Source organism: Vigna unguiculata, chromosome 8 (assembly GCF_004118075.2).
Source record: "Vigna unguiculata cultivar IT97K-499-35 chromosome 8, ASM411807v1, whole genome shotgun sequence".
NCBI lineage: Eukaryota > Viridiplantae > Streptophyta > Magnoliopsida > Fabales > Fabaceae > Vigna > Vigna unguiculata.
The window spans coordinates 24,697,379-24,769,467 of NC_040286.1; the positions used below are offsets into that span (position 1 = coordinate 24,697,379).

Sequence of the window (72,089 nt, forward strand, 5' to 3'; positions counted from 1 at the left end):
TCGGCTACTTACCTTGACGGCTTATGTTGGTTATATGAGGTGCAGGTTGTTCCTCTAGATGTTTAGGTTAGAATTGGTAAAACTTGGGCTAACTCGGTCTAGGTTGAGTACTTGACTGCCTTGGTATATGTATTGTTTACTTATTTGGTTGAGTTTGACTAGGTGTGGTACAATTTCTTTATTTATAGTAAATAGTAAATTATTAGTTTTTTATTATAATTATTGTACTTAAAGTAAATCATTGTTTTATAAGATATTCAAATTTTAATTTGGTATTAAAAACTTAAAAAGACCTTTCTAGATTTATTTTTTCGTTTTATTTAATTTATGAGGATAGATTTGTAAAATTGCAAACCCACACTTATGTTGAACGAATCAGATTTATTAATTTAGAAGACATATGCAGGTCATCCAATTAGGGATGGCAACGGGGGCGGGGACAGGTTTCACTATCCCATACCCATCCCTGTAAAAAAATATTCATGGCAATTACATTAAATTTTTATATTATAGTAAATAAAAATTATTTATACAATTATAGTGAAAAAATTAAAGTATGCTTGTAATGAGTAAGAAAATAAAAAATAATTAGATACAATTTATCGAAATAGTATTCTACATGATGAAAATAAACAAAAAATAAAAATATTAAAAAATTAACAAATGTGTGTCTTATAAACAATTTGGAGACTATTGGAAGGAATCATACAAAGGAAAACAAATATATAATTAATGGTATAATAAGATGAAAAATATCTTAAAGATTTAAGAAAACTTTTCAAATATCAACATATATACTCAATGGTTGAGAAAAAAATGACGCAAAAAATAAATAATAAACATAATAAAATTTTATCATAGATCTTGTATCTTTTAAATTCCAATATATGTTGGATGGTGATAATGAATATTCATGGTAATTACATTAAATTTTTATATTGTAGTAAATAAAAATTATTTATACAATTATAGAGAAAAAAATTAAAGTATGATTCTAATGAGTTAGAAAATAAAAAATAATTAGATAAAATTTATCGAAATAATATTCTACATGATGAAAATAAACAAAAATAAAAATATTAAAAAATTAACAAATGTGTCTTATAAAAATTTGGAGACTATTGGAAGGAATTGCACAAAGAAAAACAAATGTACAATTAAGGGTATGATAAGACGAAAAATATCTTAGAGATCTAAAAAAACTTTTCAAATATCAACAAATATACTCAATGGTTGAGAAATAACAAAAAATGTTTTAGCAAAATAAAAGAGTTCTTCAAATGAAACAAAAATTAATAATAATAAGTAAAGAATTTTTTTATATTACTTAGTAAATGAAATGTTTATCCTATTAAACACTTAAATTGAGAGTATTAAACATTCTCATGTGAAAGGAAAATATACAATAAATAAAAATATTAAAAAATAATAGAAATATTCAAATGTTACACATAAATTTTTTTTAATTGACATACATCATTTTAACATAATTACATAAAGGTTATGATAAGATAAAAAATATATTGGAGATGCGAATGAGTTTCATGACAAACCAAATATTTAGAGGAAATAAAAAATGGAAAGAATATATATATATATATATATATATATATATATATATATATATATATATATATATATATATATATAGGGTAACTTAATTAATTGTGAATATTTTAATAATTTAAAGGAGGATGAAGATATGGCGGGGACGGGAATTATGGCGGGGATATATTCATCCCCATACTAAATCGAAAAAATCGGAGATTCCCCATACCCATACCCATATCCAGTCAATGCGGGGATTCCCTATCAAAATGGGGACGGGTTCGGACAATACCCACAGGGACAGGTTTATTTGCCATCTCTACATCCAATCCTAACTCATTTTTGGCAGACTAAGAGTGGTCGGCTTGTGTTACCATCTATAGATGTGAGTGGAATTTTATTTTAAACATTAGACAATATGAGTTCTATTCATTATGATTTTTATGAGGTAAATACAATCACCCTCATTAATTTTCCCACTACCATTTTTTTTAGTTTTACTTGTCAATAAATTTAATTAATCTCGAATTATTAGATGAATTATAAATAGTTATTATTTGTGTGATGTACAAAAACTACAAGGCATATGGTTGATATAAATAAGAGTTAATATGTTTTGAGTACATGAACTTTGACGCGAAATTAAAATTCTCATATATCTTAAATTTTGATATATTTTGATCTTCAAAATTTAAAAGTGAATGAATATAGTCATTTTAATCAAATTACGTTAAAAAAGTTTTACGTGTTAAGCGTGTTTCATATTAACATTTGGAGTTATTAACATTGTTTGACATGTTCTTACTTCAATGTTTGTTAGGAAACACATTTGACAAATCAAAACAAAATAACTTAATTAGATTAAATAAAAAGACTATATTCATTCATTTCTAAAGTTTGTGGACCAAAATATATCAAAGTTTCAGACAGGGACGAATTCTAATTTCGCGTCAAAATTCAGAGACTAAAAACATATTTAACTCTATAAATAATATAAAAACCTAGATACAACAATACTCCATAAAAGAATATATCGAAAATATATGTTCAAAAACATCGTATGTCCCCATACCACTTATGATAATACTAGTCGACATTAAACATTCAAGGATGAGTTAGTTTAACTTAATTTAAAATATCAAACACATGATACATATCACATACATATTCATATCATAACTTAATAACACGTTTATCAACATATAATGCAAGTTACACTAGTATATTGTCACTGAGATAAAGGAATCACTCACAACATCTCTGATGAACTATATAGACTAAAACATTTTCACTAAATGTTAGAACCCTCAATCACATCCTTAATGTGTTGTGTAATTGGTACGTGATCCTTTCCAAATACCGATACTTATCATTCAATCAAGGTAATTTCAAGAATCCCTCAATAAATCTCTAATAGTATAAGTTGATCTCACAAAGCTTTGAATTTCAACATTACGACGTTCTCATCTCATTATTATCTCTTTTTTGGAACGATCCATTAAAATTCCTTTATTTACTCCAACAATATTTATTTTTATCTAAAACTCACATTTTGATAATTTCACATATAACTTTTTCTCTTATGCAACTCTCAAGTGCTTTCCATGCTCTTTACAAAGTTACTACAAACTTATTCAAACAAAGAAAAAAAAATTCATGCAGTCCACACACAAATGAGAACTAATATTCTTTTCTTCTTCACCAATAGAACTGATGCTCCACAAAGGAAAACACTTTGTCGAATAAAATTGTTCTCTAATAAATTATTTGCCTATACTTCTTTAACTTCTTAATGCATGCTTGGTTAGAGTCATTCGATAAGGTTTTATTGAAGTTCGTCTCACACCTGAATCAAATCAATAGATAAATTTATTCTCAATGAATTGAAATTCTAGTTTAATAATTTGTTCTTACAAATTTGATTCTTCTATTATTTTTTTCAAATCTTCCTATCTTTTTTAGCTTCATTATTTGTTAAGTTTCATTCGACCAAATTAGTCTTATCATATTCAACAATTATAGCGCAAATACCACTTCCCTCTCTTTAGAGCATTTATTGCCTTGAAGATGTTCTCCATTTCTCAAATTCATCATATAACTACATCTAGATTTTGATTGTCAAAAACTTGTGGAGGATTGTTTCATATGAATTCCAATAAACCCACATACTCACGAGAGTGAGCATGTTGATGACCCCTATTACAACTACATTCAATTGACTGATATCATCCTTTTATAGTTCTTACTACTTATCTTATATCAAATGTTGAGCTTAAGATAGTTGAGTTTGTACATGTAACACCCCATTTAATTTATAAGCGAAATTAAATGTAGTGTCGCATAAATATAACATACAAGCGCAGTCCGGGGGTTCGAAACTCAACCCCTTACAACCCATGGCACACCACGATGCCCAAGAGAAAACTGGATAAAGAGTTAACTAAAAGTATATAAATCTAAAACCATCAATTACGCGGGTCGCAACCCTAGATAAACTCATACGAAAATATAACTAGTCCAATCCACGCGGACTATGCAGCGGAATTACCACCTCCCTGTTGTCCACGGGTGTTCCTCGTCTCTGCTCACACCAACAAGTTGATGATCATCGCAAAAGAGAGTACCACACAGCAGAACACACAACAACAAAAGTAGGGTAAGCTAGAGCATAAAATCATTTCATCAATGGAGTCAGATACATTTTCACAGTCCATCATACATACATCACACAAGCATGTTACGACCTTCCAAACAATACACTACGACTCTACTCGACTCATCCGGATATATATATATATATATATATATATATATATATATATATATATATATATATATATATATATATATATATATATATATATATATATATATATATATATATATATATATATATATAACTTGGTCGGATTCAGCGGATGCTTGCACTTGTGGTGGATACCTCTGCTCACCCCCGAGCTATGTGTTACAAGTGTTATAATGAATCAACATTCCCTCACCACAAGGTTAGCCCTTAATGAATTTCGGGCCTCTTGCTACTCTCACCACAGGAGTCAGTCCGCTCTAGGTGAGACTAGTTGGCCCCTTAGAGTGTCAGGATGCAACCTTACCTTGAATCCTTACCTAGTTATACAGATGGGGCATCACCATGGACACCCACTACCAGGGGCCATGGGATTACGTCCTGACCACTGAAGCACAACCCCGGAGATCTCACCTAGAGACCCCAAGGAATTACACGCTGACACGGACCAACATTCATAAATCAGCAATACGAGAACATTAAATCATATTTACAATTTCATACCAACCCCTGGGATTAATTCCTCATACGCATCACATTTTGAATCCATACCACTGATCATCACCACCCCATGAGTCTAGGGCCTCATCTCATATCAATACCATGTTATTTTAGTTCCAATCCTCTCATTCATTTCACATGCCAAGTTCCCACAATACCCATCATTCACCATTTATGAATCATGTAACACATATATAGCAATCCATTAGGCATATATCCATACATATGTACATGTATCTCATCATAGCAATCATACCCAAACAACTCCAATCATCCGAGAGTAAACACACAACCAAAACAACACTGTCTCGCCCAACCCCTCGCTCAGGCTGAAGGGTCTCGCTTAGGCGAGACATTCTCGCTCAGGCGAGTCCCCTTCGCCTAGGCGAGGGCTCGAAAAGAGCATCAAGAAGCAACGCGAGATCTCGCTTAGGCGAGACCCCTCTCGCCTGGGCAAGATGCTCGCTCGCTCAAAATAAAGAGCGGGTCGCTTGGGCAACCTCTCGCGTAAACTGGTCTGGGCGAGTCCCTGTTTGTCTCGCCTAGGCGAGACTGGCTCGCTTGGGCGAGATTAACAGGTCTCACCACTATTTCAGCTGCAGCAGCCATGTTTTTCAAACCAACCAATCATGCAAGGTATTCTCACGCATCAAAACGAAGGATCAATCCATACAATCAACAACCAACTCACACAAATGCCAAAACAACTCGAAACTAGAAACCCTAACTTCCCATACCTAGAAAAGGGCTAACAGAACTTCGACACGGGACCTCGGAGCATAGCAGCTCGAGTGACGGACTTGCAGAACTAGCGGAACAGCGGAACCGCAAAAAACACGATTATTTTCAAACCTTAATCGGTGGAATACGAAGATAAAGCTTTAGGAAGTAAATACAGTAGGTTTAGAATCACTTACGTGGAGTAGAAATCACTACTTGAGCTTTTGGGACGGACTGGTTCGAGGCGGGAACAAACCCTAGCAGAGCTCTAGTGCACCAATGAGGGAAACGGCTGAAAGTTCTGTGAATGCAAGGAAATGGAGGCATTAGGGTAACTGGAGCAGGTTTTATCAGTTGGGCCAGCTCTAAGCCCAAACACAAGGTGCAGCCCTTTACTTTAGGGTAGAAAGTAATAAGCCAAAATTAATGGGCCTTACATTCTCCCCAACAAGAAAATTTTCGACCTCGAAAATAAAGACTCACCAGATAAACAGATGTGGATGTGATTTTCTCATGTCCTCCTCTAACTCCCAAGTCGAGTCACTCGTTCTCCGATCCCAAATGACTTTAACCAGACTGACCGTCTTCCCTCGACGTTCTTCAACGTTGCTATCCTCAAGAGCTGTTGGGGGTACTTCCACCGTGAGGTCTTCCCTTATATGTATATCCTCGGCTTCCAATACGTGGGCCAGATTGAATACATACTTCCTCAACTGTGACACATGAAACACCGGATGAAGGTTCACCAACTGTGGGGGTAAGGCTATCTCATAGGCCACCAGCCCAATCCTCCTCGTGATCTGATACGGGCCAAGAAATTTAGGGGAAAGTTTCCTTGAGCGGAGAGCCTTTCCCACACCAGTGGTTCGGGTCACCCTCAAGAACACATGATCGCCGGCTGCAAACTCCAAGGGCCTCCTCCTTCGGTCTGCATAGGCCTTCTGCCTACTCTGGGAAGCCTACATTCTGTTCCTCACCATCTTCACTTTCTCAGTGGTCTGCTCTAACAATTTTGGTCCAATCAATACTGCCTCTCCATCCTGATACCAACAGAGAGGAGTTCTCACCTCCTGCCATAAAGAGCCTCGTATGGCGCCATGCCAATGCTCGCATGAAAGCTGTTGTTGTAGGTAAACTCAATCAAGGGCAACACCTCATCCCAAGCCTCTAGGTGGTCCAATATATACGTCCGTAGTAAGGCCTCAAGTGACTGAATGGTCCTTTCTGATTGACCATCAGTTTGGGGATGGTAGGCCGAGCTCATAGTCAACTTGGTCCCCAAAGCCTCTTGTAAGGTTTGCTAGAATCGGGATGTGAAACGTGGGTCTTTGTCGGAAACTATGCTCGAAGGTACTCCATGCAATCTCACAATCTCCTTAACGTACAACTGGGCTAACTTGGCCATGGACATCCTTAAGTTCATCGCCAATAAGTGGGCACTCTTGGTCAATCGATCCACTATCACCCAGATGGTGTCATGTCCTCTAAAAGTCCGTGGCAGATGGGTCACAAAGTCCATGGAGATGATGTCCCATTTCCACACGGGTATCTCCAAAGGCTATAGAATTCCCTCGGGCCTTTGGTGCTCTGCCTTCGCCTTCTGACAAGTCAAACAGGCTGATACAAACTGAGCCACATCCTTCTTCATTCCCTGCCACTAGAAGTTTTCCTTGAGATCCTGGTACATCTTAGTCATGCCAGGGTGCAGACTAAGACGACTCTTATGCCCCTCCTCAAGGATCAACCGTTTTACCTCGACGTCATCAGGTATACACATCCTGCCCTGGAACCTCAGGATGCCATCATCACCCAAAGTAAAGTCTCTAGCTTCATCCGATCCAAGTTGTTCTCTAACCTTATTCAAACCGGCATCAATTAACTGCCTCTCCCTGATTGAGTCCAAGAAGTCACTAGATATAGTAAAGGTACTACACCTAATGGACTCGGACCCCAACTCTACCTGTAGCCTCATGTCTCTGAATTTCTCTAGTAGTTCCACCTCCTTAATCATGAGGTGTGCCGTATGTACAGTCTTTCTACTCAGGGCATCTGCCACTACATTCGCCTTCCCGGGGTGAGCTCGAAATCATAGTCCTTCAGGAATTCCATCCATCTTTTTTGTCTCATGTTCAACTCCTTTTGGTCAAACAGATACTTGAGGCTCTTATGATCGCTGAACACACGGAACTGTGCACCATAGAGATAGTGCCTCCAGATCTTCAAGGCAAATACTATCGCTACCAACTCTAGGTCATGAGTGGGGTAATTACGCTCATGCACCTTAAGCTGTCGTGAAGCATACGCCACTACCTTCTTTTCTTGCATCAAGACACAACCAAGCCCGAGATGAGACGCGTCGCAGTAAACTTCAAACGGTTTCCCCACATCCGAAATTACCAATATAGGAGCATCGTCAATCTCCTCTTTAGTTCCTGAAAGCTCTCCTCACACTTGTCCGTCCAAGTGAAAGGTTGGTCCTTCCGGGTAAGCAAAGTCAGAGGTGCCACTATCTTGGAGAATCCCTCTGTGAACCTCCTATAGTAGCCCGTTAACCCCACAAAACTCCTGATCTTTGTGGCCGACTTAGGACTTTCCCACTTTACCACTGCCTCAACCTTTGCCGGGTCTACTGCAATCCCTTGGGCGGATATCACATGCCCCAAAAACTGAACCTCACTCATCCAGAACTCACACTTGGACAACTTGGCGTACAGTTGCCTCTCTCTCAAGACATCGAGCACCAACCTCAAGTGTTCTGCATGCTCCTCCCGAGTCCTAGAATAGATAAGGATGTCGTCTATGAAGACTACGACAAACTTATCTAGGAAGGGCCGGATGATCCTGTTCATATAGTCCATGAACACCGCTGGAGCGTTGGTCACACCAAACGGCATAACCACATACTCATAGTGGCCATATTTGGACCTGAAGGCTGTCTTCTGTACATCATCAGTCTTCACCAAAATCTGATGATAACCCGATCGCAGATCTATCTTCGAGAATACCGACGACCCATGCAACTGATCTTGACAATCATCAATTCTCAAATTCATCATATAACTACATCTAGATTTTGATTGTCAAAAACTTGTGGAGGATTGTTTCATATGAATTCCAATAAACCCACATACTCACGAGAGTGAGCATGTTGATGACCCCTATTACAACTACATTCAATTGACTGATATCATCCTTTTATAGTTCTTACTACTTATCTTATATCAAATGTTGAGCTTAAGATAGTTGAGTTTGTACATGTAACACCCCATTTAATTTATAAGCGAAATTAAATGTAGTGTCGCATAAATATAACATACAAGCGCAGTCCGGGGGTTCGAAACTCAACCCCTTACAACCCATGGCACACCACGATGCCTAAGAGAAAACTGGATAAAGAGTTAACTAAAAGTATATAAATCTAAAACCATCAATTACGCGGGTCGCAACCCTAGATAAACTCATACGAAAATATAACTAGTCCAATCCACGCGGACTATGCAGCGGAATTACCACCTCCCTGTTGTCCACGGGTGTTCCTCGTCTCTGCTCACACCAACAAGTTGATGATCATCGCAAAAGAGAGTACCACACAGCAGAACACACAACAACAAAAGTAGGGTAAGCTAGAGCATAAAATCATTTCATCAATGGAGTCAGATACATTTTCACAGTCCATCATACATACATCACACAAGCATGTTACGACCTTCCAAACAATACACTACGACTCTACTCGACTCATCCGGATATATATATATATATATATATATATATATATATATATATATATAACTTGGTCGGATTCAGCGGATGCTTGCACTTGTGGTGGATACCTCTGCTCACCCCCGAGCTATGTGTTACAAGTGTTATAATGAATCAACATTCCCTCACCACAAGGTTAGCCCTTAATGAATTTCGGGCCTCCTGCTACTCTCACCACAGGAGTCAGTCCACTCTAGGTGAGACTAGCTGACCCCTTAGAGTGTTAGGATGCAACCTTACCTTGAATTCTTACCTGGTTATACAGATGTGGCACCACCATGGACACCCACTACTAGGGGCCATGGGATTACGTCCCGACCACTGAAGCATAACCCCGGAGATCTCACCTAGAGACCCCAAGGAATTACACGCTGACACGGACCAACATTCATAAATCAGCAATACAAGAACATTAAATCATTTACAATTTCATACCAACCCCTGGGATTAATTCCTCATACGCATCACATTTTGAATCCATACCATTGATCATCACCACCCCATTAGTCTTGGGCCTCATCTCATATCAATACCATGTTACTTTAGTTCCAACCCACTCATTCATTTCACATGCCAAGTTCCCACAATACCCATCATTCACCATTTATGAATCATGTCACGCATATATAGCAATCCATTAGGCATATATCCATACATATGTACATGTATCTCATCATAGCAATCATACCCAAACAATTCCAATCATCTGAGAGTAAACACACAACCAAACACAATATTGTCTCGCCCAACCCCTCGCTCAGGCTGAAAACACGATTATTTTTGAACCTTAATCGGTGGAATACGAAGATAAAGCTTTAGGAAGTAAATACAGTAGGTTTAGAATCACTTATGTGGAGTAGAAATCACTACTTGAGCTTTTGGGACAGACTGGTTCGAGGCGGGAACAAACCCTAGCAGAGCTCTAGTGCACCAGTGAGGGAAACGGCTGAAAGTTCTGTGAATGCAAGGAAATTGAGGCATTAGGGTAACTGGAGCAGGTTTTATCAGTTGGGCCAGCTCTAGGCCCAAACACAAAGGGCAGCCCTTTACTTTAGGGCAGAAAGTAATAAGCCAAAATTAATGGACCTTACAGTACAAGTCATATATAATTCATAAACTATTTAGAATACTATTTTTTTTATATACAAAATTAACATATTTTAATAATAATAATAATAATAATAATAATAATAAAAAGTCTACGATATTATAGACTTTTCCCCTCAAGTCAATGAATACGAACTTATTCGATATCAAATGTAACATCTTGAGTTTTTATTTTACTAATTAATTAATATATTTTTTTTATAAAAACACAATGAGCCTAAATTTTTATTATGAAAAAATTTCAAAACAAATAGGAAGCCTAAACATAATGTTATTAAACATGAAATATACACTACTAAAAATTCTCATGTTACATGAAAATTTTCTTGCAAAATTGGCAGGAAATATGAATTTTTTTAGTAGTGATAATTGAGAATATGTTTTTTAAAATTATTTAAATTAACATATCCAAAATTAATAATATAGGTCCTTACAAAAAATATTCTAAACCCTCAAATTTATATTTTATTAATTAATATTTTCATGAAGATATCTCATATATCTCAAACTTATATTTTATAATTCAAATTAGCTCAATGTTTTTTAATCTGACAATCAAATAATGTTAGCATTTAAATATTTTTTTATTAACTTCACTCATTTCAAAATATAAATTGTTTTTAAGTGATTTCTTTATTTATATATATATATATATATATTCTTTTTTTTTGACATATTTTTTATATTCTTTTCATGACTTTTTAAGTTTTTTACATATTCTATTCATTTTCCATTCTTATATTTTTTCTTTTGTTTAAAAAAAAATAAATTAGACACAAATTTATTCTTGACGTCCTCATTTTTATATGTTCTCTTCCATTTTTTAAGATAGAAAATGTAACTCTCTTTTATATCTTGATAGTTAAATATTACTTTAATAGTTATTATTTTTTTATCTTATAAGATTTTTGTATTTTTTTTTATGATAGAAAAGGAAAATATCCGTGATGAAAACAAACAAATTTACTTCATTGAGAATAAAGGAGGCTTTGTCTCCAAAATGCCAGTTACGCTAAAGTTGATATTGTCTACTTTCAAGTATTAAATTATGGTGACAATAATACTAGTGATCTTTGATTCATCTAGGTGATGTGCCTAGAGTAAATGGGCAACTTGCCGTGTCTCGTGCATTTGGGGACAAGAGCCTCAAGTCACATTTACAATCAGACCCTGATGTGCACACTACTGAGGTAGATATTGATATTGATATTCTCATCCTTGCTAGTGATGGACTTTGGAAGGTGAATCATCTTTAGGTGATTTGTCAAATGGAGAGGTAAACGTATGTGAATCTTTGAAATTTCTTTGTTGGTAAAAGTTTTTGTCGTTTCTAATTGTTTATTGATTTTTTTAAGTGTTAAGTATTTGGAATCGGCCGTATATTGTTCATTTGTGTCATTTTATTTTGCATAGGAGAACATCGATACGTAGATGGAGAATTTGTTTCAAATTAGTGGTTGGAGAGGATCTTATTTTGGGAGTAGCGGTAGACATCTACACAAAAGTTACATACACCAACTTAACATTAATTTCGTGGATATATATATATATATATATATATATATATATATATATATATATATATATATATATATATATATATATATATATATATATATATATATATATATATATATACTAATTTAACTAAAACATTGTACTAGTTTAACCAAAGTATTGTGGTCTTGAAAAAAAAAAGATAATATATGTTTCTGTTATGTCTCCTCACTCTTTGAGGTGCATTAGATGAAGTAGTTCTTAATTAATACAAAATTCGAATTATTTAATTAGCTATTTCGAAATAAGTCAATGTCGAAATAAGTAAAGTCATTATTTTAGACTATTAAGAAAACAAATCTATTTTTTTTAAATATTAATTGCTTTGGACCTTCAAGAAAAAAAGTCTCAATTTTTTTAATATTAATTACTTTAGGTTTCTAAGAAAAAAAATTTCAAAATATTTGAAAAATTAAATTTAAATAAAACTATGATATTTTATTTTTGCATAAATTGTTTTATTGGTAATAAAAATACTTCAATCTTAAATTTGTTTTATATATTCAAAATCTTTGAATCGTCCGTAAATTCAGGCATAAAATATATTGATAACTTCAAATGAGGTATGTTGATAACGATCTAGTTCACACAATATTGACTCAATGTAAAGTCATTACTTTGAGCCATTAAGAAAAAAAATCTTAAAAACTATTCTTTTAAATATTAATTGTTTTAGACCTTCAAGAAAAAAATCCTAAAACTTTTTAATACTAATTACTTTAGGCGTTCAAAAAAGAAAAAGATTTCAAAAACTTTGAAAAATAAATTTAAATAAAACTATGATACATTTTCACATAAATTGTTTTATTGTTAATAAAAATACTTCAATCTTAAATTTACTTTATATCTTCAAAATCTTTGAGTCGCTCATGTATTCACACATACAAATATATTGATAACTCCAAAGAGGGTACGTTGATAATTGATGTTTCATATTATCATTAAGCATGATTATAGAGAGTTTACAAAAAAAAACTTTTAATAATGTAATTTTCTACACAAACCATAATGTCCCTAGAAAAGATATATAAATTATTGGTTAAATTACTCTTTTGATCTCTCTATTTGTCAAGAAATTTCAGTTTGGTCCTCAAGTTTTTCGTTGTCTCAATTTGGTCCTCATTTTCTTAAAAATAATTCAATTTGGTCTTTGTCGTTAATTTTGACCAGACGGTGTTAAAGTCAACATCGCGTGTCAATTTTTGGTTTTTTTGAATTTTTGAGTTTTTTTAAATTTTTTGAACTTTTTTTATTTTTATTTTTTACACGTGTCACTTCACAGTTATGCCACGTATCAAAATGACTCAATTTGGTCCCTACATTTATTTTTAGTTTCAATTTAGTCCCAATTTTTGTAAAAATGAAGCAATATTGTCCCTCCTTAGATTGACACTCAATCTAATCTTTGTAAACAACTTATGATGATATTTTTAATAAAATTTACGTTTTTATTAAATATTTGTAGAAATATTTTTAAACAAGTTTTTTTTAGTTTTATTATTAAACAAAATTAAACCCAAACTTAATTTCAAAAATTAACAATTTTGTCATCATATATAAAGGCATCAAGTGTATCATATTATACAAACTTAGTGAACATTAAAAATCAAATAACTTGTCACACATAAGTTTAGGAACTAAATTTCAAGTTCAAAACAAAACCAAAGTCTAATGGTTTGTATAGAATTTTAAGTTAATTTAAAATATTTATAGAAATATTTAATAAAAACGTTAATTTTAGTAAGAATATCACCATAAGATTTATAAAAAAAGTAAATTTAGTGTCAATTTAAGGAATGACAATATTACTTCATTTTTACAAAAATTGGGACTAAATTGAAACTAAAAACAATATAGGGACCAAATTGAGTCACTTTGACACATGACACAGTTATGAAGTGGCACATTAAAAAAATAAAATAAAAATTAAAAAATTAAAAAAATTAAAAAAATAAAATAAAAAACAGAAATTGACACGTGGCGTTGAGTTTATCACTGTCTGGTCAAACTAACGATAAGGACCAAATTGAATCATTTTTAAGAAAATGAGGACCAAATTGAGACAACGAAAAACTTGAGGACCAAACTGAAATTTCTTGACAAATAGAGGGACCAAAAAAGTAATTTAACCTAAATTATTATATAAATAGGTAAGCAGTAATTATTGTTTACCAACCTTTATTTACTGTTGAATAACTTTGACCTTCTTAAACATGCACCCCCAACTAGGGATGTCAACGAGGCGGTTAAGGTACGAGTAGTAACTACCCCGTACCATACCCGTACCCATATCTATCGGGTATCCGTTATACGGGTACCTGCATAATTTTTTAATATCCACGGATATTCACGGGTACCCATGGGTATTTTCAAAAATATAAAAATAAATATTTAACAACATACTTTAATCGTAAATTCAAATACAATACAATACATAACATTCATAAATTTTAAACAAAATCCAAATAACCTATTTAAATAGGGTTAAATGACAGTTTACAAAGAACTTATTTTTTTTAAAAAAAACTAATTGAGAAAAAAATAACTCATTCAAAATCAATATGTTGATATTTTAATCATTTTTTTTAATTTAAAACTAATTGAGAAAAAAATAACTCATTCAAAATCAATCTGCTTGTCTACATTATTAACCTTACCGATTCCACATAAGATTTTCATTTCATTTTAACAACTTTGTTAACATTTACATTTCATCTTAAGACCTTTATTTTGTTTCTGAGTGATCAGGATATAATGGTGTAGTATAAGTGTTCCCTCGAATTTTACAAAATGGTAACCGGTAATACCGACTTTTTAAAGTTGGTATAAAAATATTCTAAAAACCATTAGGTCTAAATTCGATTATTCCAGATTATGAAACATGTCCACTATGAGTGAGCAAAATGTGAGAGACATATCGAAACCAGAAAACCTGAAAAATAAAATTGGACATGGGTCAGATTTTAATGGATACAAATTAAAATGGATAAAAAAATGAGTTTAACGGGTATATATGGTCAGGTTCGGGTATAGATTTATTTTTTAAAAGATACCTAACCCGACCATTAGATATGTTATACTCTTATGTTAAAAGTAAAAAGCACAATCCAATTCTTCTATTGACTCCTTTATTGCCATTGTGCCTCACATTACCACACACCATGCCTCACGTTATCGCACACCATTGGTGCACCTTTACTGAACCTTCACGTTACCGCACACCACAGCCCCTCCCCTATCTTTACTCATGGTTCCCATTTCATGTTCAGAAAAAGTAACTTTTTTATTCCTTATTTCACATAGTGAAGAAAGAACCCTAGTTTGTTTGCTTGGTTTGGTGGGGTTTTTTTCTTTTTTCTTGCTCTACAAAATTGTAACATTTGAAAAAACTGAGGGTTTCAGGTGAGTAAATTATACATTGCTTTCATTCATTTCCTCACTTTCATATCTTGCAATTCTATAATATTGTTATTATGCACTTTGCAGCTCCTCAATTGTTTCCATCATTTCAGCATTTTTCACGGTATCAATCTCACTCTTTTCTTCAACTATATTATTACTTTAATCCTAAAATTCTATTTTAAACAACTATATTATTACTTTAATCCTAAAATTCTATTTTAAAGCTAAAATCTTTTGTAAAATTTTTAAAATGTATTGCTATCACCGAGAAGAGTTTATGATTTTAAGAAAGTTTAGATCATATTTAATAAATTATAGCTTGAATGATAATATAATGTTAAGAGTTATTTATTTAAGAAAGTTTAGATCTCTATTTAATAAATTATAGCTTGCATACGGTTATAAAAGTATACGGTTTTAAGAGAAAGTTTAGATATATTTAATAATAATATTTTTAAGAATTAATGTGATGTTATTATGTATTTTAAGAAGTTTTAATGTATGTGTTACTATTTTTTAATGATTTTTTCGTTTCCTTTATAATGTGAAACATTTTTTTATTATCTTTCTCATGATTGATTGAATATAATTTTTTTTTCTGAATAAAAAGAGCATGTTGCTTTTGTGGTGTTCTCTATTTTGCTAATTGATACGTGTCTCCTAAAATAAATTACACATATATGATTGGTAGTTATTGATTATGATTTTTTCATTATAGTTGTAATGGAAAGACATAGCTAAGAATTGCCTCCAAGTTCACAACAATCTAACCTGCCAAACCCTACAACCGAACCTGTAGGAGGGGAACATGATGTTCCTCATTCCCAAAATACAAAAAAGAGAAAACCAAATGATAGTGGTAAGAAAACAACCTCTGTTGTTTGGGACCACTTGACAAGATCTCTTGAATCCATAGATTCAATTGCAACATGTAAGCATTGTGGTAAGCGATTTAGATGTGATCCAAAGATACAAGGAACATCTAACCTTCTTAATCACCTTAAAAGGGTGTGTCCTAAATATCCATTTGTTGCCATTAATGACGCCAACCAAACAAGTCTCACCTTTAAAAGTGGTGACAATAACAGTCTCCTTGCAACACCCAAAAAGTATAATGTTAAAGCTTGTCGAAAGGAAATTGCTATGTTTGTTATTGTGGATGAACAACCATTCAAGGTGGTGGAGGGTGAGGGTCTTAAGATCTTATGCAGACAATTACAACCTTTGTTTGTTGTCCTATCAAGATTCACCATAGCTAGAGATTTTTTTCAGTTGCATATGGATGAAAGAGTTAGGTTAAAGGAGTTATTTAAGTTAAATTGTGTTAGAGAAGCACTCACTACCGATTATTGGACATTAATTCAGAACATAGGCTACCTAACACTCACTGCACATTTCATAGACAATGATTGGAGGTATCAAAAAAGGATAATCAATTTTTCAGTCATACCTAATCATAAAGGGGAAACCATTGGAAGAAAAGTTGAAGAAATTTTAAGGGAATGGAGAATTAGGAATGTGTCAACACTCACTGTTGATAATGCATCATCTAATAATGTGGCTGTTACATATTTAAAAAAAAAAAAAGGATGAAGAATATGGGTGGATTAGTAATGGATGGACAATATTTCCATATGAGGTGTTGTGCTCATATACTAAACTTAGTTGTGAGTGATGGCTTAAAAGAGTTGCACAATTCAATCACAAGTATTAGGAATGCTGTAAGATTTGCAAGGTCTTCACCATAAAGATTTGCTAAGTTTAGAGAGTGCATAGAGTTTTCAAAAATTGAATGCAAAAAATTGTTGTGTCTTGATGTTCCCATAAGGTGGAATTCCACATATATGATGTTAAATGCATCTTCATCTACTTGTAGGAGCTATATTTTGGCTTGAAGAAGTTACTTTTTTTTGGATTAAAATAGCATTGGCAGTGAAGAAAATTGTAAAGGTGAGCTATTATATATATAAAAGAGAAAGATTTAGTTTGGTGACATGTTCTAATCGTCTTCCTCTACTTGTAGAAGCTATATTTTGGCTTGAAGAAGTTACTTTTTTTGCATTAAAATAGCATTGACAGTGAAAAAAAAAACTCTAAAGGTGAGCTAGTATATATAAAAGAGAAAGATTTAGTTTGGTGACATGTTCTGATCATCTTCCTCTGCTTGTAGGAGCTATATTTTGGCTTGAAGAAGTTACTTTTTTTGGATTAAAATAGCATTGGTAGTGAAGAAAACTCTAAAGGTGAGATATTATATACAAAAGAGAAAGATTTAGTTTAGTGACATGTTTTTATCATCTTCCTCTGTCTATAGGACCTGGAGCAACATCTTGTTTTGGCTTGAAGAAGTTACTCTCTTTTTTATTATTAAAGACAAATTGCAAGGAAACCATACTCAAGAAATATGATAATTAGATGATTTTTAGGTTTTGGAATTGGAATTGGAAGCAAAACTCTAAATACTAATGAAGTGTGAGGCTGGAATGTGATATATCTGGAGTCCCTATCATAATTACAATCACTAAGGTATCATGTTCTATCTTCTAATTAATGGTATAGTTATGGGTTTTTTAATTTTGAGGTTGGAATGGTTGTTTGATTTCTATTTCTAATTAATAGTAGTTATGGGGTTTTTAATTTTCTCATATGTTTGGTAGTACTGATGATCTCTTCATATAATTTAATTATTTAGTTTTTGGAGAGGACTACAACTAACGTGTCTATCTTTAATTGAATGACTTATTATTCTTTTTTATTATGTTAACATTAGTCTTAAACAAAATGAAACGATTTAGATGATGAAGGACCATTGGCCTTCTATAGAACAAGTCTCGAAAATAGACTTTCAGGCTAGACCAATCTTTAAAACAAGTAGGTCAAGGTTTTCAAATTAGTTTACTATAGATAAATGCACAAGACTCATGCTAAGTAATTGTGATGTAGGTCAAACTCATGTCTGTCAATCTGATACAATCCTAGTTACAAAAGTAAAACTTGCTAATAATTAATTGGGTTGTCACTTGCACTTTGTATTAGGAAAAACGTTTGTCCACATGGTTTTCAATACTAAATTATGAGATTATTGATTTGTAAAAAGACGAAATATATTTGAATGTTATGAGATGTATTTAAATGTTTCTCTTTATAGTCAATATCAAAGCCTCTAAGGTATTTAATAAACATGTTGGCCTGAGTTGGCAAAGTCAATTGTGATTTCCTTTTAAAGCACCTTCTCTGTTACAATGTACTAAGTGAAAATCTATTTGTTTGGTCTATTCATGGAAAGTTTTAGATAATAAGTTGATTTAAAAGTGAACTGTGTTAATATTGGATCAACAAGTGCATTCAACAAGTAATCATCCTTGTGATTTATTTGTTCACCACTTATGTTCTAGGAAGAAAGTGCATTAAATTAAGCTATTAAGAATAGGTATTTTTGTTTGATGTTTATAGAGTATTAGTAAGTATATCACACATCTGGAGTCCTTGCCATAATTAGAATCACTAAGGTAGTATGTTCTATCTTCTTTTATTGACTATGCATGTGATAATTTCTTATCATTTATGCTTTCCAGATTAGGAGGCACTATTCGTGGTTGCAAATATAAGTAGAGGAATAAAAAATGAGCTTTGTAGTTTCCATCTTAGTTAATAGGCAAGGGTATATATGTGCCATAACCAAGCGAGGAGGTGTAGGGTTAGATCGAAGCATGTATGTTCTTTCTTTTGTAACTGTAGATTCATTATTCCAACAATGGTTGATATACTTACAAAAACTATTAAATTTTATAAATTCAGTCAATATATTTATTTAAATTCGATATCTTTTTTATTATTTGTTGAAATTAAAATTAAATTCGAACAATCCGACTGTATTTAACCGTAATCGGTATTATCCATATCCAAAATCCGAAAACTAAAATGGTCGGATTGAATTTTAAAATATTAAATTTGGGTTATGTTGGATTGAGCATATTGAACCCGAACCCAATCCAACCCAACCACCGCTCACTCCTACTGTCCACATCGGATTCTAAAAGTTGTAATGATCGACTTTTGAAAACCAGGAAAGAAAGGGTGTAGAATCATCCGATATGACTAGGCTTGTGAAAACTAGGTTCACCACCTTGTGGAAGTTGGTGTTAACGGATTCTAAAAGACGTAAACACCGAATTTTGAAAATCGGTAAGGGAGGGTGAAACATCATATAAGTCCCGACTTCTGAAACCTGGTGCTACCAGCTTCTAAAACCCGATGCTACTAGCTTCTCAAAATTGATAACTTTGTCTCGATAGTCTGTAAGTGTCATTTGTGAGTTTTCTCTGATAATTTTCTCTATGTTCTTACTTAACCATTTGACATTTATTAATTTGACGTTAAAATCTCTATTACAAGTATGAACATCAATTATTTTTCTTAACTGCCATGACTTGACAACAAACATGTAAGCACAATAAGCATGCCAGTTACATTAAAGCATACCACTACCATGACCATGTAATTTTCAGTTAAATCTCCTTCCCTAGTCCTACGACTGCTCCTTCGGTCAACGTTCGCATATGCTTCAAAGCCCTAAATTTATTCTTTACTTATGCTTTAATTTTAACCTAATGCAGTGCAATGTACTATCAAATTTTTACCTAATTTTACCTATACCAAAATTAATATTCCTAGTCAGAAAAAAAAATCCACATAACCATATTTACTGTACACTACCATTAACAATTTAAACAATATTAACAATTTGGACCTATTTGATACATACTTTCAAAAGAACCCAATTAACTTAAAAATTAAGATAACTTAAAATCTAAAGAGTTAATTGAGATCTCTAAACACAAATAAAGATCGACAAAAGATTTAAACCTTATTAATATTATATTCAATATTAAACGTAAACAAGAGAGTCCAAAGCAACACGACTGTCAGAAAATAGTTTTGAGATAAAATTTTAACACAAATCTAATCTGTATCAATATTTCATAAAATATAGTATTGAATAAAAAGTAAATAAAAACAAAACTTAATATATTTGTTCAATAATTAGATTGAATAAATAGGCAGATATTAAAAAAAACCAACAACTATTTAACAATGTATTCAACCACATAACATTACACATGATGAGAATAGATGATGCACGTTGAGTGTCGTTGGAAACAGATTTATTCCCCCGCCTACCTACTTTCTGGATAATTTTATTTTCCTCCAATCATTTTCCGCACGTGCCACACGAATTTGCAAAATGTAGTTTTACCGGCCACACACTTTTATGACACAACAGTCACCACCATCCATTCATTCCTCTGTTTCCATTCTCCTTTTCTTCAATCATGACTCACTGTTTGTTCAGCTTCACGGAGACCCGGAACCGCTGCTACCGGTCAGCGTTCACCGGGTCGGGCCTCCGGTCCACTATCACAGACTTAAAAGACGGAACCATAATGCATTGCTGGGTCCCCAAGGCCCGAACCGAGGCCAAGCCCAACCTGCTCCTCATCCACGGGCTCGGAGCCAACGCGATGTGGCAGTGGGGGGACTTCATACGCCACCTGGCGCCGCTCTTCAACGTATACGTGCCGGACCTCGTCTTCTTCGGCGGGTCCTACACGACCCGGCCCGAGCGCAGCGAGCGGTTCCAGGCGGAGTGTGTGATGCGGGTGATGGAGGCGCAAGGGGTGCGGCGGGTGAGTGTAGCGGGGCTGAGCTACGGCGGGTTCGTGGCGTACTGCATGGCGGCGATGGAGAGAGAGACGGTGGTGGTGGAGAAGGTTGTGGTGTGTGGGTCAGGGGTGTGTATGGAGGAGAGAGACGTTAAGGAAGGGCTTTTCCCTGTGACGGATTTGGATGAGGCTGCGAGTATTTTGGTGCCGCAAACGCCCAATAAACTGAAGGAGCTTGTTGGCTACACTTTTTTCAAACCAACTCTCTTCAGCTGGTTGCCTTCTTGCTTCCTCCATGATTTCATCGAGGTAAGAAAATCCTTCTCAACTCTCCATGTTTCAATGTAAGATCCAATCATTTTCATGTTTTACTCTTTGTGTCTAGAAGGTACATGTTTTCGTCTCTTTAATCTTATCATTCAATTAGTGAAGAAGAAAATAGAAAAAAAGAATGAAAATTAGTTTGTGAAAGAAGGGGAGGAATTATAAATAAAGTGAAAGTATTACTTTTTTAAATCTGTATTTTAGAATTGTTTTTACAGAAATGGAGAAATAAAATAAGTTTTCTTATAATAGTGAAATATATATAAAATAATAAAACCTCGGAATTTTATGGCATAAATACTAAAACTAAAAATAACTATCGAGATAAAGGAAATATATTGTTTTAAAATAGATAACCAACAAGTCCTTGGGAATCAATAAAGTTAGTTATGAATAAAGTTGATAGATACTTCATATTGATATTATACTTAAAAAGACAGCAACTTATGTTTGGTTTCCCAGCTTGAGAGTAATCCGTCTCAAAACTATATTTTATGTTTTGTGTATATAGCATATATCTTTTAGTTTACATTTATGTATTTTAAAAGAAAATAGAATAGTTTGGTAGTTTTGATGATGTTCTTTCCCTTAATTAGATATCTCTCTTGATAGTTTACGTATTACAGTTGAACGTTTGTGATAATTTAAATTTTGATGAGAAAACAGGGAAAAAAAACTTTAGTTCTATCATACTTTTTGTCTTATACAAACTCAGGCTTTTTTTGTTAAAAGGGCCAATCTTAAAATAGATGAAAATATTGCCGCTGTTGTACATTAATTTTGAATATTTATATAAAGAAGTGAGAGATATGAAGAATAACGAGAAAAGTGTATGATAGAATAGTAATAAATGTGATTAAATATGTTTTTGTCCTCAGTAAATTTTGGAATTAGTCATTTTTTGAAATTTTATATCAATTTAGTCCTTCATCTTTAGAAATGCGTGAATTTAGTCATTTTTATCAAATTTTATAAAGTTTATTTGACATTTTAAACATATTTTGTGATAATATTTGAGTTAACATTGAAGTAAAAATATTTTAAACGGTGTAAATAATTTAAATACTATCATGAAATGTACTTGAAACGTCCGATAAATTTAACAAAATTTAGTTAAAAAGATTAAATTCACGCATTTTTAAAGATAAAGAACTAAATTGGTCAAAAGTTTTGATGAGGGACTAATTTTAAATTTCGTTGAAATTTGAGGACCAAAAATATATTTAACCCTGATAAATATATAAAAACCTTTATATACAAACACTTTTATCAATATTTATATATTTTTTTCAGTTCTTCCATTTCACCTTCATATTTATATTTCTCTCTTTTCGGCCCTTTCTCTAAAGTGTTTGAATAACATTTGGTTGTCCATTGATATTTTAATTTAATAAAAGAAAAGCAGAGAAAAGTGAGAGAAAACTATCTGCAATATATTGTGATTAGAAGAAAGAAATGGAAAATACAATGACATATATTAATGATAGATTTGAGTACAAATTATTGGATACTTGACGAGCGATGAGACGAAGAGAAAACAAAGAAATAATATGGAAAAAAATGTTAAAAGATTATAGTATCAATAATACAACTCTGTGATTAGAGATGATGGTAGCGTCTTTGGGACTCTATCCTTCCTCTCAATGGCGGATCTTCAGATTGTTTATTTAGTTTTTTAAGTTTTAAATTAATTTCGAATTTTTAAAAATTAGTACAATTTGATTTTTTTAGTTAAATTTTTTGAAGTGAAGTAATAATTTTTCATCAAAATTGACACTAAAATTATGTTAATTATATCAACAAAAAAATCCATCATTATTCACAATTTCAATGTTTATGAAAAAATCATGATCCAATTTAATGAATTTAATAAAATAAATTACATTATTTTTTTTTGAAAATTAGGATCAAATTTAAACTAAAAAAACTAGATGACCAACTTGATATTTTTGGACTAAAATAAAAACCAAAATAGTAATTCCAATTTTTTTATATAAACTAGTAAAATATTGTATTTTTTATGATAATAAAAAATAATAAAATTATAATTATTGTTATTATTATAATTACAAAATTAAATATAAATAATTTTTATAATTTTATTAATTAATTTTTATTTATAGCGATCAAGTTTAAAAAATAATTAAATAAAAAGATGGTTAAATTAAATAAATAATTATTTAAAAGAATATTAAGAAAATAATCATTTTTATTTAAAAAATAATTTAAAATGTCAAATTAAAATATAAATTTGAATAAAAAAATCTTTTTCTTATTTATTAAAATAAATATTTAATATTGTTTTGAAATATCAAATGTATAAAATATATTAAAAATATTAAATTTTTAAAAAATATATTTAAATTATATAAGTATAAAAAATTTGGGAGAGTGACGACCTTCCTCAGTCATAACGTAAATCCGACACTGCTTCCCCTGTTAGTCACTTCCAAGATTTGACTTGTACAGTACTTGATCAATCTAGCTAATTTATTGCGAGTATTATGTACTTAGTTTTAGCTCTATTCATAGCTCAAAAATTGGGGTGGTTTAGTTTTGTAATTCTAGGAAGCTCTTTCTTCCGTCATCATTATTATTTTTAACTAGTTTAAATATATTTTTAATTTCTAAATTTTAGTACGAAATTGAAATTTATTTTTATTTTTGATATAATTTGATTTTCAAATTTTGAAATGAATAGATATAGTATTTCTAACTTAACTGTGTTAAATATTTTTAGCGTTTGAAATGACATTTCAAGCTAACATTTAATTATTTATATTGTTTGACATGTTCCAGTTCAAATGCTGGTTTAAAATACTGTGTAATATGAAAAAGAAAATAATGTCGATGGGTTAAGATGAATATACTAATTCATTTTTAAAATTTGGAAACCAAAATATATCAAAGTTTGAGACATGAATAAATTTTAATTTCTCATCCAAGTTTAGGGACTACAAACCTATGTAGCACAAGTACTCACACGGATACGACATACGACATGGACACGAACACTTTGATACGTGTAGTCTCCAAAATGTAGGACATGGGACATCTATATATTATATCGTTATGATTATTTAATTTAACAAACAATATTTATATACTCAAAATCATTTATAAACAAGGTTAGTGAAATATAAAACATATTGTCACTTAATGAAAAAATGAATTTAATCCATCTATCTAATATCTAAAAAGTGAAAAGTAGTAATCATATTTGTTCCTTATTTAATCATAATAGAAATTTATAAAATAAATTTGTAAGTTTATAGGGTTTTTAAAAACTCATTGTATTTGTCCTTATTAACACTGCTCTAAAGTAGAGACATATAAAAATTGTGTTAAAAGAAAAAAAATATCTTTCAATTAGATGATTTGTCGTATGAGTGTCATATGCATATTGGTGTTTGGTGTTGGACACCGAGACACATAATTTGTGAGGCATGGCCGCGCTACGTACAAACATATTTAACTCTTTGTAATTTTATAGTAGAAAATAGTGCAGGGTTGATAGACTAGTTCGAGTATAAAAGTTTTATCATACATTTGATGTACATTTATTAAAATCTTATGTGCTGAATTTCTACTTGGCCACCCTCTTTGATCATGAGTTAAGAGTATTACTTAGCAATTTGATTAATTTATCATAGTTAAACCATTTATATAACTTATCAGTTTAGTTTTGGCTGTGATAAGTGGTTTAGTCTAGCAATGTGACTTCAAGCTTACTTAAAAGAGAAATAATAGCATGTTGTTGTTGTCTATGTAATGATTCAAAAAACGATGATGTTTCAGCTACCATTTTAGCTAACTAGAATGTAACGGTGTATATTTGTGAATGTAAAGGAGCCAGAATGGGCTTAAATGGGTGATTTTGGATAGACAATGTGCAGGGACTATGAACAAGAAAAGAGAGAACTGATCAAAGCCCTTGTAAAGGACCGCAAACTTTTTGACATCCCCAAGATATCTCAGGTTCTTAATGTACTTCACTCATGATTTTGTGTGTTTCAATAGATTTATATCAATAAGAGTGTGTTGGCTTCAATCTGTCTCTGTGTGCTAGTAGTTACATTAAAAGGCTTCATTTAATTTTGCATGCAGCCAACATTAATAATCTGGGGAGAGCATGATCAAGTATTTCCTTTAGAACTGGGACACAGATTGAAAAGGTTAATAACACTCTCACTGTAGTTGTTTGCATCAGTTTTGAATTTAGAACTCATTGGATTTGGATGACAGGCATTTAGGGCACAATGCTCAACTAGTTGTCATTAAGAAGGCAGGGCATGCTTTCTGTGCGGAGAAGCCCAATGAGTTCTTCAACATCTTCAACTCTTTTCTCTTGAATTTCCAGCTACCTCCAGAGGTCTCACCTTCAAATGTACAAAACAACAATAATCCTATCCTTTGACTTCAAACCCCAAAATATGAAACAAACCCTACAAACGCATTCTTTTTCCACTGTCTCCAAAGCAGAGGCTCATTAAATAGTTCATTGCAAAGGAGTTAGTGGCATGTTGATAAATAAGTTCTCTATCTTTATTTAATGAAAGCATCTTGATTTTTGTTTGCCCAATAAATCATTAGCACTTGAAACTCATTGAATTTTGATCACAGACATTTCAAACTCTATCCAATCCTCACATAGAATATCCATTTCAATACCAAGCATGATTTTTTAACTGATGGTCAACAGTTGGCGTTCAAGTAAACTACTGGTCAAAGAAATATATATTTTTACTCGTGTTTACTATATTAAGTTCAAGTTTGGCAAACTTAATTTGAGCTTAATTTCTACTTTGAAGCAAAACTTAGATTCTTGTTATAATTCGAAAAACCTTGATAAGAATTCTTATAACATAATCCAGAGTAAAAAGCTAAGTCAACATACAAAACAACGGAAAACTGTGATTTAAAATTGAGAGGTGATTAAGTACCTTAGGTTGTGAATATGTAAGGAATAATAACATGATATTGAATAAAGGAGATGATCACTGTTTATATGATTTTTTTTATTGTTTAATTTATTTTCTCAGGATTTTTTCTGAATCAGTTTTAAATTTTGACTTGAGTTGTAAACCTATTTTTTTAAAAAAGACCGTGACTTAGGCAATAATTGTATTATTGTTGCAGTCTTTCAGTCATTGACGTGATTGGCTCCCAGTCCAATCCGCAAATTTAGCTTTGGTACATCAATTTCAATAGGACTTAAATTAACGTCTTACATTACATTATCATTATCATTGTAATTTGAATCCGTTGAGCAAAGGCATTTAGAAAAAAAAAAAAAAAGTATGGGGTGGTTTGTGTTTGTTGTCCTGAGTTTGTTGGTTTCTGATTTTCCTTCATGCACGTCTTCATTGGTGCCCTTATGCAACCATGATGAAGCCTCTGCCTTACTTAACTTCAAGACCTCCTTCAGTCTCGATAGCTGGTGTGGATATGGTGGTTATTATCCAAAGACAGAATCTTGGAAAAAAGGTACTGATTGGTGTTTGTGGGATGGGGTGAGTTGTGACAAAAACTCAGGCCGCGTCACTGGTTTAGACCTCAGCAGCAGTTGCCTTCAAGGTCCATTTCATCCCAACAACACTCTCTTCAAACTCTCTCACCTTCAAAAACTCAACCTTGCTTTCAATTACTTTTCCGGTTCTCCAATGCCTTCTGGGTTTGGTCATCTTATCGCTCTTACTCATCTCAACCTATCTGATGTTGGATTTAGTGGTGTCATTCCTTCCAAAATATCTCACCTCTCAAAATTAGTTTCACTTGATCTCTCAAAGTTACAAGATATGAGAGTTGAACCAGCAACCCTTGAAAAGCTCATTGTAAATGCAACTCATTTAAGGGAGCTCACTCTTGATGGCCTAGATATGTCTTTGATTAAACCCCGTTCTCTGTCTTTGTTGCTTAATTTTTCATCCTCCTTGGTCTCTCTTGCACTTGGAGATTCCAATTTGCAAGGGAAGTTAGCAAATAACATATTCTGTTTACCCAATCTTCAACAACTTGATCTGTCGGAGAATGGGAAGTTGGAAGGTGAGCTTCCACAATATAATTGCAGCACTCCTCTTAGATACTTGGATCTCACTTCAACTTCTTTGTCGGGAAATATTCGGATTTTATCTAATCTTACGCAACTAAAATACCTGGCCCTTGCTTATAACGAATTCAGTGGCGAGATTCCATTATCACTTTCAAAACATCTCACTTATATTTATCTTTCATACAATAATTTCACAGGACCCATTCCGCAATGCATGGCCAACATCTCACAATTAAATTATCTAGACCTCGGTTCAAATAACTTCATTGGTGAGATTCCATCATCTCTTTTTGACCTTCAGCATCTTATTCACATAGATCTTTCATATAATAATTTTGACGGTGAGATCCCCAATTTGTTTGGTAAGTTAAGCAAATTAGAAGTTTTAGATCTTTCTATAAACAACCTAGTGGGCCAATTGCCACCATCGTTGTTTGGGCTCACTCAGCTTAGTGATTTAAGATTTCCGAAGAATAAATTAGTTGGAGCAATACCAGAGAACAACACTGAACTTTCTAATTTAGCTTATCTGGATTTGTCTGATAACTCGTTGAACGGAACAATTCCGTGTTGGTGTTTTTCTTTGTCATCGTTAACTAAATTACTCCTTGGTGGGAACCAACTTACCGGGCCAATTGGTGAATTCTCTTCCTTTTCATTGGAAATTTGTGATCTCTCTTATAACAAGCTGCAAGGTACTATCCCGGAGTCAATGTCTCTTCTCCAAAATCTCTCTGATTTGAGACTATCATCAAATAACCTGAGTGGCACCCTCGATTTTTATACATTTTCAAATCTTCAAGTGCTATATAATCTTGATCTTTCTCACAACAATTTTCTGGCTCTTAGATTCTTTGATGATGGGGATGAGTCCACCTTTTCCTTCCAAACATTCCGAAGTCCGCTCAAATCTATTAAGTATTTAGATCTATCTTGGAACCAAATTAGTGGAAGGATACCAAAATGGTTTAACGAGATCGCAAACAAGTCTTTGGATAAGTTGGACCTTTCACATAACCTTTTCACATCAGTTCATTATCTCTCGCCCTCACAGGGAAACATAAACTACATTGACCTTAGCTTCAACATGCTTGAAGGAGATATCCCCGCTCCCCCACAAGGCATTGAATTCTTTTCTGTCTCAAACAACAAATTCACTGGAGGCTTTTCTTCAGCTTTTTGCAATGCGACCTTCCTCCAGTTACTCATTTTGTCTCACAACAATTTGACAGGTAAGCTTCCACAATGCCTCGGAACCTTGACATACCTCTCAGTTTTGGATGTGCAAATGAACAACCTTTGTGGAACCATACCCGCAACCTATCTTCTGATACAATCATTGCATACGATGAATCTTAATGACAATCAACTGGAGGGACCATTAGATTGGCCTGGGGCTAAGGTCATGTGCAAACAATTGAGAGTTTTTGATGTTGGACAAAACAACATAGGCGGTGGATTTCCAAGTTGGCTACACTCCCTTCCAGAGCTGCAAGTCCTCGTTTTACGCGCCAATAACTTCAACGGTACTATCAATTGTTTGAAAGCCAAGCGCACCTTTCTCCAATTGAAGATTTTTGATGTCTCCAACAACAGCTTTCGTGGCACTTTGCCAACAACATGCATAAAAAACTTCAAGGCAATGAAAGAGGGTGAGAATGATGATTTGGAATATGTAGAAGTTCTTCAAAATTCATTTATGTACAACGATTCTGTTGTGGTCACGGTGAAAAAAAATGCCATTCACATGGAGAGAATCTTGACCACTTTCACAACTATTGATTTGTCGAATAATGGATTTGAAGGAGTGATTCCATCAATCATTGGAGAGTTAAAGTCACTGAAAGGACTTAACCTTTCCCACAACAATATCACTGGTCTTATTCCACAAACCTTGGGTGGTTTGGAAAATCTGGAATGGTTAGACATCTCCTCAAACATGCTTATGGGTGAGATTCCGAATGCATTGACCAACCTTCACTTTCTCTCTGTCTTTAACCTTTCACAAAACCAGCTGGTGGGTATGATACCAACAGGTAAACAGTTCAACACATTTCAGAACGATTCCTATCAGGGAAATCCCGGGCTATGTGGGTTGCCATTGTCAAAACCATGCCACAAGGATAAAAAGAAGCGGACAGAATTAGCAACCTTTCAATCTCATCAAGAAGAACAATTTGGGTTTGGTTGGAAAGCCGTAGCTATAGGATATGGTTGTGGAGGGGTATACGGAATGGTGTTGGGATATTTCACATTCTTCATTCGAAAACCAGAATGGTCAATCCATTTGATCGAAGGCATTCTTAATCAAAGAATGAGAAACAACAGCTACAAATCCAATTCAAATCACAATAAGGATCCTTTGAGAAACTAGACTCGGTCCACCCCTTCTATTGCAGGGTAAGTGAAATTTTACATTATATAAAATTTCCATTAATCCTTAATCCAATTATCGCAATTCTGATATTACAGTATATTTTTGCAATTGGTTTTTTGAAGATTGTTCTTGCCAGTGACTAAAGGATCAGAGTGTTCTTCAGTTATGCATAAACGTAATCTTCTTTCTGCCAACTATCAGTTGTTAGTTATTGCTCATTTATAATTAGCAACTCGGTTACTATGTAGTTGAACTTTTTGTATCAAATGAGAGGATCCAAATTTAATAAAAAATTCAGCATCATTTTAGTAGAACTTTCTTTATACATTATGTAGCCTTCATAATCTACGTTTGAGGAATAAATACCTCCTTCTGAGCAAAGTAATGAATCGATTCACCACCCAAAAGAACAAAAAAAGTATTTAAAAAACCTACATAATTTAAACACAGTTGGTTAAGGTGTTATAAAAAGTGTAACCAATTAACTAGTTCCTACATTTACTTAGATTCCACCTTCTCTTATTTGTAATTTATGACTTGGTTAATTGCCACAAAAATAGACCACACACCACAGATAAATTAATTGTCTTTCAACTCATAACAAGATTATAAAACTATAATTCTACTTATATAATATTTTTATTGTTTTACCGTCCTACATTAAAATTGATAAAAGTATAACATTATATATATATATATATATATATATATATATATATATATATATATATATATATATATATACTTGAATAAAAACGAAAAAAATGCATTAATATTTATTTATGTTATATTAATAGTAGTATATTGATCTCAAAAAGATATTAGTATGACATATTAATTAGTATTAATCTTGTTTTAGTTTCTATATTCTTTTTTGTTACATATAAATCTCCAACCTTTTTTATTGGTTTTTATTACCTCTTATAATTACAAATCTTTAATTCAGAACTAAAACAAGAGCAGAAAACATCACTTGAGATAAAAAAAAGTAACATGTTTTAAATTAAGATAATTAAGTAATGCACTTAATATATTCTACAAATAAGACAATTGCATATAATTTATTTTTCTAACATAGTGTGTGAGACCCCTTTTATTTTAAACCTTGTCCTAAAGAGCGGTTGGGCCTCGCCTTTTCGAGGGCCCAAAAATCAGCCCACTTTGGACTCCCAAGACTCCTCTCACAGTCACTTACTCTTCATTGTGTCACCTTTACAGAAAAATAGTTCCCTCTCCTCCCTTCAACTCTTGAGCAGTAGCTCTGCTAGGGCTTGCACAAGTTCCTCGATTCCAACAGTTGAAGCCTCCTTCTACCACCTTAAGTCGTTGTTGAACTGTGGTGAGCTTTTGTTAGGACTCTCTTCCTCTTTTGTCCTCTTTTCCTGATAAGGGAAGTTAGGGCTTCACTTTTTTTAAGTTGTTTTGCTTGTTCCTCTTTCGTTTGGCTAAGTTTTATCAAGGTAAAGGGATTTACACCTTGTATTCACGTTTTTTCTATTTTATGCGATTAGTGTTTTGTGGAATATGAGATAAGATTGGGAAAATTGTTAATTTTTGGTGTATTTCTAAGTTAGAGGTTCAAATATTCATGAAACTGTGATATTTGACGTTATTTTTCGTATTCTGGAAGTGTCGGGTGGTCACTAGGCGAGTGCCTTGGTCGCTGGGCGACTATGTCTTTTTTCTTATATGCGCAGTTTTAGTAAAATTGATTTTCCCAATTCGTTAACCGTTGGATCAAGCTGAAATTTTAACAGTTGATCGCTAACACCTAGCTCTTGACTTCGACTGGTCGGATCTTGAATCAGAGCTCTATAGTGAGAGCAGTTTTTATCGCAAGGTCCTTGTAGTTTGGTTTTTGACAATATTGACCTTCGTTGCTTGTTTGGTGAATATCTTTCTCTATAGTTATTCAATTAAGTTGGTTCTTGTTGCATTTGGTTCTTGATTCAATCATCTTTAATTTGAATATAAATACAAAATTTTTGGAGCTTTACACAAGTTGCAATTTTATTTCTAAAATCTCAAATCGTTTTTTGCATAATGTGTTATTATGTAATCAGCCATGACTTGGTTGGGTTGGACCACTAGTGCAATTTTGGCCTTTTAACTCGCATTATAGGCCTCAGTTGTCGCTTAACCGAAGCATAAAATGGCGCGGTGGCACTTTTGCAATATTTTCTAACTTTTATGCCTCAGTTCATTATATACGCGAGGCAGAAAACGCCTTTCTTCTTCGGTTCTTAGAAAATCGATGCCAAAAGGTCTGATATGCCTCAGTTTTGAAGACTCGAAGCCTAGACGTTGGCTAATATTTCAAAAATGCCACTATAGTAGTGATATTTGGCCTCGGTTGGAATTGAACTGCTGCCAAAACTGTTTTCTGCCTCGGTTAAAAATTGAATCGAGGCCAAAAATTATTTTTGCCTCAGGTGTAATTGAACCGGTGCCAAAAACTGTTTTATGCCTCGGTTAAAAATTGAACCGAGGCCAAAGGTTCGTTAGGGTTCAAAAATCGCGAATCACTTTTTTTCTTCTTCCTCGCGTGCGCGTACTCTCTCTCAGCCACCCACCTCCACTATTGTTGTTGCGCTCCGACCACTCGCGACTACTTGACATTTGGCTTATTCGTGTTCTGGCTTGGCGAAGTGCGATTTGGGGCTCGCGAAGTGGGCATCAGTTCATTGTGTTGCAGGTGCGTTGCAGACTGATTTTGTGCGTGGATGGAGATTTGTCGTTGATGGTGGCGAGACGTGTAGGTGGCGGCAACATGAAGAAACTTTTGGTTGCGACGGAAGTGGTTTCGCAATTTGGGGGAGGAGATGCGATTTAGGGTTTGTGATGTGCTGCAGATGGTTGATTTTTGTTTGCATTTATGCAAGTGTGATGTTTACATTTTCATGTATGAAGAACATGGAGGTTCCATGGTGTGGCACGATTCACAAATTGATCTTACGATGAAGGAGAATATTGTAGTGGTTGTGGATCTTTGGTTCTGAGTTTCGGATGTGGCGGTGCTTGACGAAGTTGTGGTGGAACCATGGTGGCTGCCTAGGCTTTTTGGTGGAGAAGATGGGATATTGAAAATGCAGAGAGGCACATATGGCCTCGATTCTCAACAAAATCGAGGCAGAATATGGAACTTTTGCTTCGGTTGAGACCCAAGGCAAAAACTTAACCTTTTTGGCCTCGTCCTAATATGCTTCGGTTCTAGAACCAGGGCAAAATGACAAAAATAATTGTTGCCAAAAGCCCTTCCTACACTAGTGGACATTGGTATGCATTTATAAAGCATGAGATTGAATGGGATCTTGTTATGTTGTGTATGAAATGGAAAACATGATTCTATGGGTGGTGGTGGTTTGGCATGAGAATTGAATGCTTGATATGACATGTGGATTTTGTTGGTAAAAAAGTTTCAAGGGAAACTCTTGGTGATGGTGGTTAATGTATACCTTGATATAGGAGATGTCTAGATAAAGGAAGGTATCCTAAACTCTAAAAATTATTCATGCTCACATAGAGTAGAATAATTTATGTGGTCAGAGTGGCGGAAGATCCTAGTCTTGGGACATATTAGGCCCAAGACATTAGAGGATTAACCTTGTGTATGGTTAGGTGATAACCCCTTGCGTTTAGACTCTGTAGAGTTTAAAAGCCAACATAGGCGGATACTTCCTTTAGAATTCTATATCAAGAGTATGATCCGGATATTGAGTCATAGAGTTTTGAAATTGTTTGCTTTCACATGATTTGGGTGCCTACTACTTTGTCTGTGCATAATATGATCTGACTATTGATTTGCTCTATAACATGGTTAAAACAATTTTTACTCTAGCTTACCCTTTCTCTTAGTGTATGTTTCTTTGCTTGGTTTTCCTTTTTGCAATGATCACCATTACTATTGGTGTGAGCATATGTGGAAACCCTTGGAGGTTCTTAGGGTGGTGACAATGCTGCGATGTAGGGTGGTTCCCATGGTCTGGGTTGTGACTCATTGTCCAGTCCCTTTTGAAGAACTCTGTGTTTAGTTTTAAATTCTTTACTCTATGAGCAGTCTTTTACAAGACAATAGTACTTTTGTATTCTTTATGCCATCGTGGTGTGCCTAAACTTTCTTTCCGAGTATATGATGGATAACTGTAATAGTTATAACATGTATGCTTCATGTCGTGTGCTCTTTTATATTATAATTATGTGATGCAAAATTTTAGTAGATTACTCTATTAGAAATGAGATGTCATAGTATGAAGAATAACCTTTATTTTTCAGAATAATAACAACTTTTTTCCCAAAATATTTTTTTATATAAAGTAATTGCATTTAATTTTTATTTGATAATTGTATATATTTATCATTTTATAAGTGATAATTATTAGTGACAAAATGTATTTAATATATTATAAAAAAATATTTAATCCTAGTTTTGAATTGTGTAAAGATAGAAAAATAAAAATTCGTAATTATTTTTTTGTATTACATAATTTTTTTTATGTATTTTAATCCGTAATTCTGAACGTATAAAACATACCTTTTACTTTTTTTTTAATTTTTATTTTTGCTGATAAAATTATTTCTTATATATACTAACAAATAAATTATATTACCATCATTAGAAATTATCATATAAAGTAATATATAGAAAATAAATAATAATCATATAAGTAAATTATAATATTTTTAATAAAAATACATATTAAAAGTAAAATAATGAATAAAATTATACTAAGAATAATATATATAATTAACTTATTAAATAAATTAATAAAAATAATACTTAATTGACTTATATAGTTAGAAGTAATTTAATTATCTTAATTTTTTTTAATTTTCATACTAAATTAATAATATTTAGTGATAAATATTAAAATGGATACGTTAAAAGCTTCAAACAATATGTTAAAAATATAAATTTCTCTGGTTAATGAAGAATGGAATAGGAAATAATGTACTATCATATAGAGGACTCGTGGTATGACAGAAACAACTTTGACAGAGGCAGAAGACTTAATCACGCTTGAGTTCACTTCACTACATTAACCGTCACAAATTTTTTATAAGCATTTTCTGTTCTAAATTTTTTTTTATAGCAAATAGATTTTTGAGCTTCTTCATTACCGCTGCCTTTGACCTTTGTATTTCTTTTCTCCCTTTCGTTTTTTTTTTCCATAGCTCATATGACTAGTGCTTCAAAGCTATTCCACATATTATTGGGATGAAATGCTCTGGATCTAGGATTCCACAAAGAACTTCATTGGTATATGGAAGTCTTAATTGGCCCCGACATCTTTGTATCATTCACAACCCCGACATCATTGACTCAAGCAATGATTCTAATGCATCTCGACGATTTGTGCAAATTCTGGCTACATATGAGGTTTGTGCAAATCATGCTCAGGCATATGAATTACGATTAATGTTGCTTAAGAGTGGTTTTATTGCTTATCAAAATTTTTGGGACAATTTAATTAAAGCTAGAATAGAAATGTATCAACCATGAGAATAACTCTGACAACAAATCCAAGTGTTTAAGGTGAAATAACAGTTCATGGATGAGATGTAGTTGAAATATTTAACGAGTTTAATAATTGCCCTTTTCGAGTTCAATAATTACTATTAATATGTAAATCAACAATTACGGATTCAAGCTCCACAATTTTGTCCTAAACAGGCCAATACATTCTATTTAAAACAGTACACAAGGAATAAAGGTGATGGTAAAAGCCATGCCATTCTGTCAAGCTATTTCAATAGGGAATCTCATTGGAAATGTAACTTCTAAAGTTTACAATCATGAAGCAGTTAATAATTTACAATGTCTAGTACAATGTTTTCTTTAATAATTCAAAGCATGCAACTACGTGTTAAAAACATTCGAAGCACATTGTAGCTACGGTTGACAAACAAGTCTTTTTTAGATTAAACATTTCGAAGTACTTTGTAGCTACGGTTAACAAACAAGTCTTTTTGGTTAAAACTCTCTATTATAACTTGTTCTATTTTACAATGAACAATAAAATGACTATTTATAAGCACTTTTCAGAATGTCTTTCAACTACATCCATAATACAACCTTTACCTAAACCATAATTAATAAACTCCATTGCATATCATAATCATTCTAGAAAGACTCTTGACCTTTGTAATTTTCTAAGACACTTCTACCAATATTATTAAATACAACTACAAACATTTAAGTTTAGCTAACAAAATCCTCCTGTAAACTTAAATGATTTTTTTTGTCTTTCATTCCAATAATATTCTTGCTATTCTCGAACAAAGTAGTTGGTAATGACTTTATGAACATATATGCAGCTTGTGCTTGACATCCTACTTGCTCTAACTTCGCATTACCTTCTTTCACTTGGTCTCGGATGAAGTGAAATCAATTATGATGGAGCTCCAATGTGTGGTGGATGGTAGAAATTCCATAGGCAACAAAAATGGAATAGAGACAAGTGTTTAAGACTCTTGTAGCAATGGTATTTGGAGTGGTAAAGGAGAAGTAGACTAGAAGCTAGGCTAGTGGAAGGTAGCTAGAGGAAATGTTGTAAACCTCTAGCTTAGGTGCTCTCAAAATAATAGAAGAGTGGAGTGATCTCAACACAAGCATTCTATTAGAAAAATTTAAGAGTAAACTCTACAACGTGCCATAGGACTCTCTTTTATAGAAGATAAGGTCACTAATGCACATGCACATGCACATGAAATTGCGTTTGAAATGCAATGCAAGCTTGGAGAAGAAGTCTCTCTCTCAGCCCTTGGATGCTTATGATGGCTTGGATGTGTGAAAAGTGGCATGACACTCATTTGCAAGCTAGAGTCGCACCTTCCTTGTGGTAATTGGAGTGTCTCGACCAAGGCTCCCTATTGGGCTTGGATTAGCCCAATTAAACTCCAAGGAACAAGTTTATTTTGCCTACTATTTATGAAAGCAAGGCCTAAACAATTAGCCCAATTTTGAAGTCTACGTTAATGCTTTGACCATCTTGAGAGAAGCCCATTTGAATCTTTAACATGCTTCTTGGTATTGGGCCTTTGATTGGTCTTGGGCCTTGAAGTGCATGTGGGCCATTGATTGGGCCTAGAATGGATTCATCATCCATTCCCTCTTAAAGAGGATCTGTCCTCAAATAAAAAAAGTTCTTTAAGGCCCACAACAACTAAAGCTTGGTTCCACCAGGGTAAAAAATATATATGCAAAAATCATCATCCATAATTGCATTAAAATGATAGGGACCATGCAGTAAAGATGGATGTGAGATGTGTGAAGATGTGATTTTAAATTTTGAAAAATGTCATATTCGACCCACTTCACAAAAGGAGTGTCTTACACTTTGACTTAAGTGATTGTTGAAAAAAAATATTTAAGTCAAAGTGTGTTGATGCAAGATATGTTGAGGAGTTTGAAATAATGGGTAAAGGTAGAAAAACATTTTTAGGAAGAACTAAGACAAAAGAATTAATGGAATATGAGGTAGAGTGTAAAGATGGGATCACTTCTTTTGGAAGCTTGATTTGTATATTGCAAGGATGTTATATCTCTGCTTCCCTAAACATTACACTATAAGAAAAATTGATATTACCGATGGTCAAAATCCCTTGGTAATGGTCAAAATCCATCACTAAATCAGAATTATCGACGGATTACTGATGATAAAAAATTTGTCGGTAAAATTTTAACAATCGAAATCATGTTTTGTTGGTAATTATCGACGAAAAAATTTATCGTATAATCTATCGATAATTGCTGACAGAAAAATTTGTCAGTAAAATTTGTCGATAATTACCGACTAAAGGTAGTTACCGACCAAAAAATCCGTCGGTAGTTACCAATAAATCTGTTGGTAATTACCAAAAAATCTGTCTGTAAATAATGCACACTGTTCATATTCTTCCTCCTCCCTCTTTCATTTTTTTTCGTCTTCTTCTTTTCCTCGCCGTCACAGTCTTCTTTTTTCTTTTTATTTACTGTTGGCACAACCTCTTAAGGTAAGTTTTGGACGGGAAATTTCCCCCACCTTTTACTGATGGATTTTAAGTTATGTAAGTATCGACGGATTTTACCGATGGAAAAATTCGACGATATTGCATACTTGGATGGGAAATTTCTCGCTCCTTTTACCGACGAATTTTACTGACTAAAATATATCCGTCGTTAAAATTTCATTGATAATTCCATTACTTTTGTAGTGTTAGTTTTGTTGCTTCGTTTCTCTTAATCTCTTTGACGTTTCTTTTTAAGTCTTCCTCTTTTTGTTTTAATTCTTCCTCTTGTGTTACTCTCTCCTTTTCTTCATATTCTTTTCTCTCTTTTTCCTCATTCTCTTCTGTTAACTTCTCCTCTATCTTTTGTTCCTGTTCTTCTTTAAGTTCTTTCTCAAATTTTTCTCTTTCCCTTGCTCTCTTTTCTCTTTTTCCGCTTACTCTCTTAGCTTTCTAATTGCTTTTTGTTTTTCAAATGATCTAAGTTTTTCAAGCTTTTCTTTTTCTCTCTTCTCCCCCAAGAGCATGTCACGTGGCTCTTTATACTCAGGTTTAAGAACTTCATATCGCTCAACATTAGTTGGAACAAATTGTCACCTCATGCATGTCATTAATTCCTCCAAATTTCGAATGGCATATTTTCTACCAATTTGAACCCGAAACTGCCTACAACGCCACCACTCAAATGCATGTTCTATAAACCTAGAAGTACACAAGTCAACTATAGAATATTTACTACTCCTAATAATGAACGAACATAGTTGTTCAATCTTTTTCTCCCAATGACATTGTGTTAACTTTGCTACCAAATTGGGGAATGTCATGCATAACCCTATGATGTAAATAATGCTCACTATATTTAGAATGCAAACTATTTTGATCCTAAAAATTATCATGCAAAGTTGATGGCCACTATATTTAGAATGTAAAGAACAATGGAGAATGTGCTGCCAAAACACCCAATGTCGAGAGCTTTGTTGGAAGCTTTTAAGGCCTTAGTTGATGGCCAAAACCTCGAGCACCAATTGGGGCAACTTGGAGGCACCACACCCAATTATTTGGACATTCATTGAGTACCAAAATAGCACCCAACATCTGCAAAACAATGAAGAAAAACAACAAGAAAACTATGCCAAAATAAAATTGTTAGTACACACACTCTCAAAGGTTGTAGGGTCAAGTCTCTCAAAGGTGAGGAAGAGGAAGAAATTATAATGAAAGCACAAATCCTAAAGTTTACTCCATCCACCACCTAAGATGCTACCACTAGAATAGCAACCGAGTTAAAATTCATACCAAGCACCAAATTAGACCACAAAACCCGAGACCGATATACTTGAAAGAAGGCAAAAAGAAAGCAAGAAAAGCTAATTAGAAGTGCTAAACCAAAGTGAATGAATATGTAACATGACTGAAAGAGTAATGAAGGAATGACAATCAAGAAATTAAGTGCTGGAAATAAAGAAAGCACAAGCAAAAGGAACTTATAATGACACTAGAGTTGATTAGAAACAGAAAAAGAAGTGCTCAAACATGAAGTTTATAGTACTCATTGCAATTGTGTCAAATGAAGGAAAGAATCCACTTTAAAGTAAGGCAACTCAAGGCAATATAGAGCACACACCTAAGTCAAGAATTAGAGCAACAAAGAGCATTTAAAAACACTACAAAACGAACACAAAACGAACACTAAAAATGAATTTTCCAGAAACAGGCAATCCAAAAACGCTGATTGATGCCTCAACTTCACAGATTTTTCATATCTTTTTTTCTCAAAATTTTTAAGTGATTCTTTTTTTGTTATTTTCGTCTATCTCTTAGCTTCAAGAGGCAAACATTAGAGACAATTTTGGTCGAACCATTCCTTCAGAATAAATCACAATTGTAGGACTTGGTTCTCATCAAGTAATTGTAGAAAATGGAAATTTAAACGATGCAAATTGCAGATGAAAGCATAAACGAAGCATGAATCATAACATAAGACAAAACTACAAAGATTCAACGGAAAATAAATGGAAACCACCGAATGAAAATGAAGAACAAACACTAGGAATCAAAGAAGATGTTATTGGAAAATTAAATGGAACTTAAGAACAAATATGAACCAAAAATCATGGAGATCTACAATTTGAATCCATAGAATTTATGTAGACTCATAGATGTTCGGTTGAAATGGAAGAAAACTTAAAAAAGTTATGAAAATGAAGCAAACAACATGGAAATTGCAAGAAAAAAAGAGAGGAGATCGAAAACCTTACTCAAACTTGAGACTCCAAGCATGGGTGACACTTGATACCAATTTGATGGAGATCCAACGTGTGGTGGATGGTAGAAACTCCATAGGTAGCGAAAATGGAATGGAGACAAATGTTTAAGACTCTTGTAGCAATGGTATTTGGAGTGGTGAAAGGAGAACTAGACTAGAAGCTAGACTAGTGGAAGGTGCCGAGGGGAAATGTTGTAAATCTCTAGCTTAGGTGCTATTAAAATAATAGAAGAGTAGAGCGATCTCAACACAAGCATTCTATTAGAAAATTCAAGAGTAAAATCTACAAAGTGCCATAGGACTCTCTTTTATAGAAGAGAAGTTCACTAAATCACATGCACATGAAATTGCGTTTGAAATGCAATGCAAGCTTGGAGAAGAAGTCTCTCTCTTGGCCCTTGGATGTGTGACATGTGGCATGGCACTCCTTTGCAAGCTAGAGCTGCACCTTGTGGCATGGCACTCCTTTGCAAGCTAGAGTCACACCTTCCTTGTGGTAATTGGAGTGTCTTGGCCAAGGCTCCCTATTGGGCTTGGATTAACCCAATTAAAATCTAAGGAACAAGTTTTTTTATCCTACTATTTATGAAAGCAAGGCCTAAAAAATTGGCCCAATTTTAAAGTCTACACTATTGCTTTGGCCATCTTGAGAGAAGCCCATTTTAATCTTTAACATGCTTCTTGGTATTGGGCCTTTGATTGCTCTTAGGCCTTGATTTGCATGTGGGCCATGGATTGGGTATAAAGTGGATTCATTAGAACATCAATATGCTTACATCTCTCATGATTGATCGAGTTCCTCCCCAATTCAATGGTTGAATTGTTATCAACTCAAATCACTACTCGGCATCTTCTTCAACATCTTTAGAAAGGAAGTTTGTTTTCCTTTTTTCCCTCAGATCAACAGTCCTTCGCAAAATGCTCGACCTTTCCACAATTATAACATTTGATTCTTCAGTAGCAATCCTTAGCAAAATGACCATACTTCTCATATTTGGAGTACGCAACTCCTGAGTTGTTCGAATGATCTCGTTGGCCTCTACTGTAAGACCCAAGAAAAATTAGAATAAAGATTAACACATGAAAAAAATGATTGTTTAATTTAGATTGTTGATTTTTCATTTAGTTAATTATTTTATTAAATTATGACATATGAAAAAATTATTTGAGTGATTTAAGTTGTTGTTTTATTTAATTATTATATTTGATTCTAAAATATTGAATATATGTGTCTTTATAAATATAGTGTGCATTATAATATTAGAAATTGTATGGCTTAGTGGTTCGTGTGTGTTTTGCATATGAAGGTGCATGTTAAATTTTTATTTCTCTCTCTTCTGGTTAGTAGGTCGTGTACTTTCTATATCTTTTTTTTTTCAAAAGCCATGCACAAGGATTTATGTTGCAGCATTTACGTAAATTCCTTTATGGTGTGTTTGGATAGAGTATTTTAATGAAACAATTCATTTTTTGAAGTATTTATATTTCTTTGTAATGAAATGTTTTGTTTGGATAGAGAAATTAAAAATCATTTAAAATGAAAATATTTTTTTGAATTATTTCAATTAGCTTAATTAGTAGAAATCCAAATACCCTCAAAATAGGTGGAATTTGGAATTCTTCTCACTCAACCTCACACTCTAGACCCTTTGGTAGAATTGTCAATTTCACCCAATCCATAGGGTTTGGCCTTGACCTACATGGGTTAGGGCCACAAACCCCACATTAAAGAAGCCCACAAGGCCAAAAACCCCTCAAAAGTCTTGTAGGCCAAGGCTAACCCATACACTTTCTATTTAAACATAAAAAATATGTTATTAAACAGTCTCACCAACACCAAGGTGGTCTCGCCCCGGCCAAACTCGACCAGCATCCAAGGTCGGGCTGTCTCGATTGTGAACATGGGACTAGGTCTTCGAGCGAACCTACTAAGATTGTCGGGCCTAACCGACTTGACGACCAAGAGGACCCGACGATCCAGGCGTGCACCTTAGTCAAACGACCCAAATACACTCAAGCCAACGGGTCAGATGAGCCAAATGGGTCAGATGAGCCAAATGGGTCAGATGGGCCCGACGACACAAATAAGTCAAGCGGTTCCAATGACCAAAACAGGTCAGGGAGGCCCAATCACCCAAAACGAGTCGAGCAAGCTCGATACCATATGTGTTGGGCGAGTTTGATGACCTATACATGCTAGGCTGACCCGACGACACAAACGGGTTATATGTACACGATGACCCAAATGGGCTCGATGATTTAGAGGGGTCGGACGAGCTCGACAACTAAGATGGCTCAAACGGTTCGAGGACAAAGACAGATTGTGAGGGCCCAATGAGATAAATAGGTTAGGTGGGCATGATAACCCACATGGGTTGAATGTGCTCAACGATTAAGACGGATCAGGCAGGCTCAACGACTAAGATGGGCCAGATGTGCTCGACGATCAAAGTAGATCGAGCGGGTTCGATAACCCAAACGGTCTAGGCAAGGCTGACGATGTAGAGGTGTCGGGTAGGGCTAAAGACCTGTACGGGTTTGTCCGGCCTGATAACTCAAACAGACTTGATTGGCCCGTTGATCCCACAAGCCTGATTGGCCAACGACCTAGACGGACCCGACGACCTAGATGGGTCAGGCAGTTTTGACGAATAAGATGGGTCGGACAGACCTAACGACCAAGACGGACCAAGCGTAACCGATGATCCATAAAGGCCCGACAGGCTTGACGACCCACACGGGTCAGACGACTTAGAGGTGTCGGGCGGGTCCGATGACATATATGGGCCTGACCGTCCCGACAACCCAGATGAACCCGACCGACAAATTACCGATAAATTACCTAGACGAGCCTGACTTTTTGACGACCTGTCAAGTATTTACCGGCCTAACGACCTGAGGGGTATTACTGGCCCGATGACCTGGTTGTGTTAGGAGGTACCAACCAGCCCAACAACCTAGGAGCTATCGACTAGCCCGATGACCTAGCCATGTCAAGGGTACCAATTGGCCTAACGATTTGAGGGGTACTGACCAACCCGTCTGGATTTCCTGGTCGGCGTAGCTCGTTTGGCTAATCGAGCCCATTTCTAAATTTCTCATGAAATCAAAACATAATTAAACCTAAAAGAAATTTTGTTAAAATGAAATTTTATCTCACAAGAAATTCAATTGTTTTATCTAAACAAGAAATTGAAATGTAAGGTATTTTAATTTCTTTATCCAAACAAGTTATTTAGAAAATGAAGAGAATTTAATTACAAACAATTCAAATACAATGCATTTCAATTTCTTAGCATTGTTGAAATGCTTCATCCAAACACAAGGTTAATTTCTCTCTCTTTTGGTTGCTTGAACATGTAATTTTTATTTTGTTTTCCTTATTGCCACAAATCTTAGAAGATTTAAAGAGGCCATATCAGTTTTATATTTTAGTTTTTCCGTTATTGCAGTTAGCACAATAGTGCATTTGTTTTGTCTTTTCGTTGTAGCCACTCAAATCCGTTTTTATTTTTCCTTTCCAAATCTTAGAAAAAAAAGAGAAAAAGAGAAAAAAGAGATATTTTCTAGTTGGTTTTGATTCTAGGGTTTGGGTAGGGAAGATAAAACCCTTAGTTATAGGTTCTTTAAGTGTAGAAAAGAGAGAAAACGACAAGGTAAAAAGGGAATCGAGAGAGAGCGTAGTGAGTAAAGGTGGAGAGCAATGAAGTGGGCATCAAAACATAGGTGGTAAGACCTTAAAGGGCTGCTATAAGACGTAGGGGAAGTTTGACCTTGTTTTTCTTCTTGTCTTCTTTTGTTGTTCGATGAATTAGGTTTGGAAGAGTATGCAGAAGTGTATGAAGTGATGATGAGTGTTGTTTGCATCCCTGCTGAATTTCTATTGTGCTCGTTTTTCTGTTAGTATGGCCTACTTTCTCGTTTTGCTTTGTCGGAGGTTGTCTTGCAGCGAGGTTTGAGGATTTGCTTCATGTTTAACCTTTTTTCAAGTTTTCATTGGTTATTAATGGGCATAGTTAGGAGTACAGAAATTTCCATCCGTGAGGTTGGGGTTGGTTGTGGGTTCCTTTCCACCGAGGTTGCAGCGTTGGAGTGGTTTGGGTTGGTTCTCTCTTAAGTCTTTATCTAATTCTTTGCTAGTTGAGTGAACCAAAATAGGTGCAATTTTCACATTTTCCCACTCAACATGGGTTCTCGTGGTCTGCATGGGTTATGTATAGTTATGAATGTGGGTTTTCCTTATTATACTAAGCCACGTTACCTTGCAGAAGATTCATGGTTAGCATAGAGTTTTGTTTTGGAAAATAATTTTTTGACAAACATTTGGTTGACAAAGTTGACAAAGTTACCAAATAGAATATATCTTTTTTTATATCAGTTAAGAGAATAAAATAATAAAGTTTTATGGTTTCTTTTTTACAAAAAAATGTTGTTTGTCAAAAGATACTTTGTCAAAGTATCATTTTTCATTTGTTTTGTTGAAGTAGTGCACTCTTGAATCCTTTTTCTTCATTCGTTCCCTTATCTTAGGCTTGTGCATTCGCCACTTTGTTTTATAGTGGGACGTTTAGCTTTACGTAAAGGGATGGTGTAGCTCTCTACTTTCATTGGCTTATTATATCACTTGTGTGGGAGTGCTTGAAGCTTGTCATGACCCACTTTGTTTGCATATTACAAATAAGCTTTTATGTTTTTAGTATTATGTTTTATGTGGTGCAGTAGTTAGAATGGATTGTGATGTAGTTCTTCCTTCATCATTATTTTTGTGTTTTAGATTTTTTTCTAACCTAGGCAAACCTGCCTCCATAATTACAAAAATAGGCAAATTTTAAAAAAATTTCGAAATTGGGCAAATAATGCCGCCCCCACACGATTTCATATGAAGAAATTGTGTCCCCCTAGTCGATTTTCCTATGTCAAATGGTCAGTTCTGAAATCGTGGGGGCCATGACGATTTTCAATTTGAAATCATTTAGGGATCAAAAGATTTTCATTGTAATCGATTACTAAGGGAGTGTAATTGATTACAAAAGGCTATGATGTGCTCCTGACATTTTGTAATCGAGTATAGACTCCATGTAATCGATTACCAGACAACCCAATAGCTAAAGCATTTACTGTAACTGCATCTATTGAGACTGAGTGTTTTGATGTTGAAGGGACATCATTGACAATGAACTCTACGATCATAACCTACGCTTCTCTTTCACGCTTCTCTTTCACACTTCTCTTTCATGTTATGTGCAGTGGTTGATTGTAAATTTTGGAGGGGTCAAAATAATATGTTCTCTTCTATTTCGTGTTTTAGTTGTGATAAATATCTAAATAAATGAATCCTTTTTTTTTTATCATTTATCTATATACCTAATTAAAAGAATGTTTAAGAATAAAAATAATTATTTAAAAAAAGTTTAAGAATAAAAATGATTTATCAAAAGGTAATAAAAAATTTAGAGATGTAATTAGTTAAAAGAAAGATCTATGATAATCAAGTGACAATTTAGTTAAGACTTTTATTTTTCTTATTTCAATTTTGAATGAAAGACAATAATAAAGCTTTAATAGATTGTGAGTGTGTGAGATAAAGGCATGGAAAGGTTATAAATATGCAAAAGTATGTGGTATGCAGTTAAGGTGGGAGGGAAAAAGAATAAAAGAAAGATAAAGGTAAAGGTAGAGATAAAGAAAGTGAGATTTATAGATGCTTTAAAAATTGACCTCTATGGTAATCGATTACATGGAATCTGTAGTTGATTACATAATCTCAAAGGCATACCATAGCCTTTTGTAATCGATTACGCCCCTATGTAATCAATTACAATGAAAATCGTCTGAGCCCCACACGATTTTAAGTCGAAAATCATCTTAGCCCCACACGATTTCAGAGTTGACCATTTGACATAGGAAAATCGGTTAGGAGGGACACCATTTCTTCATATGAAATCGTGTAAGGGCGCACAATTTGCCCAATTTTGAATTGTTTTTAAAATTTATCCATTTTTGTAATTATGGAGGCAGATATGCCTAGTTTAGAAAAAAATATTGTGTTTTATATACCATGTTAGGGTGCTTGGAAGGGACCACGAGTTACATGAAGATATGAAACAAAATTATGATTGTTGTGGGGGCCATAGGTATTAACTAAAGGTCTAGTGCATTTCACTTTGATGGGACATTTATGCACATTTTTACCCTAGCCATTTCTCGCTTTCTTATGGCAGCCTTATTTCTTTGCCTAGACCATGCATCAAGTTATTTGATTCCATGAATTAACTTACGTGATGAGGTCTATGCACAAAGTTTCTTATCTTATTTTAGCTTTTGGTGCATATGTAAAACTTAACTTCAATTTGGTTCTTTGTTATTAGCATTTAAGACAACTAAAACGATTTATTAACATATTTTTTTGACTTACATTTGACATCGATGATGTGTCCCCTATTTTTTATTTAAAAAGTTTTTTTTTCTTTGAGAAACTGTCACATGTGTGGGAAAAAAAAGGGAAAAGTGACAAAAGGTTTCGGTAGAGAGAACCACCCAAAGTTTAAACCTTTGGTTGAGAGAACTCATTTTTACGAACACAGAGAACTCATTTTTCATTCCTGCTTTCATTCCTTTGGCTTCCTAGAGATTTTGTAGGGTATTACTACCTTTTTGGTGCAACTGTACAATTAGTTCTGTGTTGTTTAATATGTAATTGTATTGTGAAAAACTTTGGGTTTACAAAGTTCAAAACTTGTTGGAAAAGTCTAATGTAGCTCCCCGTTTAATTACACTGTGCGTTCCACTTAATTATGACAGCAAAAACTAGTTCATTTATGGTAATGATTGCTGAAGGCAAAGTTAATGGTGGTTTATGTTGCAATTCAACTTTGATGGAACCAGCAAACAATTGAGGTGAAGTTTGAATTGGTGCTTTTATGTTGAAGCTGAACTTTGAATGAAACAAAAAATTGTGCATGTGTGTTGTCAAAAATCTTTGTATAATTATCTTTATGATGAAGACAATTGAATTTAACAATGACACTGTTATATTGTTTTGTGGTTGGAAACTTATCTAATTATCTTTATGCTTTTATGTATTTTTGTGTGTGCTTATTTTCTATGAATGTAAACCATAACTAAGACTACTATTTAAGAAACTTGGATACCGTAACTAAAATGCATGAAGTACTTTTATTTCATCACTGCTTCCAAAAACTCGAACAATTCAAACTTAAATATAGTCGTGTAACTAAGGGGGGACCTGCGCTACACTTTTTGAAAAAGTTTTTCAAGTTTTGCTACACAAATATTTTTGACAACATACTTCCATTGTTTTTTGTTTCATTCAAACTTCAGCTTCAACATAAAAGAAACATTTACTTTGCCGTGATTAGTCTTTACTAAAAATGAATTGGTTTCTGCTTTCATAAATAAGTGGAAAGCAACGTGTAATTAATTGGGGACCTGCGCTACACTTTTTGAACAAGTATTTTAATTGTTTGTTGGCATACCTTTTCCAAAACAAAGTTGTAATATTTCCAAATCATATTGATAAATAAACTCTCTATCTTTATTTAATGAAAGCATCTTGATTTTTGTTTGCTCAATAAATCATTAGCATTTGAAACTCATTGGATTTGGATCACAGACATTTCAAACTCTATACAATATCACATAAAATATTCATTTCAATATCAAGCATAATTTTTTAACTGATAGTCAACAATTGACGTTCAAGTAAACTACTAGTCAAAGAAGTATATATTTTTACTTGTGTTTGCTATATTTAGACTATGAACACACTGTTGTCTCAAATTTGTAAACCTTTTAATTATGTGTAGTTTCTAAAATTTAATAAAATTTCAACGGTGTAATCATTAATTAATATGAAGGAATTGCAAAGATACTATTTATTTAAACACAATTGATCTTTACTGTGTAACACTCCACCAAACCCACCAAAAGTGTGGGGATTTTGTTGTTGCTAATGCAACGAGATGTAGCCAACCAAGCATTTCAAAGGGACTATGACTATCTAAGTATTCAATTTGTGAAGGGGAAAACAACAACACAAATAATATTCCAGAGAATGCAGGGGATATAATTTCCCCTAACTTGCAAGAATCTATGAGGAGCAATAATCAAAGAGCAGCAATAATAAATCACCACAATCACAAATAAAGGCAGCAAGATTTTTAACGTGGAAAACCCTCAAATCAAGAATAAAAACCACGAGTCATTCAGACCAAAGAAATAGCTCCACTATGATCAACAAGAGTAAAAAAGAGTCTCAATTAATAGCACAAATTAGTGCCAACACCCAACCAAATAGAAAAGCAACAAACCTTTCAAATAGAGAAGAACAAGAGAAGAAAAACTTGTAAAATCACTGCTACAATGCGAAATTAATATCTCCCAACTCAGGCCTCGTATCAATGATCTAACTGATTAGAATGAAGAGCAATGTGTTCTGAACCTGCTGTAAAGGTTTCAACCCGATCCAACGGTGAACGAATCGACAGTGTCGAGTTTACGGTGGCAGCTCTGTGAAAAATGTGAACAGATTTTTCTCTCTATCTCTCCCTCTATGTGTTAGGGTTTTCAATGTATTTTGACTCTATTGATTTGCCTCTCTATTTATTTTGCAGTCCCCTCTCCACTAGGTTAAGTGAGACATGAGCTTCTCAAGTTTTGGGCCTTTTCTCCACATAGGAAGGGAGCCCAATACCTAACAAATTTCGCCTTCACAACTATGTCGAGATACTTGCCAAACCGGCGATCTCACAACAAACTTCAAACTTCTCTCTTGGCAACACTTCAGTCATCATATCAGCACCATTATCATCTATATGAACTTTTTCTAACGCCAACAACTTAGCATCCAAAGCATCACGTGTCCAATGATACCTCACATCAATATGTTTGGATCTAGAATGGAAAGTTGGATATTTACCAAGATGGAAAACACTCTGGCTATCAATGAGCAATGAATAGTTATCTTGCCTAAAACCAAGCTCCTGAAAGAATTTCTTCAATCATAGCAACTCCTTGCATGCTTTAGTGATGACAATGAACTCCGCCTTTGTAGTATACAATGCTACACACCTTTGTAGTCTTGATTCCCAAGCCACAGCTCCCCCTACAAAATTAATCAAATAGCCTGAGGTGGACTTCCTGGAATCAATGTCTGCAGCCATATCTGAATTTGAGTATCCCACCAAATTAGGCTTATCACCTACAAAACAAAGCTTCATATCAACAGTACCATGAATATATCTCAAAATCCACTTCACAACATTTCAATGCTCTCTACCTGGGTTTGACAAAAATTGACTGATTGTACGAACAACATGTGCAAGATCTGGTCTTGTGCACACCATTGCATACATCAAATTGCCCACCACAGACGCATAAGGAACTCTACTCATATATGCCTTCTTAGCTTCATTTGAAGGACTATATTTAACACCCAGTTTAAAATGAGTAGCAAGAGGAGTGCTTACGACTTTCGCATTTTCCATCTGAAATCTCTACAACACCCTTTTATGACAGCTAAAGCTTCCTTTCTTTTCTTTCTCGAATGATTCTTATTCCAAGAATCTATTTAACAGCTCCTAAGTCCTTCATAGCAAATGACTCGCCCAATTGCTTCTTCAACCTGTTAATTTTGGAAATTTCTCTCCCAACAATAAGCATGTCATGAACATATAATAACAGGATAATAAAGTCATCATTAGAAAAACTTTTAACAAAGACACAATGATAAAAGTAGTCTTCTTGTAGCCTTGCTGACACATAAAAGACTCAAACTTCTTATACCACTGCCTTGGAGCCTGCTTCAAACCATATAGACTATTCCTTAGCCTAGACACATAATCTTCCTTGCCTTCAACAAGAAAACCACTAGGTTGCTTCATGTATATCTTTTCCTCCAAATTACCATGAAGGAAAGTTGTCTTAAGATCCATATGCTCAACCTCTAAATCAAGAGTAGTAGCTAAAATTAGCACAGTTCTAATGCATGACATTTTCACCACAAGTGAGAAAATCTCATTGAAATCAACACCCTTTTTTTGTCTGAAACCTTTCACCACCAATCTAGCCTTGTACTTTGGAAATGTAGAATTAGCATCTTGTTTCATCTTGAAGATCCACCCGTTTTCTAACCATAAGTGTGATTATCATGCAAAGATTTCATTTCATCTTGCATTCCATCCAACCACTTTTGTTTTTCTTCACTCTCCAAAGCCTCTTTAAAACACTTAGGTTCTCCATTGTCAGTTAAGGTTATGTACTCATCACAAGAATACCTTATAGAAGGTTGTTTTTATCTATTAGACGTCCTGAGTTGGACTTGAGGTGGTTCAGGTATATCACCAAGATCATCATCATGTTCATCTTGAGCATCATCAATTGGAACCTCTATTCCACTTCCAACCTGTTGATCATCAACATCACCATGTTGCTCATCATCTTGAGCTTCCGTTTCAACATTCTCTAGATTGTGAGCGGGAAACCTCATCGGATTACCATAAGTGAGATTACTATCTTTCTCTGGTGTGGTCTTCTCCACCTTATCAATGTCTTCAATGGTATGGTCTTCCATGAATTGTATATCACGACTTCTAACAAGCTTCTTCTCAACAAGATCATAAAACATGTAGCCAAATTCATCTTCACCATACCCAATAAAGAGACATTGCCTTGTCTTCGCATCCAACTTGGATCTTTCATCCCTTGGAATATGAAAAAATGCCTTGCAACCGAAGACATGCAAATGATCATAACTTACATTCTTGCCAAACCAAATTTTATTTGGCACTTCACTGTCCAGAATCACAGTAGGAGTGAGATTGATAACGTGCATCGCCGTGTATAATGCCTCACCCCAAAAATGCTTGGGTAATTTAGCATTTGAGAGCATACATCTCACCTTCTTAAGTAATGTCCTATTCATCCTCTCAACTAAACCATTCAATTGAGGAGTTTTAGGAGGAGTCTTCTCATGTGCAACACCATGCTGTTTGCAATAAGCATCGAAGGGTCCACAATACTCACCACCATTGTCATAATAGATACATTTTAGCTTCTTCCTTGATTGCCTCTTAACCAAGTCATGAAATTCCTTGAACTTATCAAGTACTTGATCCTTTCGCTTAAGTGCATAAACCCATAGCTTCTTGGAACAATCATCAATAAAGGTAACAAAGTAAAGTGCACCACTAAATGACTTTACCTTCAATGGGCCACAAACATCAGAATGCACCAATTGTAACAACTCTGACTTCCTTGAGGTAGGATACTTCTTGAAGGACACTCTGGTTTGCTTGTCATCCATGCAATGAGAACATCTCTCCAATTCTACACTTTTTAGCCCTTGAAGAACATCCTTTTTAGCTAAACAATTCAGCCCTTTTTCACTTATATGATTAAGCCTCCGGTGCCACAAAGATGCCTCCATATCCATGGCATTCACAGTGTCTTTAGCAACCAAAGCTTTTGTCCAATATAGTTTGGCTGATTTTTCTCCTCTAGCCCTAACCAAGTTACCTTTGGTGAGTTTCCACTTTCCAGAACCAAAGTGACTATCATAACCACCATTACCAAGCATCTGCACAAAGATTAAATTAAACGGACATCCGGAGCATGTTTGACTCTTTTAAGCAACAAATGCACTCCTATGTTGGTTTACAGACAAACATCACCAACACCAATCACTTTAGACTCACCATTATTACCCATCTTCAACACTCCAAAATCACCAGAAGCGTAAGATGTGAGGAACTCCTTCCTAGGTATAACAAGTGTAGCACCACTATCAATAATCCACATGCTCTCATCAGATACAAGATTAACGGACTCAAAGTCACGAAGAAGAACAAGATTACCACATGTAGTAGTAGCGACACGATCATTCTTTTTCTACTTGCCTTTCTTGTCTGCATTGTCCTTTTTCCACTTAAAATAGTATTTCTGAATGTGCCCTATTTTATTACAATAATGGCACTATATATTCTTGTATCTTGACTTGTACTTGCTCCTGCTTTTCTCTCTATCCCCTAATTTCTGTAACAAGCATATCATATTGAGATGAAAAACCATGTGCCTTCCTTCTCATCTCTTCATTAAGAGTACCGCTCTTTGCCATCTGTAAAGAAACAATGCCATTCGGTGCAGAGTTTGTAATTGAAACCCGAAATATTTCCCAAGACTTTGGTAGAGTATTCAATAGCCATAGTCCCAAGACTTCATCATGAAAGTTTATACCCATTCCTGATACTTGATCTAGGACCCCTAGGAACTCATTTAAATGATCAGAAATAGGAGAATTCTCCCTGTACCTCAAATTCATCAAGCAATTCAACAAATATAGTTTATTATTGCTCGACTTAGAAGCATACAAAGACTCAATCTTCTCCCACAAAGGTCTAGCACGTGTCTCATTAGAAATGTGATTATAAACATTATCTTCAACATATTGCCGAATAAAACCACGTACCTGTTGGTGCTCAAAGTCATATTCTTCATTAGACATAAAATCTCGCTTTTGTGTAACAAATATGGGACGATACAACTTCTTCATAAAAAACAAGTCTTTTATCTTGACCTTCCACAAGTGATAATTTGAACCATTCAATGCAACCATCTTTGCATTTGCCTCCATCATTCAAGCAAGTAAATATAACTGAACCAAGAGCTCTGATGCCACTCTGATGGTGAAAACAACAACATAAACAATATACGAGAGAATGCAGTGGATATAATTTGCCATAACTTTCAAGAATATATGAGGAGCAATAATCAAAGAGCAGCAACAATAAACCACCACAATCACAAATAAAGGCACCAAGATTTTTAACGTGGAAAACCCTTCAAATCAAGGATAAAAAGCACAAGTCGTTCAGACCAAAGAAATAGCTACACTATGATCAACAAAAGTACAAAAGAGTCTCAATCAATAGCATAAATTAATGCCAATACCCAACCAAATAGCAAAGCAACAAAGCTTTCAAATAGAGAAGAACAAGAGAAGAAAAACCTATAAAATCATTGCTGCAGTGCGAAATTAATATCTCCCAACTTAGACCTCGTATCAACGATCCGACTTAGAATGGAGAATAATGTGTTCCGAACCTGCTGTAAAAGTTTAAGCCCGATCCAATGGTAAACGAATCTGTAGTGTCGATTTTAGGGTGGCAGCTCTATAAAAAATGTGAACATATTTTTCTCTCTATCTCTCCCTCTATGTGTTAGGATTTTCAGTGTATTCTGACTCTATTGTTTTGCTTCTCTATTTATTTTGCAGCCCCCTCTCTCCATTAGGTTAAGTGAGACATTGGTTTCTCAAGTTTTGGGACTTTTCTCTACTTAGGAAGGGAGCCCAATACCCAATAATTTGTTAGAAAAAAATGTAGTAAGTAATTGTAATTCTATGCATTTTCATTTATTGCGTCTTCCTATGTATTAATCTTTTTTGCATGACTCCTCCAGAAAGCTAAAAGATTTCATTATTCTCCTCAAGCAAGCTCTCTAATCTGACATTTTGCATAACTCTTCTTGATATTATTGACCATGTTGTTATAACTACACCTTATCTCTTACAAATAAAGAGACATTAAATTTTTTTATCTTGAGACTTTTTAAGAAAAAAAAAACAAAGAACGGGCAATATATATTTTTTAATCCTTTAAATAGGATATACTTTTAACTGACACATACTTTATAAAATTAGAATATAAAGAACAAATATATTAATAAGTCATAATATAAAGTTTATAAATTGTTAATATTTGTAGAAAACTCGTCTATTTAACTAATTAGTTTTAAAAAAAAGTTTTGATTTAACCCTTATTTAGGGTAAGTTTACGCAAACTTAATTTGAGCTTAATTTTACTTTAAAGCAAAACTTGAGCCTACCATACAATTATTTGTTCTCATCACATGCTTTAATATAGGCTTTTTACGTTCATCTATAAAACTTTAGATTGAGTAATTCGAAAAGCTTGGGATTGAATGATCTAAAAGTTAAAATATTATATTTGTATTTTGGATTCTACAACTTCAAAATGCATTTCGAATCCAAAATGTGATATAAGAAGGACAGAAGGATGTTGGATGTGGAATGTTAAGCACCTTCTAGTGGTATTGTTAATTAATCAGTGAAAATATAAAACATGCAAATATAATAATAAAACCTTATTTCAAAAGCAAATCCAGGATAGCACAAAACATTTATCGTATTCACGTCTAATTAAGATTCTTGTTATAATTCCAAAAACCTTGATAAGAATTCTTATAACATAATCCAGAGTAAAAAAGTTAAATCAACATACAAAACAACAGAAAACTTTGGTTTAAAATTGACAGGTAATTAAGTACCTTAGGTTGTGAATATGTAAGGAATAGTAAGAATTATATGATTCTTTTATTGTTCAATTCATTTTTTCTGGAATTTTCTGAATCAATTTTAAATTTTGACTAGAGTTGTGAACCCATCTTATAAAAGAGACCGTGACTTAGACGTGGTAAAAGTTGGTCTGCCACTAAATGTTTTAAATACATCCTTAGAATAATTGTAGTATTATTGGAGCCTTTAAGTCATGAACGTGATTGCTTTTGTTCTAATTTTTCTTTTCTTCGGTCTGTTTCTCATCCTGTACATTTTCTGCAAAAAGATGTTTTGGAATAAGGTAATAGTGCAAGTCAAGAAATTGTAATAAGAAAATCAGAGTGAAGCAAGGGTTGGAAGTTGGAATGTATTGAGCAAAAGCTTTTAGAAAAGTATGGGGTGGTTCGTGTTTGTTGTTCTGAGTTTGTTGGTTTCTGATTTTCCTTCATGCACGTCTTCATTGGTGCCATTATGCAACCATGATGAAGCCTCTGCCTTGCTTGGCTTCAAGACCTCCTTCAACAGCTGGTGTGGAGATGATGGCTCTTATCCAAAGACAGAATCTTGGAAAAATGGTTCTCATTGCTGTTTGTGGGATGGAGTGAGTTGTGAAACTAACTCAGGGCACGTCATTGGCTTAGACCTCAGCAGCAGTTGCCTTCAAGGTCCATTTCATCCCAACAACACTCTCTTCAAACTCTCTCACCTTCAAAAACTCAACCTTGCTCTCAATAACTTTTCCTCTTCTCCAATGCCTTCTGGGTTTGGTCATCTTCTAGCTCTTACTCATCTCAACCTATCTAACGTTGCATTTAGTGGTGTCATTCCTTCCAAAATATCTCATCTCTCAAAATTAGTTTCACTTGACCTCTCACTGTCCCAAGGTTGGATGAGGATTCAACCAGCATCTCTGGAAAAATTAATTGTAAATGCAACTCATTTAAGGGAGCTCACTCTTGATGGCCTAGATATGTCTTTGATTAAACCCCGTTCTCTGTCTTTGTTGCTCAATTTTTCATCCTCCTTGGTCTCTCTTGGACTTTCAAATACCATCTTGCAAGGGAAGTTACCAAATAACATATTCTATTTACCCAATCTTCAACAACTTAGTTTGTCTTGGAATTTGAATCTGGAAGGTGAGCTTTCCCAGCTGAATCCGAGAAGTCCTCTTAGACTCTTGGATCTCGGTGGTAATGCTTTTTCAGGACATATTCAGTTTTTATCTAATCTCACGCAACTAAAACACTTGGACCTTCGTCAAAACAAATTCAGTGGTGAGATTCCATTATCACTTTCAAATCTTCAACATCTCACTCACATTGATCTTTCATATAATAATTTCACAGGACCCATTCCTCAATGCATGGACAGCATCTCACAATTAAACTATCTGTACCTTCGTACGAATAACTTCAGTGGTGAGATTCCATCATCTCTTTTCGACCTTCAGCATCTTATTTACTTAGATCTTTCATATAATAATTTTGATGGTGAGATCCCCAATTTGTTTAGCAAGCTAAGCAAATTAGAAGGTTTAGATGTTACTCGAAACAACCTAGTGGGCCGATTGCCATCATCGTTGTTTGAGCTCACTCAGCTTAGTGGTTTATGTCTTTCGAAGAATAAACTGGTTGGAGAAATACCTGATAAAACCAGTGGACTTTCTAATTTAGAACTTATGGATTTGTCTGATAATTCGTTGAACGGAACAATTCCGCATTGGTGTTTTTCTTTGTCATCGTTACTTAACTTACGCCTTTGTGGGAACCAGCTTACTGGCCCAATTGGCGAATTCTCTGCCTTTTCATTGTATGATTGTGACCTTTCTTATAACAAGCTACAAGGTGATATCCCTGAGTCAATATTTCTTCACCAAAATCTCTCTTACTTGATACTATCATCAAATAACCTGAGTGGCGTCCTAGATTTTCATAAGTTTTCAAATCTTCAAAGGCTAAAGGCTCTTGATCTTTCTGACAACAATTTTCAGTCTCTTGGTTTTACTGGTGGCAATGTTAAAAGTTTTCCAATATCCCTTGACCCATTCAATCTTGTTGAATTAGATCTTTCTATGAACCAAATTCATGGAAGGATTCCAGAAGGATTTAATCATTTGGCAGATACTTTGGGTTATTTGGATCTTTCTCATAACTTTCTAACATCGGTTGGGAACCTCTCAATCTCGTGGAAGAATATTGGTTACATTGACCTACGCTTCAATATGTTGGAAGGAGATATTCCTGTTCCTCCATCTACCGCTAAATTCTTTTCTATCTCACACAATAAAGTGACCGGAGACATCTCTTCATCTCTTTGCAACGCAAGCTCCCTTATGATACTCGACTTGTCTCACAACAACTTGACAGGCAAAATCCCACAATGCGTTGGAAACTTGAGTAAACTTTTAGTTTTGGATCTGCAAAAGAACAACCTTCGAGGGATCATACCCAAGAGCTATCTTGAGATAGAAACATTGGAAACTATGAATTTTAATGGCAATCACTTGGAGGGACCATTACCTCGGCCTGTGATAAAATGCAAACGACTAAGAGTTCTGAACCTTGGAGAGAATGACATACAAGATACATTTCCAAGTTGGTTAGACTCACTTCAAGAGCTGCGAATCCTTGTTTTACGTGCTAATAGGTTCAATGGTACCGTCAATTGTTTCCAATCCAAGAACGATACATTTTCCAAGCTGACGGTTTTTGACATCTCCAACAATAATTTTCGTGGCAACTTGCCAATAGCTTTCATAAAAAATTTCAAGGGAATGATGATCAATGTCCATAGTGTTTTGCAGTATATACGTCCTACTGAGTCTACATACAATGATTCAATTGAAGTCACAATGAAAGGCAACAACTTTGAGCTAGAGAGGATCTTAACTACTTTCACAGTTGTTGATTTAGCGAATAACAATTTTGAGGGAGAGATTCCAACAATCATTGGAGATTTGAAGTCATTAATAGGCCTTAACCTTTCTAATAACAGACTCAGTGGTTTAATTCCACAAAGCCTCAACGGTTTGGAAAATTTAGAATGGTTAGACCTCTCCTCAAACATGCTGACGGGTGAGATTCGAACTGCATTGGCCAATCTTCCCTTCCTCTCTTTCTTAAACCTTTCACAAAACCAGCTGGAAGGAAAGATTCCAACAGGTAAACAATTCAACACATTCCAAAGTGATTCCTATCAGGGGAATTCAGGGCTATGTGGGTTACCATTGTCAAAACCATGCTATTGGATAGATTTAGCAACCTCTCAATCTCAGCAAGAAGAACAATTTGGGTTTGGTTGGAAACCCGTAGCTATTGGATATGGTTGTGGAGGGGTATTTGGAATGGTATTGGGATATCTCACATTCTTCATTCGAAAACCAGAATGGTCAATCCATTTGATTCAAGGCATTCTCAATCAAAGAGTGAGAAAGAAGAGCTACAACTCCAATTCAAACAGAAGACCACACAATAAGGGTCGTTAAAGAATCTGAACTTGGTCCACCTCTTCTATTGCAGAGTAAGCGAAATTTTACATTATATAAAATTTCTATTAATCCTATCCCAATTATAATATTACAGAGTATATTTCCAGTTTGTGCTTTGAAGATTATTCTTGCTATAAAAACGTCCTTACGTATATCATTTTGTATTTCACAAACATAATGAGTGTCGCACTTGTTATCTCCTGCGCAGTTTCAGTTTGTTTAGGAATCAGAGTGTTCTTCAATTAATGTATAAACATAATCTTCTGCTTACTATAAGTTGTTAATTATAACTCATTTATAATTAATCACTCTATAGTTGAACTCTTTTTAGCGAATGAGAGTATCCAATAATTGAATAAAAAAATTGAGCATCATTTTCTCTCTTTCCAGTAGAACTTTTTTTATATATTAAGTATCCTTTAGAATCAACATTTGAGGAAGAAATACCTCATTCAGAGCAAAAGTAATCAGTTGATTAAAAACATAATTTTTTTTAAATAAACTGGATAATTTAAACACAGTTGGATAAGGTATTGAGATTGTGCAAATTATTCAAGTGTAACTAATTGACTAGTTCCAATATTTCCAATACTTCTCTTATATGAAAATTATGACTTGGTTAACTCTCACACAAATAGACCAAAAACCACAGCTAAATTTTTGTCATTCAACTCAGAACAAGATTATAAAATTCAATACTTTCATTGTTATCATTGTCCTACATTAAAATTGATGAAATTGTTATATTTTATGTACCTTATTAAAAATCAAAAAATAGTATTTTGATGCTGTATTAAATTTTTATGCTATATTAGTAGTAGTATTATCTCAAAAATATACTTGTATGATATATTAAATTAATATCAAAAGATAAATTTAAATAAGTTTTTGTTACCGATAAATATCTAAGAACTTTTTAGTGCTTTTTTTACCTGTTATAATTAATATTATTTTTAATTAAAGGAGTAAGAATAGAAAATAGTAAATAAGAACATATTTTAAATTAAGATTGTGGAAACATGGAATGACATTGGTTGTGCATATGTTTGGTAATTGTGTGGATGAGAGTTTGAACTTTGTTTAATGCTAAATAGTTCTTTTACTCGTTATTTTTGCTATGTTGGTGGATGATCTATGAACCCTAGTCGTCTTTAGGGGAGTTAGACAAGTGGGACTTATGGAATTTTAAGGGTAGAAACCCTCCATGATAATGCCAATTGAATGGAATTTAACCTTATTTTCATTTTAATTATTTTATGAATTTATTTTAGAGTTGAAACATAAGTTAATGAGGGAATTAATGAAGGGGGAAAAAGAATTTTTGTGTGGCTACTAGGGTAGATTTTTAAGAACACCAAAAAGAGAGACCTAAGGAGAACTAAGAGGGTTAAGAAGGGACTTAGAGTTAGAGTTGAAGGTGGAAGCTTGTTCTGGGCAAGAAGAAGCATGTAGAAGGCCATCCTTAGTGTGAGCAAGGCTGGAGAAGTGGTAAAAAAGGTAGGGGAGCTGTATTTCGTGATTACCTTGTTTTTTCATGTTGCCTGGTTTGTGAGAAAGCCAATTGATTCTCGTTTTCATGATGAGTATGATGTTTGGTGCCAATGTTGGAATGAAAAGTGTGTGAACGTAGTCTAATGGATAAAATTAAGCGTGTATGAATGTTGGACGCATGATTGATTGAATTTTCGTGCGATTGCACATGAACCTCTAGTGCAATACTGAGCGGCAGTTTGGAATCGCTTTAGGTTGTTGCGTGATGGTGCATTGTGGTTTCTGTTTTAATGTGCACCTTTGATTGCGTGTTATATTGATATAAAAGTGGTTAAAGTGCTACAATTTTGGGGAGTTGGTGTCTAAAGAAGTGTATTATATGCATGATTCATGGTACTTGAAGTGTTTCTCTTTTCCTTGCATTTAGTGGATGTATTGTTTTGTTGGTGTGATTATTGCAGGGACTATACCATGAGGTAAAGATTTAATTTGTCATGTGGATATGAAGTATAAAGTGATATAGGTTGGGAAAGCTAGGAATGGGATTTTATGAAGTTTAGTGCATGATGAATGAGTTTTTATGTTACTTGATGGTTTGTGTCTTTAAATTGACCAAAGTAGGAACAATTACACTACTTTTGTACTTTTCACGCATTAGGGACCGTCAATCGGTGGTTTCCTATCGGTAGGCGCCAAGTCTCGAGTTTTGGTCTCGCTGGGCGCCAAGCTCTAGTCGTTGGGCGACTACGTCTTTTTTTTATCTGCGTAGTTTCGGTAAAATTGTGTTTCCCGATTCGTTAACCGTTGGATTAGAGTGAAATTGTGATAGCTCGTCCATAACATGTTTTGTAGTTTGAATGGTGTGATATTAGTTTGAATGTTTGTAGTTGGAGATATATGTTGCGCATGATTGCTGGTTTTTCATGGTTACACTGTGTTGATATTTTGTTGCGATAAATTATGATATGCTCTGGTTGTAGTACATTGGATGTTAGGCCTAATGATTGATGTATGTTAAATAAAATGATGAAGTATGAATCTGATGGGTTCTTCATGTTGGGTTATGAATATGTTATGCTTGAATGTTACGAGTGGGAAGGTTCGTAAGTAAGAATCAGATGCATGATAAATACGGACGAAGAGGTTCGTATTGGTGGTGCTCCTGTGTGATATTAGTTTGCGAATAGACTTCGGTTCCCATAGACCCCTCACTCAATCATGTAGGTAATAAGTTTGATGAAATCCAATGATACGTCATCAAATGCTTTGAATGGAGGAAATAAATATATTTTGTCCCTTATATTGTTGCGTAAGTGTAGTTTGTCGACTTGTAATTATAATAAATCATTTTAAGGTATAACAATGAAGTTATTTTAAATTTAGACGTCATTAAAAGCTACTTGCGGCTTCCCTAAAGGACAACATTGTTGTGTGGTTTTGTTCCTTGCACAAGTCTTCCCCCAACCATCACAAACTAGTAATAGATTGGTAATAACCTTGATGTTATGAACTTTTTTTGTTATATAAGTGTATCCTAAAACATTTACTTTCTCATAGAGTTGCATGGTTGTCCCTCCAGGTTTTTTATTTTGGTCCATATATAACTGTTTGATTCCATTTCTTCCTTAATTATTTATAATTGTGTTTATATATTGTAGCGTAATAAACAAATCGACTCATATAAGTGCGATTATTATGTAATACAATGGATGGCAACCGTTGTTCGTGCTCGTATTAAAACTAGTTGAGAAACAATAATAATTGCATTAAATCAAATACTTTGTAACTTTTTCTTTTTATATACCAATTAAAGTTATTGTCTTTTGTGCGAAAATTCAAGAGTCTTACACCAATTCCCAAGAAGTCCATAAAGTATGTTAGGATAGTTCGTGCAAAATATATAATACAAATGTACAACAATATATAGCACATTTACTTGTTATAAGGATAACATATTGTTGTGTATATAGATTTTGACTGATTTTGGGTGTGATACATAATGTGTTGGTTCTGTTTGATTCTATCCAAGTTTGATATGTAGGCAAAGACAAACAAAAAAAATTATTTAAAAAGAAAAAGTGTCTACACTGGACTTCGATTATAACAAAAATCGAAGCATAAAAGGGGTATTAGGACCAAACTCTAATAGCCTTAAATTTAAATAATATTTTAAATCAGAAAGGGATTAGGCTTCGATTATTACTAGAACCGAAGCCTAATCATTTTTTAATTATTTTTCATTAATTACTTATGATTTTATACTTCACTTCATAGCCGAAGTCAAGAAGCCACACGTTTTTACCTTCCTAGATATTCTTTTGTTGTTGAATCGAAGTACAATGTCAAAAGATGTCAAAATCCTTTCCTGCACTAGTGTTTGCACCAACTATCTTAGGACGATAATGTTGATATCTTTTGTGCCAACTATTTTCTCTCCACCAAAATTAATGTTAGCATTGTGTTGCAATGGTCTACAATTAGATAATATATTTTATAAAATTAGAATATAAAAAACAAGTATATTAATAAATCATAATATAAAGTTAATAAATTGTTAATATTTGAAGAAAACTCGTTATATTTAACTAATTAGTTTGTAAAAAAGTTTGACTTAACCTTTATTTAGGACAAGGATAGGCAAACTTAATTTGAGCTTAATTTCTACTTTGAAGAAAAATTAAGCAATTATTTGTTATTATCACACGCTTTTGTATAGGATTTACTTTATGCTTCTCTATGTTTTGTTCATATACTTTTATGGATAATAAGAAATATAAAGAAAATATTCCTCCATGGGTTTCATCTAAAATACTTTGGATTGAGTAATTCGAAAAGTTTGGGATTGAATGATCTAAAAGATAAAATATATGTTTTGGATTTTGGATTTTCAAAATGCATTTTCGAATCCAAAATGTGAAATAGAATGACAGAAGGATATCACAGGCATTATCATATTCACGTCTAAAAAGATTCTTGTTGTAATTCCAAAAACCTTGATAAGAATTCTTATATCATAATCCAGAGTAAAAAGTTAAATCAACATACAAAACAACAGAAAACTTTGGTTTAAAATTGACAGGTAATTAAGTACCTTAGGTTGTGAATATGTAAGGAATATGTTTAATTTATTTTCTCAGATTTTTCTGAAGTAATTGTAAATTTTAACTTGTGTTGTAAACCTATTTTGTAAACAAGACCGTGACTTAGGCGTGATAAGGTTGGCAGCAACTAAATGTTTTACATACATCCTTACAATAATTATACTATGGTTGGAGTCTTTAAGTCATGTTTGTTCTATTTTTTCTTCTCATTGGTTTGTTTCTTATCCTGTACATTTTCTGGAAAGAGTTGTTTGTTTTCTTATTAGGTAATACTGCAAGTCAAGATATTGTATCTGTAAAACATCCGATCGGATATTACGAGTTTAAATAATAAAATAAAATAAGAAAATAAAATCTCATTAATTATAAATTCATTCCAAAAAAGAGGGAAATTTAAAATAATTTATTTCATAATAAAGATAACTTTAAATTCAAATTTTTCAAAATTCAATAAAATACCAAAAATAGTCATATAATAGTTTACAACTTTATTCCAAAACCATAAGTGATAAAACTTCAATAAAACTGTTCCCATGAGTTTTTTCCCGCTCCGCTGCTAAGGCTCACCAGATCCACCAGCAACATCATCTGCTTCCGTGTACCGCGTACACGATCATCGCCAAACACAAGCAGATACGGTGAAATAAACATATATATATATATATATATATATATATATATATATATATATATATATATATATATATATATATATTTATGGCAAAATTATACAATCACACAATCACACCAAAGGAAATCCATCCCTTGATATCCCATCACATGGTCACCACCATGTTAATCGTGTTCTACGTCTTCTAATGAGTACCTTAAGGTGTCTTGCTGTCATACCTATCGGCCACAACCGATAGAGCACGTGCGAAAAACCATGCTACGGATCATACACCGTAACGCCAGATGGAGTTCCCATATACAAACATAGTCTGTAACATTCTAAGACTATCAAACTCGTCAATTACTACTAAGGGGGGCAATCTATCTAGACCCATCCGTACTGTCCACAATTAGCACACTCACATCGGTAACACTCGCCAACCTGAGCCACAACTCAAGAGTTCCTCGTGTTCATCCGTCATCCTAAGCCACAACTCGAGGGATGTCATTCTGAGCCACAACTCAAGGAATGCCACATGCTTAACCCCTATCCCGAGCCACAACTCAAGGGATACGTTCCAAGCTCAACTCAAGGAACACCAGCAAACCCACCTTTAAGATATCCTAGAAGCCTTGTAGATCACGCACATCATAGCAAGCATAACACCAATCTGTTGTAGCAAAATCGCCTGACGGGGGACACGTACCACCAGGTCTGCTGCTTCCAGATCGCCTGGCGGGTGACACATATCGCCAGGCGCTAAGTGCCTTAGTCTTCACTACCACTGCAACTATCGTCTGGCGGGACTTAGTATTCACTACCACGCGCCTTAGTATTCACTGAACTACAGACTCCGTCTGGCGCACCCCTCCTTACCGCTAGGCGCCACCGTGATCCAGAACCCCTTATTTCTACGTTGTCGCCTGGCAGGTCGATCACCACCGCCAGGCGCTACACCAGTACTTGCGCAGTACTGGTTTTCGTTCAGGTTCAAGCACACTTCACACAGGTTGCTCTCATTTGCTCTCATTCTAGGGTACCCCTAATGAAAAGCATTGCCATCTATAATATTCTAGGCCTTATAGCATCTCACATGTGCATTCATCCCCTAGTCATATAGACCATCCCAAGCATGCTCAAACAAAATATAAGCAGCAACACTCTAACAATTTTAAGCACATGATCTTATGCACCAATGCAATTTAATATTGACACCCATGCCTTCATTAAATCAATTCTCCATATGTGACTAACCCAAAGAAACATTCAAAATGATAGAGACTTACCACATAACCCAATCATGCTTCATTAGAAGTTACTTGAACTTATCCATAGCTTATTCATGTATTTTACAGACTCCAAAATCAACAATATTAAGTAATGTGTATCTCTAGCTACTGATCTTCAAATCCAATCTCCACCGTTCAAAGTGAAGAACCACGTGTTATGGACGACCTGTCAAACTTTCACCTAAATCAAACGGTTAACGAATCGGAAAATGCAATTTTACAACAACTGCAAGAACCAGAAAAATTGGTGGCGCTTAGCACCCAGAATCAGTAGCCTAGTGCCTGACGGTACAAACCCAACGTCGGGTGGTTCCTGTTCTACAAAAATACGAAAAACTACAGGATTTTTCGTGAATCAGAACACCATGCCTCTCTGGTATGGCGCCTGGTGGCAAAATGGGTGTCGTCAAGCGGTTCCTGCACTTGCGAACCTTACCCCTTCACAACAACTCTGATTTCCATCAATTTCTAACTCCATAAGATACAATCCCAGTTATTGGGATTACGGTTCATCCCTAACACTTCCCATTCACGAATTCATTCACATTTTCCCCTTAGATTACTGCCACTATAGAAATTCCCAATTCATCAACCCTAAGATAATATTCCTATTGTTTCATCCAATTTAGCCATCAATTAAATGAATTTCAATGATGTTTGACATCCAATCACCACTTAACCATTAAAATTTGTTTTCCCTCCTATTAGAGTCATCCCAAAACATCCAGAACATCAAAATCGAACCAAAATTGGTTCGCGTCGCCTGGCGGGTCAATTTCAATCGCCAGGTCGTTCATAGGAAAACCCAAAACTGGGTTTCGTGGCTTGCATCGCTTGGCAGTTAGGGACGTGCCGCCAGGTGGTTCCTTTGTAGGAACCCAAAATTTCATATAATTGGGATGCGTCGCCTGGCGTGGTTCATCACCCGCCAGGTGATTTCTGGAAAATTCCAGAAACACAAAGAATACATGAAATAAGCGGTGTATATGCATCCAATTCAATATACAATTCATACAATTAATGACGTGAAGTAAAACGCAGGGTCCAGCTCCCCTAACCTGGATTCCTTAGCTTATTATTTGGACTTGTTGTGAGTTCCATCTTGATCACCAACGATGTTCCTTTGACTCTGTCTCAATGCAGTTCCTTGCTTCCCTCAATTCTCCCTTACACTCTCAATTTTTGTATACCTAAGGTTATGCAACAATAACATTCCCTAAACCACTCTTTCTTTCTCTTAATTGGTCATTAATTATGGTCTTAATGAGAGGTAAATGGTATAAAACGAAAATACCATTAAACTTGAGTTTAATGCCACTCATTGGCAATTCTATGATGGTTTTCCAGCCCCCCTGGCTACTAGGGTTTCCTTGTCCTTTCACATTCATGCCAAAGGAAATTTTGGCAAAAAAAAAAAGTTTAATTTGGATTCACTCAAACCCCAAACCATACCAAAATTTATATTAATGCATAACCATTCAACTAATTCATGTTTCGTGATAATTTATATAATTTTATGATTATATTATCATTCATCATGATCCCGCACATATTTAAAATAATAATAAATTAAATAGCACATAAATGACATACATAAGACTTGAACCCAAGTCCTCTCACACAATTAAAGTAGTCTCAACCACTTAAACTAGTACTTTTGCACATCATAACAATCTGCATTAAATGTCTTAAAGACTTCTACTACCCGCATTTATTAAATAATTATTTAATTAATTATTTAAATTTCTCGGATCTTACAGTGTGATTCACGAATTTGACTACAACAAGTCCAATCCGCAAATTTAAATGGAAAATGATATGTTAACGACCCAAATTTGACTACTTATCTTACTACCTGACTTGGTATTTCATATTTGATTTTTTAATTTGTTTTATAAAAATTCACGGTGGCAGCAGTTAGGTTAAATAATTTGCAACTCATTTTTCATTCGTATGCTCACAATACCATTACATTTTCTCTCTCTCACAAAACCATCCCGCCACAATGGAAACCAAGAAGTTTCAGCTTCGTTTCTCGCTCACCGACAGCGCGACATGTCGGAGGTGCTGGATCCGACGGTTCGGTTGATGTATCTGACCAACGAAGGAGACTTAGACGGGATTGAGGAACTGTTGGACACAGGAGTGACGCCAATTTCACCAACTTTGACAGCCGCACTACGCTCCACATCGCTGCCTGCTAGGAACGCACCGACGTTGTTGACTTGTTGCTACGACAAAACGCTGAAGTTGATCCACGAGACCACTAGGGCAGCATCGTAATTTCACTTCCCGTCCTCTTTCATTATTCGTCTTGTATGTTGTCACTGATTTTTGGATTAGATTGTTTAATAGCCTCTTGTAGATCCAATGTACTATAAAAACCATGACGTCGTGAAGCTTTTGGATAAACACAGTACAAAACCTTTGGTTAGTCTCTTGTTTTCCTTTTTCTTGTTTATATTAGATGTAAAATTGTTTGTTATTCGTCTCAAGAGTTTAGTTAACAGGTGGTTTTATAGGCAATATTATCTTCGGATAGACTTTTAGGAATTTTATTATAAAAGTGAAACACAATTAACATGCATAGTCGATTGGTGATTGGATAACAATGTAAAGTTTAAACTGCTCAGCATAGATTTGGACACTTCAATGTTACATTTATGTGAAATCCAAATCTTTAATTAAAAAAACAAGAACATAGTTACAGAATTTAAATAGTAAAATGTGGATATTTGAATACATTTCATTCGTTCTTTGCTGGTTGCTTATTTATCATTTCCCAATTTCTTTTCAATCCTAAAAGTGTGTCCTACTTTTGTATATACTTTTGTATGTTTTCTATTTAACCCTTATGTGTTTTCTTGCATCTATTATTGTTGCATTCATGGTTAATCTATTACCCAAACAAAAAATTTGCTTATTTATATTATCTACCGTTTCCATATTGTGATTCAACTTTTACAATCTGACAGCCTATGGTGAAATGTTTGCCTTTGTTTTCTCCTCTCCCCCACAAGCATATACTAGTTTCCATTCTCTTCTTTCCCTCCAACTATACTCTCTTGAAGTGTTGTTTTCATGCTTAAAGTTCATGTGAACAACCCTTTTAGTTGCATTTGTGTTTTTGTTTCTATTGATAATGAGCCAAAGAAGCAAGAATTGTGGAGGCATGAAGCAGAGGATGTTTTTGTTTGTGGGTTTGGTGATATTGAAATGGGTTAGTGGTATTCACTCTTCACATAAACTTGCTTACTTTGACATTAATCTAGTAGATTAATTAAATGGAAAAAAATATTTTAGTCTCCTTTCATGGAATGGAAACTTTTCTTCATTTTTAAATGTGATTCACAATTTGAAAACTAGAAATAATTAAGTAGTTATGAACATAGGTTTTAACGATAATTATTTATTGATTTTATTGTTTATTTATTGACACACTCCATAAGTGAAAGTAGATATTGATCATCCCAATGATTAATGAGAAAAAAAAATGATCAATTCTCCTTAGTTATAGTAATTATATGTGATCCTATTTGTTTGAGAGCAAAATGGAAAGGTCTTACGATGTTAATTAACATGTTATCATAAAGAAAATGTAACTTAACAAACTTGACAAATGTTCTTGGAGGTTTCCTTTTAAAAGACATTCGTAAATAAGTGCTTTAACATCACCTTCATCACAATACCCGACAAGAGAAACCACATTTCTATGATGAACAAGTGTTACAAACTTTGCCTGCATTTTAGAAATGTTTAATATCTTAACTTAATGAAAAATATATTTGTTATGCAAATTCAAGAAAAGAAGAAAAAAATAGGACTATTTAATCAATTGTTCCATCTAACCTTTGACTTAAACTCTTTATAACCTTGATTTGATGACAGAGAGAGTTTCTTTATAGCAACTTGTTCACCACTTTGCAAAGTGCCAAGGTAAACTTCACCAAATCCACCTTTTCCAATGATTGTTTTGAAACCATCTAACCTCTAACTCACCTTATACTTTTTTATTTTTTGTGCTTTGTTTTATGATAGGATATATTAGGCATTGTTTATGGTATGATGAAATTTATGTTCTGTTCATGGTTGTCCAATATGTGGTGGAACATGGGTTCATGCTATATAGTTGGCTTCATGCCAAAATTCATGAGTTTCTCACTTGGTCAAGGAAAAAGGAGATATTTGGAGTGATGAACTCAACAACTAGTGACCAAGCAACCGAGTGTTAAAATAGATGTCTAGCGTTGTTCTAGATAATATAATTTAGCTTCCTCACCAACCTTCAATATCTCCCTCATAATATTGTTTCTATTTATCATATTTAGTTGAATTTCTTTAGCATATTTTAGCCATCATGAAGAAACTGATCTTAATTCTGTTGTGGACAAAAGAAGAGGTACAAATACTTTTACATCTTAATCTTTCTTCAATACAGAATGGTAGAATTAGGAGTACATGAGTTATTCTAATTTATGACATTCTTCTTCTTAATTTCTCTTTATAGATTGGTATGTAGAATTGAATTTATCATTTTCATTAAAATGGCTAGATTTCTTTTTAGTAGAATGTAAATAGTCTAGTATCTTTTTTCCTTGGAAAAATATTATTAAATTCATTCATGGAAGGGAGTTCAATAACAAAGCTATAAACAAGACTAGTTATTCACGTTTCAAATTATAAGAACATTACTTTTAGTGTAATGTGGTTTCTATTTGCATCAAGCTTGAATATAACTTGTATATATTCTTTTCTTTTGAATAGGCCCTTGGTCATTTGAGTAATTCAAGTTCAAGTTCCCAGGCCTAATGTGAAAGAAGAAAATTCGTTTTGTCAACATGGTGTATTTTCTTTTTTTATATTTACTTTGTATTCCTCAATACTTTATCAAATCATCAATAAAATTATTTTTGTAATTTTTTGTGTACTTTATGAATTTATATATTTTATTTATCTTTTATTATAAAAATAATTTCATTAAATTAATAAATTATAAATGTAGATGGGTAATTATAAATAAAGGAGGCTTCAAACTCCCACAAAATAATAGACAAGATAATAGTCAATAATAGAAAAGGTTAAGTTAAAACCTCCGCAATATAATTTGGATAGTAGGGGTCTTTCAACATCTCTGCAAATGACTTGTGGAGACTCTAACTACGGAGGCGTGAAAATTACTCACACCACCAACGGGATACTTATAAGCCAAGTGAAGAATGAGAAAGATTTTGTTCCAATTATTTAACGTAGGTTAGCATAACTGCACACCTTGGTTTGCACTTAAATTCAGGATGAGAAGTGACACAACCATTTATTGAAAATGGGTTCACCTTATACCAACCCACCTCATCCACGAAGCAAACCTGTTAAATTTTCAAAACTTAAGGGCTACTAATTTCATAAGAGTGAGGGAAAACAAAGTAATGTAGAAAACTGCAGGTTCACACTTACGATAACACAATTTTGCACTTAAACTGGAAGTTTTTATTATGCAATACGTATGGCACAATCTGCAAAATTTAAAAATAAAATTCCTTAGTACTTGGTGTGGGTTAACTTTATTAATGAAGTGTATAAATTACTCATGCCACCAATGGGATACTTATAAGCCAAGTGAAGAATGAGAAAGATTTTGTTCAAATCATTTAACGTATGTTAGCAGAACTGCACACCTTGGTTTGCACCTAAATCCAGGATGAGGAGTGACACAACCATCTATTGAAATGGGTACACCTTATACCAACCCACCTCATCCACAAAGCAAACATGTTAAATTCTCAAAACATAAGTGCAACTACTTTCATAAGGGTGAGGGAAAACAATGTAATGCAGAAAAGTGCAGGTTCGCATTTACGCTAACATGACTTTGCACTTAAACTAGAAGTTTTTAATATGCAATATGTATGGCACAATCTGAAAAATTTATAAATATAATTCCTTAGTACTTGGTGTGAGTTAACTTTATTAATGAAGTGTATAAATTACTCACGCCACCAACGGGATACTGATAAGGCAAGTGAAAAATGGGAAAGATTTTGTTCAAATCATTTAACGTAGGTTAGCAGAATTGCACGCTTTGATTTGTACTTAAATCCAGGATGAGGAGTGACACAATCATCTATTGAAATGGGTTCACCTTATACCAACCCACCTCATCCACAAAGCAAACATGTTAAATATTCAAAACTTTAGGACTACTACTTTCATAAGGGTGAGGGAAAACAATGTAATGCAGAAAAGTGTAGGTTCGCACTTACTCTAACACGACTTTGCACTTAAATTGAAAGTTTATATTATGCAATACGTATGGCACAATCTGCAAAATTTATAAATATAATTCCTTAGTACTTGGTGTGAGTTAACTTTATTATGCCACCAACAAGATACTTATAAGCCACGTAAAGAATGGGAAAGATTTTGTTCAAATCATTTAACGTAGGTTAGCATAACTGCACGCCTTGGTTTGAACTTAAATATAGGATTAGGAGTGACACAACCATCTATTGAAATGGGTTCACCTTATACCAATCCACCTCATCCACAAAGCAAACATGTTAAATTTTCAAAACATAAGGGGCTACTACTTTCATAAGGGTGAGGGAAAACAATGTAATGCAGAAAAGTGCAGGTTTGCACTTACGTTAACACGCCTTGCACTTAAACTGGAAGTTTTTATTATGCAATACGTATGGCACAATCTGCAAAATTTATAAATATAATTCCTTAGTACTTGGTGTGAGTTAACTTTATTATGCTATCAACGGGATACTTATAAGCCAAGTGAACAATGGGAAAGATTTTGTTCAAATCATTTAACGTAGGTTAGCAAAATTGCCCACCTTGGTTTGCACTTAAATCCAGGATGAGGCGTGACACAACTATATATTGAAATGGGTTCACCTTATACCAACCGACCTCATCCACAAAGCAAACATGTTAAATTCTAATGTATTGAATCATACATAGTGGGCTGATTGCCATCATTGTTGTTTGGGCTCACTCAGCTTAGTGATTTAATCCTTGCGGAGAATAAATTGGTTGGGGAAATACCTGATAAAACCAGTAGACTTTCTAATTTAGCATATCTGGATTTTTCTGACAACTCGTTGAACGGAATGTAAGGCCCTCTTATTTCAGCACCAATATTTAAAGGTTGCGCCAAAATCTAATGGGCCTAAGCGCTGGCCCATAGGGTGTCCAAGGTCCCTAAGACAGCCAAACCCCTCTCGCTTCTATCATTCTTACAAAAATAGTACTCTCACACTCTCCCTTTTCTCCACAAAGGCTCCGTTAGGGTTTTGCTTCCGCTTTCCGTTAAGCTAGAAGAACTCTGTTTATTCCATGTAAGTTAACCTCCTAACTAATGTTCCCACTGTTCTAGCTCTGTGGTCTGGGTTCCAACTAAGGTTTCTCTATTTGACCTTGTTCCCTCTATGTTCCACTAATTTCCAGCTCACTGACTTGTCCCTAGAGCTGATATGCTCCGCTGTTTGGTGTCAAACTCTTTTTACTAGCTCTTTCTAAGTAAGGGAAGCTAGGTTTTCTTAGTTTAAATCGATCTTTACCTATTTTTGGGTCTGTTTCGTATTTTCGATGTTTGGGTGGTATGTAAAAAGTTATGAACGTGATATGTGCTTTGCTATGGTTGATTATTGGTGTTGGCGTG

The 72,089-nt window shown here is 34.1% G+C and overlaps 3 protein-coding genes across 4 annotated transcripts; all 3 read left to right on the top strand.

Annotated features, from left to right (window-relative positions):
* Window positions 1-20,443: 20,443 nt before the first annotated feature.
* Window positions 20,444-25,969, top strand: LOC114194694 (2-hydroxy-6-oxononadienedioate/2-hydroxy-6-oxononatrienedioate hydrolase-like). Of its 2 annotated transcripts, none has more exons than XM_028085063.1 (4): window positions 20,444-21,372; window positions 25,273-25,374; window positions 25,495-25,562; window positions 25,633-25,969. In XM_028085063.1, exons 1-4 carry the CDS (start codon window positions 20,734-20,736, stop codon window positions 25,802-25,804), a joined length of 981 nt encoding a protein of 326 aa, XP_027940864.1. In that variant the 5' UTR covers window positions 20,444-20,733; the 3' UTR covers window positions 25,805-25,969. The 2 variants fall into 2 exon arrangements, with proteins under 2 accessions (XP_027940864.1, XP_027940865.1); XM_028085064.1 differs by having other exon boundaries at window positions 25,273-25,365.
* Window positions 25,970-26,657: 688 nt separating this feature from the next.
* On the top strand, window positions 26,658-30,110 carry LOC114194691 (receptor-like protein 7). Its single transcript, XM_028085058.1, has 2 exons — window positions 26,658-29,839; window positions 29,939-30,110. The coding sequence occupies exon 1, from the start codon at window positions 26,688-26,690 to the stop codon at window positions 29,811-29,813; it is 3,126 nt and encodes a 1,041-aa protein (XP_027940859.1). The 5' UTR covers window positions 26,658-26,687; the 3' UTR covers window positions 29,814-29,839; window positions 29,939-30,110.
* A 24,548-nt stretch (window positions 30,111-54,658) lies between these two features.
* LOC114194692 (receptor-like protein 6) lies at window positions 54,659-58,197 on the top strand. Its single transcript, XM_028085059.1, has 2 exons — window positions 54,659-55,716; window positions 55,789-58,197. The coding sequence occupies exons 1-2, from the start codon at window positions 54,837-54,839 to the stop codon at window positions 57,924-57,926; spliced, it is 3,018 nt and encodes a 1,005-aa protein (XP_027940860.1). The 5' UTR covers window positions 54,659-54,836; the 3' UTR covers window positions 57,927-58,197.
* Window positions 58,198-72,089: the final 13,892 nt, after the last annotated feature.

Excerpts from the sequence above, each read along its gene's own strand:
- LOC114194694 (XM_028085063.1), top strand. The coding sequence starts at position 20,734 with ATGACTCACTGTTTGTTCAGCTTCACGGAGACCCGGAACCGCTGCTAC. Across the intron at positions 25,375-25,494 it reads AGATATCTCAGGTTCTTAAT|CCAACATTAATAATCTGGGG; the intron begins GTACTTCACTCA and ends TTTTGCATGCAG. Across the intron at positions 25,563-25,632 it reads CTGGGACACAGATTGAAAAG|GCATTTAGGGCACAATGCTC; the intron begins GTTAATAACACT and ends TTTGGATGACAG.
- LOC114194691 (XM_028085058.1), top strand. The coding sequence starts at position 26,688 with ATGGGGTGGTTTGTGTTTGTTGTCCTGAGTTTGTTGGTTTCTGATTTT.
- LOC114194692 (XM_028085059.1), top strand. The coding sequence starts at position 54,837 with ATGGGGTGGTTCGTGTTTGTTGTTCTGAGTTTGTTGGTTTCTGATTTT. Across the intron at positions 55,717-55,788 it reads TCGTCAAAACAAATTCAGTG|GACCCATTCCTCAATGCATG; the intron begins GTGAGATTCCAT and ends ATAATTTCACAG.